This window comes from Ambystoma mexicanum, chromosome 7q (genome assembly GCF_040938575.1).
Source record: "Ambystoma mexicanum isolate Mex_15411 chromosome 7q, UKY_AmexF1_1, whole genome shotgun sequence".
NCBI classification, from domain to species: Eukaryota; Metazoa; Chordata; class Amphibia; order Caudata; family Ambystomatidae; genus Ambystoma; species Ambystoma mexicanum.
In genome coordinates this window covers 1,160,145,139-1,160,215,348 of record NC_090941.1, presented here as the reverse complement: position 1 = coordinate 1,160,215,348, position 70,210 = coordinate 1,160,145,139, and positions in this window count along the sequence as shown.

The window sequence follows — 70,210 nt, the reverse complement described above, 5'->3', positions numbered from 1 at the left end:
AAAGGGCTCTGCTCTTGTTGAGGGCTTCGCCTACTGGCATGTAGTGATGACCTTTAGCTATGTTGGGAACTGCTAAGGGCCTGATGCACTGCTTGATAGCCTGGAAAAGGGCTCTGCTCTTGTTTAGCCATCGCCTGGAAGAGGGCTCTGTTCTTGTTTAGGGCTTCGGCAACTGGCATTTAGTGGTGACCTTTAGCTATGTAGGGAACTGCTAAGGGCCTGATGCACTGCTTGATAGCCTGGAAGGGGGCTCTGCTCTTGTTTAGGGCTTCGACTACTGGCATGTAGTGATGACCTTTAGCTATGGTAGGAACTGCTAAGGGCCCGTTGCACTGCTTCATAGCCTGGAAGAGGGCTCTGCTCTTGTTTAGGGCTTTGGCTAATGGCATGTAGTGATGACCTTTAGCTATGTTGGGAACTGCTAAGGGCCTGATGCACTGCTTCATAGCCTAGAAGAGGGCTCTGCTCTTGTTTAGCCATAGCCTGGAAGAGGGCTCTGCTCTTGTTTAGGGCTTTGGCTACTAGCATGAAGTGATGTCCTTTAGCTAAGGTGGGAACTGCTAAGGGCCTGATGCACTGCTTGATAGCCAGGAAGAGGGTTCTGCTCTTGTTTAGGGCTTCGGCTACTGGCATGTAGTGATGACCTTTAGCTATGGTGGGAACTGCTAAGGGCCTGATGCACTGCTTGAAAGCCTGGAAGAGGGCTCTGCTCTTGTTTAGGGCTCTGGCTACTGGTTTGTAGTTGTGACCTTTAGCTATGGTGGGAACTGCTAAGGGCCTGATGCACTGCTTGATAGCCAGGAAGAGGGTTCTGCTCTTGTTTAGGGCTTCGCCTACTGGCATGTAGTGATGACCTTTAGCTATGTTGGGAACTGCTAAGGGCCTGATGCACTGCTTGATAGCCTGGAAAAGGGCTCTGCTCTTGTTTAGCCATCGCCTGGAAGAGGGCTCTGTTCTTGTTTAGGGCTTCGGCAACTGGCATTTAGTGGTGACCTTTAGCTATGTAGGGAACTGCTAAGGGCCTGATGCACTGCTTGATAGCCTGGAAGGGGGCTCTGCTCTTGTTTAGGGCTTCGACTACTGGCATGTAGTGATGACCTTTAGCTATGGTAGGAACTGCTAAGGGCCCGTTGCACTGCTTCATAGCCTGGAAGAGGGCTCTGCTCTTGTTTAGGGCTTTGGCTAATGGCATGTAGTGATGACCTTTAGCTATGTTGGGAACTGCTAAGGGCCTGATGCACTGCTTCATAGCCTAGAAGAGGGCTCTGCTCTTGTTTAGCCATAGCCTGGAAGAGGGCTCTGCTCTTGTTTAGGGCTTTGGCTACTAGCATGAAGTGATGTCCTTTAGCTAAGGTGGGAACTGCTAAGGGCCTGATGCACTGCTTGATAGCCAGGAAGAGGGTTCTGCTCTTGTTTAGGGCTTCGGCTACTGGCATGTAGTGATGACCTTTAGCTATGGTGGGAACTGCTAAGGGCCTGATGCACTGCTTGAAAGCCTGGAAGAGGGCTCTGCTCTTGTTTAGGGCTCTGGCTACTGGTTTGTAGTTGTGACCTTTAGCTATGGTGGGAACTGCTAAGGGCCTGATGCACTGCTTGATAGCCAGGAAGAGGGTTCTGCTCTTGTTTAGGGCTTCGGCTACTGGCATGTAGTGATGACCTTTAGCTATGGTGGGAACTGCTAAGGGCCTGATGCACTGCTTGATAGCCTGGAAGAGGGCTCTGCTCTTGTTTAGGGCTCTGGCTACTGGTTTGTAGTTGTGACCTTTAGCTATGGTGGGAACTGCTAAGGCCCTGATGCACTGCTTGATAGCTTGGAAGAGGGTTCTGCTCTTGTTTAGGGCTTCGGCTACTGGCATGTAGTGATGACCTTTAGCTGTGGTGGGAACTGCTAAGGGCCTGATGCACTGCTTGATAGCCTGGAAGAGGGCTCTGCTCTTGTTTAGGGCTTCGGCTACTGGCATGTAGTGATGTCCTTTAGCTATATTGGGACCTGCTCAGGGCCTGATGCACTGCTTGATAGCCTGGAAGAGGGCTCTGCTCTTGTTTAGGGCTTCTGCTACTGGCATGTAGGGATGACCTTTAGCTATGGTGGAAACTGCTAAGGGCCTGATGTACTGCTTGATAGCCTGAAAGAGGGCTCTGCTCTTGTTTAGCCATAGCCGGGAAGAGGGCTCTGCTCTTGTTTAGGGCTTTGGAAACTGGCATGTAGTGATGACATTTAGCCATGGTGGGAACTGTTAAGGGCCTGATGCACTGCTTGATAGCCTGGAAGAGTGCTCTGCTCTTGTTTAGGGCTTCGGCTCCTGGTATGTAGTGATGACCTTTAGCTATGGTGGGAACTGCTAAAGGCCTGATGCACTGCTTGATCGCCTGGAAGAGGGCTCTGCTCTTGTTTAGGGCTCGGGCTACTTGTTTTTAGTTATGACCTTTAGCTATGGTGGGAACTGCTAAGGGCCTGATGCACTGCTTGATAGCCTGGAAGAGTGCTCTGCTCTTGTTTAGGGCTTCGGCTACTGGCAGGTAGTGATGATCTTTAGCTATGGTGGGAGCTGCTGCTAAGGGCCTGATGCACTGTTTGATAGCCTGGAAGAGGGCTCTGCTCTTGTTTAGGGCTCTGGCTACTGGCCTGTATTGATGACCTTTAGCTATGGTGGGAACTGCTAAGGGCCTGATGCACTGCTTGATAGCCTGGAAGAGGGCTCTGCTCTTGTTTAGGGGTTCGGCTACTGGCATGGATTGATGACCTTTAGCTATGGTGGGAACTGCTAAGGGCCTGATGCACTGCTTGATAGCCTGGAAGAGGGCTCTGCTCTTGTTTAGGGCTCTGGCTACTGGCCTGTAGTGATGACGTTTTGCTACGGTTAGAACTGCTAAGGGCCTGATGCACTGCTTGATAGCCTGGAAGAGGGCTCTGCTCTTGTTTAGGGCTTCGGCTACTGGCATGTAGTGATGACCTTTAGCTATGATGGGAACTGCTAAGGGCCTGATGCACTGCTTGATAGCCTGGAAGAGGGCTCTGCTCTTGTTTAGGGCTTCGGCTACTGGCATGTAGTGATGACCTTTAGCTATGTTGGGAACTGCTAAGGGCCTGATGCACTGCTTCATAGCGTGGAAGAGGGCTCTGCTCTTGTTTAGGGCTTCGGCTACTGGCTTTTAGTGATGACCTTTAGCTATGTTGGGAACTGCTAAGGGCCTGATGCACTGCTTCATAGCGTGGAAGAGGGCTCTGCTCTTGTTTAGGGCTTCGGCTACTGGCTTGTAGTTATGACCTTTAGCTATGGTGGGAACTGCTAAGGGCCTGATGCACTGCTTGATAGCCTGGAAGAGGGTTCTGCTCTTGTTTAGGGCTTCGGCTACTGGCATGTAGTGATGGCCTTTAGCTATGGTGGGAACCGCTAAGGGCCTGATGCACTGCTTGATAGCCTGGAAGAGGGCTCTGCTCTTGTTTAGCCATAGCCTGGAAGAGGGCTCTGCTCTTGTTTATGGTTCTGGCTAATCGCATGTAGTGATGACCTTTAGCAATGGTGGGAACTGCTAAGGGCCTGATGCACTGCTTGATAGCGTGGTAGAGGGCTCTGCTCTTGTTTAGGGCTTCGGCTACTGGCATGTAGTGATGACCTTTAGCTATGGTGGGAACTGCAAGGGGCCTGATGCACTGCTTGATAGACTGCAAGAGGGCTCTGCTCTTGTTTAGGGCTTCGGCTACTGGCATGTAGTGATGACCTTTAGCTATGGTGGTAACTGCTAAGGGCCTGATGCACTGCTTGATAGCCTGGTAGAGGGCTCTGCTCTTGTTTAGGGCTCTGGCTACTGGCCTGTTTAGCTATGGTGGGAACTGCTAAGGGCCTGATGCACTGCTTGGTAGCCTGGAAGAGGGCTCTGCTCTTGTTTAGGGCTTCGGCTACTGGCATGTAGTGATGACCTTTAGCTATGTTGGGAACTGCTAAGGGCCTGATGCACTGATTGATAGCCTGGAAGAGGGTTCTGCTCTTGTTTAGCCATAGCCTAGAAGAGGGCTCTGCTCTTTTTTAGGGATTCACCTACTGGCATGTAGTGATGACATTTAGCTATGGTGGGAACTGCTAAGGGCCTGATGCACTGCTTGATAGCCTGGAAGAGGGCTCTGCTCTTGTTTAGGGCTACAGCTACTGGCATGTAGTGATGACCTTTAGCTTAGCTATGGTGGGAACTGCTAAGGGCCTGATGCACTGCTTGATAGCCTGGAAGAGGGCTCTGCTCTTGTTTAGGGCTCTGGCTACTGGCCTGTAGTGATGATGTTTTGCTATGGTGAGAACTGCTAAGGGCCTGATGCACTGCTTGATAGCCTGGAAGAGGGCTCTACTCTTGTTTAGGGCTCTGGCTACTGGCCTGTAGTGATGACCTTTAGCTATTTTGGGAACTGCTAAGGGCCTGATGCACTGCTTGATAGCCTGGAAGAGGGCTCTGCTCTTGTTTAGGGCTTCGGCTACTGGCATGTAGTGATGACCTTTAGCTATGGTGGGAACTGCTAAGGGCCTGATGCACTGCTTGATAGCCTGGAAGAGGGCTCTGCTCTTGTTTAGCCATAGCCTGGAAGAGGGCTCTGCTCTTTTTTATGGCTCTGGCTACTGGCATGTAGTGATGACCTTTAGCTATGGTGGGAACTGCTAAGGGCCTGATGCAATGCTTGATAGCGTGGAAGAGGGCTCTGCTCTTGTTTAGGGCTTCGGCTACTTGCATGTAGTGATGACCTTTAGCTATGTTGGGAACTGCTAAGGGCCTGATGCACTGCTTGATAGCCTGGAAGAGGGTTCTGCTCTTGTTTAGCCATAGCCTGGAAGAGGGCTCTGCTCTTGTTTAGGGCTTTGGCTACTGGCATGTAGTAATGACATTTAGATATGGTGGGAACTGCTAAGGGCCTGATGCACTGCTTGATAGCCTTGAAAAGGGCTCTGCTCTTGTTTAGGGCTCTGGCTACTGGCCTGTAGTGATGACCTTTAGCTATGATGGGAACTGCTAAGGGCCTGATGCACTGCTTGATAGCCTGGAAGAGGGCTTTGCTCTTGTTTAGGGCTTCGGCTACTGGCCTGTAGTGATGACCTTTAGCTATGGTGGGAACTGCTAAGGGCCTGATGCCCTGCTTGATAGCCTGGAAGAGGGCTCTGCTCTTGTTTAGGGCTTTGGCTACTGGCATATAGTGATGACCTTTAGCTATGGTGGGAACTGCTAAGGGCCTGATGCACTGCTTGATAGCCTGGAAGAGGGCTCTGCTCTTGTTTAGGGCTCTGGCTACTGGCATGTAGTGATGACCTTTAGCTATGGTGGGAACTGCTAAGGGCCCGATGCACGGCTTGATAGCCTGGAAAAGGGCTCTTCTCTTGTTTAGCTATAGCCTGGAAGATTGCTCTGCTCTTGTTTAGGGCTTCGGCTACTGGCATGTAGTGATGACCTTTAGCTATGGTGGGAACTGCTAAGGGCCTGATGCAGTGCTCGATAGCCTGGAAGAGGGTTCGGCTCTTGTTTAAGGCTTCGGCTACTCGCATGTAGTGATGACCTTTAGCTATGGTGGGAACTGCTAATGGCCCGAGGCACTGCTTGATAGCCTGGAAGAGGGCTCTGCTCTTGTTTAGGGCTCTGGCTACTGGTTTGTAGTTATGACCTTTAGCTATGGTGGGAACTGCTAAGGGCCTGATGCACTACATGATAGCCTGGAAGAGGGTTCTGCTCTTGTTTAGGGCTTCGGCTAATGGCATGTAGTGATGGCCTTTAGCTATGGTGGGAACTGCTAAGGGCCTGATGAATTGCTTGATAGCCTGGAAAAGGGCTCTGCTCTTGTTTAGGGCTTCGGCTACTGGCATGTAGTGATGACCTTTAGCTTTGTTGGGAACTGATAAGGGCCTGATGCACTGCTTCATAGCCTGGAAAAGGGCTCTGCTCTTGTTGAGGGCTTCGCCTACTGGCATGTAGTGATGACCTTTAGCTATGTTGGGAACTGCTAAGGGCCTGATGCACTGCTTGATAGCCTGGAAAAGGGCTCTGCTCTTGTTTAGCCATCGCCTGGAAGAGGGCTCTGTTCTTGTTTAGGGCTTCGGCAACTGGCATTTAGTGGTGACCTTTAGCTATGTAGGGAACTGCTAAGGGCCTGATGCACTGCTTGATAGCCTGGAAGGGGGCTCTGCTCTTGTTTAGGGCTTCGACTACTGGCATGTAGTGATGACCTTTAGCTATGGTAGGAACTGCTAAGGGCCCGTTGCACTGCTTCATAGCCTGGAAGAGGGCTCTGCTCTTGTTTAGGGCTTTGGCTAATGGCATGTAGTGATGACCTTTAGCTATGTTGGGAACTGCTAAGGGCCTGATGCACTGCTTCATAGCCTAGAAGAGGGCTCTGCTCTTGTTTAGCCATAGCCTGGAAGAGGGCTCTGCTCTTGTTTAGGGCTTTGGCTACTAGCATGAAGTGATGTCCTTTAGCTAAGGTGGGAACTGCTAAGGGCCTGATGCACTGCTTGATAGCCAGGAAGAGGGTTCTGCTCTTGTTTAGGGCTTCGGCTACTGGCATGTAGTGATGACCTTTAGCTATGGTGGGAACTGCTAAGGGCCTGATGCACTGCTTGAAAGCCTGGAAGAGGGCTCTGCTCTTGTTTAGGGCTCTGGCTACTGGTTTGTAGTTGTGACCTTTAGCTATGGTGGGAACTGCTAAGGGCCTGATGCACTGCTTGATAGCCAGGAAGAGGGTTCTGCTCTTGTTTAGGGCTTCGCCTACTGGCATGTAGTGATGACCTTTAGCTATGTTGGGAACTGCTAAGGGCCTGATGCACTGCTTGATAGCCTGGAAAAGGGCTCTGCTCTTGTTTAGCCATCGCCTGGAAGAGGGCTCTGTTCTTGTTTAGGGCTTCGGCAACTGGCATTTAGTGGTGACCTTTAGCTATGTAGGGAACTGCTAAGGGCCTGATGCACTGCTTGATAGCCTGGAAGGGGGCTCTGCTCTTGTTTAGGGCTTCGACTACTGGCATGTAGTGATGACCTTTAGCTATGGTAGGAACTGCTAAGGGCCCGTTGCACTGCTTCATAGCCTGGAAGAGGGCTCTGCTCTTGTTTAGGGCTTTGGCTAATGGCATGTAGTGATGACCTTTAGCTATGTTGGGAACTGCTAAGGGCCTGATGCACTGCTTCATAGCCTAGAAGAGGGCTCTGCTCTTGTTTAGCCATAGCCTGGAAGAGGGCTCTGCTCTTGTTTAGGGCTTTGGCTACTAGCATGAAGTGATGTCCTTTAGCTAAGGTGGGAACTGCTAAGGGCCTGATGCACTGCTTGATAGCCAGGAAGAGGGTTCTGCTCTTGTTTAGGGCTTCGGCTACTGGCATGTAGTGATGACCTTTAGCTATGGTGGGAACTGCTAAGGGCCTGATGCACTGCTTGAAAGCCTGGAAGAGGGCTCTGCTCTTGTTTAGGGCTCTGGCTACTGGTTTGTAGTTGTGACCTTTAGCTATGGTGGGAACTGCTAAGGGCCTGATGCACTGCTTGATAGCCAGGAAGAGGGTTCTGCTCTTGTTTAGGGCTTCGGCTACTGGCATGTAGTGATGACCTTTAGCTATGGTGGGAACTGCTAAGGGCCTGATGCACTGCTTGATAGCCTGGAAGAGGGCTCTGCTCTTGTTTAGGGCTCTGGCTACTGGTTTGTAGTTGTGACCTTTAGCTATGGTGGGAACTGCTAAGGCCCTGATGCACTGCTTGATAGCTTGGAAGAGGGTTCTGCTCTTGTTTAGGGCTTCGGCTACTGGCATGTAGTGATGACCTTTAGCTGTGGTGGGAACTGCTAAGGGCCTGATGCACTGCTTGATAGCCTGGAAGAGGGCTCTGCTCTTGTTTAGGGCTTCGGCTACTGGCATGTAGTGATGTCCTTTAGCTATATTGGGACCTGCTCAGGGCCTGATGCACTGCTTGATAGCCTGGAAGAGGGCTCTGCTCTTGTTTAGGGCTTCTGCTACTGGCATGTAGGGATGACCTTTAGCTATGGTGGAAACTGCTAAGGGCCTGATGTACTGCTTGATAGCCTGAAAGAGGGCTCTGCTCTTGTTTAGCCATAGCCGGGAAGAGGGCTCTGCTCTTGTTTAGGGCTTTGGAAACTGGCATGTAGTGATGACATTTAGCCATGGTGGGAACTGTTAAGGGCCTGATGCACTGCTTGATAGCCTGGAAGAGTGCTCTGCTCTTGTTTAGGGCTTCGGCTCCTGGTATGTAGTGATGACCTTTAGCTATGGTGGGAACTGCTAAAGGCCTGATGCACTGCTTGATCGCCTGGAAGAGGGCTCTGCTCTTGTTTAGGGCTCGGGCTACTTGTTTTTAGTTATGACCTTTAGCTATGGTGGGAACTGCTAAGGACATGATGCACTGCTTGATAGCCTGGAAGAGTGCTCTGCTCTTGTTTAGGGCTTCGGCTACTGGCAGGTAGTGATGATCTTTAGCTATGGTGGGAGCTGCTGCTAAGGGCCTGATGCACTGTTTGATAGCCTGGAAGAGGGCTCTGCTCTTGTTTAGGGCTCTGGCTACTGGCCTGTATTGATGACCTTTAGCTATGGTGGGAACTGCTAAGGGCCTGATGCACTGCTTGATAGCCTGGAAGAGGGCTCTGCTCTTGTTTAGGGGTTCGGCTACTGGCATGGATTGATGACCTTTAGCTATGGTGGGAACTGCTAAGGGCCTGATGCACTGCTTGATAGCCTGGAAGAGGGCTCTGCTCTTGTTTAGGGCTCTGGCTACTGGCCTGTAGTGATGACGTTTTGCTACGGTTAGAACTGCTAAGGGCCTGATGCACTGCTTGATAGCCTGGAAGAGGGCTCTGCTCTTGTTTAGGGCTTCGGCTACTGGCATGTAGTGATGACCTTTAGCTATGATGGGAACTGCTAAGGGCCTGATGCACTGCTTGATAGCCTGGAAGAGGGCTCTGCTCTTGTTTAGGGCTTCGGCTACTGGCATGTAGTGATGACCTTTAGCTATGTTGGGAACTGCTAAGGGCCTGATGCACTGCTTCATAGCGTGGAAGAGGGCTCTGCTCTTGTTTAGGGCTTCGGCTACTGGCTTTTAGTGATGACCTTTAGCTATGTTGGGAACTGCTAAGGGCCTGATGCACTGCTTCATAGCGTGGAAGAGGGCTCTGCTCTTGTTTAGGGCTTCGGCTACTGGCTTGTAGTTATGACCTTTAGCTATGGTGGGAACTGCTAAGGGCCTGATGCACTGCTTGATAGCCTGGAAGAGGGTTCTGCTCTTGTTTAGGGCTTCGGCTACTGGCATGTAGTGATGGCCTTTAGCTATGGTGGGAACTGCTAAGGGCCTGATGCACTGCTTGATAGCCTGGAAGAGGGCTCTGCTCTTGTTTAGGGCTTCGGCTACTGGCATGTAGTGATGACCTTTAGCTATGTTGGGAACTGCTAAGGGCCTGATGCACTGCTTCATAGCGTGGAAGAGGGCTCTGCTCTTGTTTAGGGCTTTGGCTACTGGCTTGTAGTGACGACCTTTAGCTATGTTGGGAACTGCTAAGGGCCTGATGCACTGCTGGATAGCCTGGGAAAGGACTATGCTCTTGTTTAGCCATAGCCTGGAAGAGGGCTCTGCTCTTGTTTAGGGCTCTGGCTACTGGTTTGTAGTTATGACCTTTAGCTATGGTGGGAACTGCTAAGGGCCTGATGCACTGCTTGATAGCCTGGAAGAGGGTTCTGCTCTTGTTTAGGGCTTCGGCTACTGGCATGTAGTGATGGCCTCTAGCAATGGTGGGAACTGCTAAGGGCCTGATGCACTGCTTGATAGCCTGGAAGAGGCCTCTGCTCTTGTTTAGGGCTTCGGCTAATGGCATGTAGTGATGAACTTTAGCTATGTTGGGAACTGCTAAGGGCCTGATGCACTGCTTCATAGCCTGGAAGAGGGCTCTGCTCTTGTTTAGGGCTTCGGCTACTGGCATGTAGTGATGACCTTTAGCTATGTTGGGAACTGCTAAGGGCCTGATGCACTGCTTGATAGCCTGGAAAAGGTCTCTGCTCTTGTTTAGCCATAGCCTGGAAGAGGGCTCTGCTCTTGTTTAGGGCTCTGGCTACTGGCGTTTAGTGGTGACCTTTAGCTATGTAGGGAACTGCTAAGGGCCTGATGCACTGCTTGATAGCCTGGAAGGGGGCTCTGCTCTTGTTTAGGGGTTCGGCTACTGGCATGGATTGATGACCTTTAGCTATGGTGGGAACTGCTAAGGGCCTGATGCACTGCTTGATAGCCTGGAAGAGGGCTCTGCTCTTGTTTAGGGCTCTGGCTACTGGCCTGTAGTGATGACGTTTTGCTACGGTTAGAACTGCTAAGGGCCTGATGCACTGCTTGATAGCCTGGAAGAGGGCTCTGCTCTTGTTTAGGGCTTCGGCTACTGGCATGTAGTGATGACCTTTAGCTATGATTGGAACTGCTAAGGGCCTGATGCACTGCTTGATAGCCTGGAAGAGGGCTCTGCTCTTGTTTAGGGCTTCGGCTACTGGCATGTAGTGATGACCTTTAGCTATGTTGGGAACTGCTAAGGGCCTGATGCACTGCTTCATAGCGTGGAAGAGGGCTCTGCTCTTGTTTAGGGCTTCGGCTACTGGCTTTTAGTGATGACCTTTAGCTATGTTGGGAACTGCTAAGGGCCTGATGCACTGCTTCATAGCGTGGAAGAGGGCTCTGCTCTTGTTTAGGGCTTCGGCTACTGGCTTGTAGTTATGACCGTTAGCTATGGTGGGAACTGCTAAGTGCCTGATGCACTGCTTGATAGCCTGGAAGAGGGTTCTGCTCTTGTTTAGGGCTTCGGCTACTGGCATGTAGTGATGGCCTTTAGCTATGGTGGGAACTGCTAAGGGCCTGATGCACTGCTTGATAGCCTGGAAGAGGGCTCTGCTCTTGTTTAGGGCTTCGGCTACTGGCATGTAGTGATGACCTTTAGCTATGTTGGGAACTGCTAAGGGCCTGATGCACTGCTTCATAGCGTGGAAGAGGGCTCTGCTCTTGTTTAGGGCTTTGGCTACTGGCTTGTAGTGATGACCTTTAGCTATGTTGGGAACTGCTAAGGGCCTGATGCACTGCTGGATAGCCTGGGAAAGGACTATGCTCTTGTTTAGCCATAGCCTGGAAGAGGGCTCTGCTCTTGTTTAGGGCTCTGGCTACTGGTTTGTAGTTATGACCTTTAGCTATGGTGGGAACTGCTAAGGGCCTGATGCACTGCTTGATAGCCTGGAAGAGGGTTCTGCTCTTGTTTAGGGCTTTGGCTACTAGCATGAAGTGATGTCCTTTAGCTAAGGTGGGAACTGCTAAGGGCCTGATGCACTGCTTGATAGCCAGGAAGAGAGTTCTGCTCTTGTTTAGGGCTTCGGCTACTGGCATGTAGTGATGACCTTTAGCTATGGTGGGAACTGCTAAGGGCCTGATGCACTGCTTGATAGCCAGGAAGAGGGTTCTGCTCTTGTTTAGGGCTTCGGCTACTGGCATGTTGTGATGACCTTTAGCTATGGTGGGAACTGCTAAGGGCCTGATGCACTGCTTGATAGCCTGGAAGAGGGCTCTGCTCTTGTTTAGGGCTCTGGCTACTGGTTTGTAGTTGTGACCTTTAGCTATGGTGGGAACTGCTAAGGCCCTGATGCACTGCTTGATAGCTTGGAAGAGGGTTCTGCTCTTGTTTAGGGCTTCGGCTACTGGCATGTAGTGATGTCCTTTAGCTATATTGGGAACTGCTCAGGGCCTGATGCACTGCTTGATAGCCTGGAAGAGGGCTCTGCTCTTGTTTAGGGCTCTGGCTACTGGCCTGTAGTGATGATGTTTAGCTATGGTGGGAACTGCTAAGGGCCTGATGCACTGCTTGATAGCCTGGAAAAGGGTTTCTGCTCTTGTTTAGGGCTTCTGCTACTGGCATGTAGGGATGACCTTTAGCTATGGTGGAAACTGCTAAGGGCCTGATGTACTGCTTGATAGCCTGAAAGAGGGCTCTGCTCTTGTTTAGCCATAGCCGGGAAGAGGGCTCTGCTCTTGTTTAGGGCTTTGGAAACTGGCATGTAGTGATGACCTTTAGCCATGGTGGGACCTGTTAAGGGCCTGATGCACTGCTTGATAGCCTGGAAGAGTGCTCTGCTCTTGTTTAGGGCTTCGGCTCCTGGTATGTAGTGATGACCTTTAGCTATGGTGGGAACTGCTAAAGGCCTGATGCACTGCTTGATCGCCTGGAAGAGGGCTCTGCGCTTGTTTAGGGCTCGGGCTACTTGTTTTTAGTTATGACCTTTAGCTATGGTGGGAACTGCTAAGGGCCTGATGCACTGCTTGATAGCCTGGAAGAGTGCTCTGCTCTTGTTTAGGGCTTCGGCTACTGGCAGGTAGTGATGATCTTTAGCTATGGTGGGAGCTGCTGCTAAGGGCCTGATGCACTGCTTGATAGCCTGGAAGAGGGCTCTGCTCTTGTTTAGGGCTCTGGCTACTGGCCTGTATTGATGACCTTTAGCTATGGTGGGAACTTCTAAGGGCCTGATGCACTGCTTGATAGCCTGGAAGAGGGCTCTGCTCTTGTTTAGGGCTCTGGCTACTGGCCTGTAGTGATGACGTTTTGCTACGGTTAGAACTGCTAAGGGCCTGATGCACTGCTTGATAGCCTGGAAGAGGGCTCTGCTCTTGTTTAGGGCTTCGGCTACTGGCATGTAGTGATGACCTTTAGCTATGATGGGAACTGCTAAGGGCCTGATGCACTGCTTGATAGCCTGGAAGAGGGCTCTGCTCTTGTTTAGGGCTTCGGCTACTGGCTTGTAGTTATGACCTTTAGCTATGGTGGGAACTGCTAAGGGCCTGATGCACTGCTTTATAGCCTGGAAGAGGGTTCTGCTCTTGTTTAGGGCTTCGGCTACTGGCATGTAGTGATGGCCTTTAGCTATGGTGGGAACTGCTAAGGGCCTGATGCACTGCTTGATAGCCTGGAAGAGGGCTCTGCTCTTGTTTAGGGCTTCGGCTACTGGCATGTAGTGATGACCTTTAGCTATGTTGGGAACTGCTAAGGGCCTGATGCACTGCTTCATAGCGTGGAAGAGGGCTCTGCTCTTGTTTAGGGCTTTGGCTACTGGCTTGTAGTGATGACCTTTAGCTATGTTGGGAACTGCTAAGGGCCTGATGCACTGCTGGATAGCCTGGAAAAGGGCTATGCTCTTGTTTAGCCATAGCCTGGAAGAGGGCTCTCTCTTGTTTAGGTTTCTGGCTACTGGTTTGTAGTTATGACCTTTAGCTATGGTGGGAACTGCTAAGGGCCTGATGCACTGCTTGATAGCCTGGAAGAGGGTTCTGCTCTTGTTTAGGGCTTCGGCTACTGGCATGTAGTGATGGCCTTTAGCAATGGTGGGAACTGCTAAGGGCCTGATGCACTGCTTGATAGCCTGGAAGAGGCCTCTGCTCTTGTTTAGGCCTTCGGCTAATGGCATGTAGTGATGACCTTTAGCTATGTTGGGAACTGCTAAGGGCCTGATGCACTGCTTCATAGCCTGGAAGAGGGCTCTGCTCTTGTTTAGGGCTTCGGCTACTGGCATGTAGTGATGACCTTTAGCTATGTTGGGAACTGCTAAGGGCCTGATGCACTGCTTGATAGCCTGGAAGAGGGCTCCGCTCTTGTTTAGGGCTTTGGCTACTGGCATGTAGTGATGACCTTTAGGTATGGTGGGAACTGCTCAGGGCCTGATGCACTGCTTGATAGCCTGGAAGAGGGCTCTGCTCTTGTTTAGGGCTTCTGCTACTGGCATGTAGTGATGACCTTTAGCTATGGTGGGAACTGCTAAGGGCCTGATGTACTTTTTGATAGCCTGAAAGAGTGCACTGCTCTTGTTTAGCCATAGCCTGGAAAAGGGCTCTGCTCTTGTTTAGCCATAGTCTGGAAGAGGGCTCTGCTCTTGTTTAGGGCTTTGGCTACTAGCATGAAGTGATATCCTTTAGCTATGGTGGGAACTGCTAAGGGCCTGATGCACTGCTTGATAGCCTGGAAGAGGGCTCCGCTCTTGTTTAGGGCTTTGGCTACTGGCATGTAGTGATGACCTTTAGGTATGGTGGGAACTGCTCAGGGCCTGATGCACTGCTTGATAGCCTGGAAGAGGGCTCTGCTCTTGTTTAGGGCTCTGGCTACTGGCCTGTAGTGATGATGTTAAGCTATGGTGGGAACTGCTAAGGGCCTGATGCACTGCTTGATAGCCTGGAAAGGGCTCTGCTCTTGTTTAGGGCTTCTGCTACTGGCATGTAGTGATGACCTTTAGCTATGGTGGGAACTGCTAAGGGCCTGATGTACTTTTTGATAGCCTGAAAGAGTGCACTGCTCTTGTTTAGCCATAGCCTGGAAGAGGGCTCTGCTCTTGTTTACGGCTCTGGCTACTGGCATGTAGTGATGACCTTTAGCTATGGTGGGAACTGCTAAGGGCCTGATGCACTGCTTGATAGCGTGGAAGAGGGCTCTGCTCTTGTTTAGGGCTTCGGCTACTGGCATGTAGTGATGACCTTTAGCTATGGTGGGAACTGCTAAAGGCCTGATGCACTGCTTGATGGCCTGGAAGAGGGCTCTGCTCTTGTTTAGGGCTCTGGCACTGGTTTTTAGTTATGACCTTTAGCTATGGTGGGAACTGTTAAGGGCCTGATGCACTGCTTGATAGCCTGGAAGAGGGCTCTGCTCTTTTTTAGGGCTCTGGCTACTGGCCTGTAGTGATGACCTTTAGCTATGGTGGGAACTGCTAAGGGCCTGATGCACTGCTTGATAGCCTGGAAGAGGGCTCTGCTCTTGTTTAGCCATAGCCTGGAAGAGGGCTCTGCTCTTGTTTACGGCTCTGGCTACTGGCATGTAGTGATGACCTTTATCTATGGTGGGAACTGCTAAGGGCCTGATGCACTGCTTGATAGCATGGAAGAGGGCTCTGCTCTTGTTTAGGGCTTCGGCTACTGGCATGTAGTGATGACCTTTAGCTATGGTGGGAACTGCAAGGGGCCTGATGCACTGCTTGATAGCCTGGAAGAGGGCTCTGCTCTTGTTTGGGGCTCTGGCTACTGGCCTGTAGTGATGACCTTTAGCTATGGTGGGAACTGCTAAGGGCCTGATGCACTGCTTGATAGCCTGCAAGAGGGCTCTGCTCTTGTTTAGGGCTTTGGCTACTGGCATGTAGTGATGACCTTTAGCTATGGTGGTAACTGCTAAGGGCCTGATGCACTGCTTGATAGCCTGGTAGAGGGCTCTGCTCTTGTTTAGGGCTCTGGCTACTGGCATGTTTAGCTATGGTGGGAACTGCTAAGGGCCTGATGCACTGCTTGATAGCCTGGAAGAGGGTTGTGCTCTTGTTTAGCCATAGCCTAGAAGAGGGCTCTGCTCTTTTTTAGGGATTCAGCTACTGGCATGTAGTGATGACATTTAGCTATGGTGGGAACTGCTAAGGGCCTGATGCACTGCTTGATAGCCTGGAAGAGGGCTCTGCTCTTGTTTAGGGCTTTGGCTCCTGGCATGTAGTGATGACCTTTAGGTATGGTGGGAACTGCTCAGGGCCTGATGCACTGCTTGATAGCCTGGAAGAGGGCTCTGCTCTTGTTTAGGGCTCTGGCTACTGGCCTGTAGTGATGATGTTAAGCTATGGTGGGAACTGCTAAGGGCCTGATGCACTGCTTGATAGCCTGGAAAGGGCTCTGCTCTTGTTTAGGGCTTCTGCTACTGGCATGTAGTGATGACCTTTAGCTATGGTGGGAACTGCTAAGGGCCTGATGTACTTTTTGATAGCCTGAAAGAGTGCACTGCTCTTGTTTAGCCATAGCCTGGAAGAGGGCTCTGCTCTTGTTTACGGCTCTGGCTACTGGCATGTAGTGATGACCTTTAGCTATGGTGGGAACTGCTAAGGGCCTGATGCACTGCTTGATAGCGTGGAAGAGGGCTCTGCTCTTGTTTAGGGCTTCGGCTACTGGCATGTAGTGATGACCTTTAGCTATGGTGGGAACTGCTAAAGGCCTGATGCACTGCTTGATCGCCTGGAAGAGGGCTCTGCTCTTGTTTAGGGCTCTGGCACTGGTTTTTAGTTATGACCTTTAGCTATGGTGGGAACTGTTAAGGGCCTGATGCACTGCTTGATAGCCTGGAAGAGGGCTCTGCTCTTTTTTATGGCTCTGGCTACTGGCCTGTAGTGAAGACCTTTAGCTATGGTGGGAACTGCTAAGGGCCTGATGCACTGCTTGATAGCCTGGAAGAGGGCTCTGCTCTTGTTTAGCCATAGCCTGGAAGAGGGCTCTGCTCTTGTTTACGGCTCTGGCTACTGGCATGTAGTGATGACCTTTATCTATGGTGGGAACTGCTAAGGGCCTGATGCACTGCTTGATAGCATGGAAGAGGGCTCTGCTCTTGTTTAGGGCTTCGGCTACTGGCATGTAGTGATGACCTTTAGCTATGGTGGGAACTGCAAGGGGCCTGATGCACTGCTTGATAGCCTGGAAGAGGGCTCTGCTCTTGTTTAGGGCTCTGGCTACTGGCCTGTAGTGATGACCTTTAGCTATGGTGGGAACTGCTAAGGGCCTGATGCACTGCTTGATAGCCTGCAAGTGGGCTCTGCTCTTGTTTAGGGCTTCGGCTACTGGCATGTAGTGATGACCTTTAGCTATGTTGGGAACTGCTAAGGGCCTGATGCACTGCTTGATAGCCTGGAAGAGGGTTGTGCTCTTGTTTAGCCATAGCCTAGAAGAGGGCTCTGCTCTTTTTTAGGGATTCAGCTACTGGCATGTAGTGATGACATTTAGCTATGGTGGGAACTGCTAAGGGCCTGATGCACTGCTTGATAGCCTGGAAGAGGGCTCTGCTCTTGTTTAGGGCTTCGGCTACTGGCATGTAGTGATGACCTTTAGCTATGGTGGGAACTGCTAAGGGCCTGATGCACTGCTTGATAGCCTGGAAGAGGGCTCTGCTCTTGTTTAGCCATAGCCTGGAAGAGGGCTCTGCTCTTGTTTATGGCTCTGGCTACTGGCATGTAGTGATGACCTTTAGCTATGGTGGGAACTGCTAAGGGCCTGATGCAATGCTTGATAGCGTGGAAGAGGGCTCTGCTCTTGTTTAGGGCTTCGGCTACTGGCATGTAGTGATGACCTCTAGCTATGTTGGGAACTGCTAAGGGCCTGATGCACTGCTTGATAGCCTGGAAGAGGGTTCTGCTCTTGTTTAGCCATAGCCTGGAAGAGGGCTCTGCTCTTGTTTAGGGCTTTGGCTACTGGCATGTAGTAATGACATTTAGATATGGTGGGAACTGCTAAGGGCCTGATGCACTTCTTGATAGCCTTGAAAAGGGCTCTGCTCTTGTTTAGGGCTCTGGCTACTGGCCTGTAGTGATGACCTTTAGCTATGATGGGAACTGCTAAGGGCCTGATGCACTGCTTGATAGCCTGGAAGAGGGCTTTGCTCTTGTTTAGGGCTTCGGCTACTGGCATGTAGTGATGACCTTTAGCTATGGTGGGAACTGCAAGGGGCCTGATGCACTGCTTGATAGCCTGGAAGAGGGCTCTGCTCTTGTTTAGGGCTCTGGCTACTGGCCTGTAGTGATGACCTTTAGCTATGGTGGGAACTGCTAAGGGCCTGATGCACTGCTTGATAGCCTGGAAGAGGGTTCTGCTCTTGTTTAGGGCTTCGGCTACTGGCATGTAGTGATGACCTTTAGGTATGGTGGGAACTGCTCAGGGTCTGATGCACTGCTTGATAGCCTGGAAGAGGGCTCTGCTCTTGTTTAGGGCTCTGGCTACTGGCCTGTAGTGATGATGTTAAGCTATGGTGGGAACTGCTAAGGGCCTGATGCACTGCTTGATAGCGTGGAAGAGGGCTCTGCTCTTGTTTAGGGCTTCGGCTACTGACATGTAGTGATGACCTTTAGCTATGGTGGGAACTGCTAAGGGCCTGATGTACTTTTTGATAGCTTGAAAGAGGGCACTGCTCTTGTTTAGCCATAGCCTGGAAGAGGGCTCTGCTCTTGTTTACGGCTCTGGCTACTGGCATGTAGTGATGACCTTTAGCTATGGTGGGAACTGCTAAGGGCCTGATGCACTGCTTGATAGCGTGGAAGAGGGCTCTGCTCTTGTTTAGGGCTTCGCCTACTGGCATGTAGTGATGACCTTTAGCTATGGTGGGAACTGCTAAAGGCCTGATGCACTGCTTGATCGCCTGGAAGAGGGCTCTGCTCTTGTTTAGGGCTCTGGCTACTGGTTTTTAGTTATGACCTTTAGCTATGGTGGGAACTGTTAAGGGCCTGATGCACTGCTTGATAGCCTGGAAGAGGGCTCTGCTCTTGTTTAGGGCTCTGGCTACTGGCCTGTAGTGATGACCTTTAGCTATGGTGGGAACTGCTAAGGGCCTGATGCACTGCTTGATAGCCTGGAAGAGGGCTCTGCTCTTGTTTAGCCATAGCCTGGAAGAGGGCTCTGCTCTTGTTTACGGCTCTGGCTACTGGCATGTAGTGATGACCTTTAGCTATGGTGGGAACTGCTAAGGGCCTGATGCACTGCTTGATGGCGTGGAAGAGGTCTCTGCTCTTGTTTAGGGCTTCGGCTACTGGCATGTAGTGATGACCTTTAGCTATGGTGGGAACTGCAAGGGGCCTGATGCACTGCTTGATAGCCTGGAAGAGGGCTCTGCTCTTGTTTAGGGCTCTGGCTACTGGCCTGTAGTGATGACCTCTAGCTATGGTGGGAACTGCTAAGGGCCTGATGCACTGCTTGATAGCCTGGAAGAGGGTTCTGCTCTTGTTTAGCCATAGCCTAGAAGAGGGCTCTGCTCTTTTTTAGGGATTCAGCTACTGGCATGTAGTGATGACATTTAGCTATGGTGGGAACTGCTAAGGGCCTGATGCACTGCTTGATAGCCTGGAAGAGGGCTCTGCTCTTGTTTAGGGCTACAGCTACTGGCCTGTTTAGCTATGGTGGGAACTGCTAAGGGCCTGATGCACTGCTTGATAGCCTGGAAGAGGGCTCTGCTCTTGTTTAGGGCTTCGGCTACTGGCATGTAGTGATGACCTTTAGCTATGTTGGGAACTGCTAAGGGCCTGATGCACTGCTTGATAGCCTGGAAGAGGGTTCTGCTCTTGTTTAGCCATAGCCTAGAAGAGGGCTCTGCTCTTGTTTAGGGCTTTGGCTACTGGCATATAGTGATGACCTTTAGCTATGGTGGGAACTGCTAAGGGCCTGATGCACGGCTTGATAGCCTGGAAAAGGGCTCTGCTCTTGTTTAGGGCTTCGGCTACTGGCATGTAGTGATGACCTTTAGCTTTGTTGGGAACTGATAAGGGCCTGATGCACTGCTTCATAGCCTGGAAAAGGGCTCTGCTCTTGTTGAGGGCTTCCCCTACTGGCATGTAGTGATGACCTTTAGCTATGTTGGGAACTGATAAGGGCCTGATGCACTGCTTGAAGGCCTGGAAAAGGGCTCTGCTCTTGTTTAGCCATAGCCTGGAAGAGGGCTCTGTTCTTGTTTAGGGCTTCGGCTACTGGCATTTAGTGGTGACCTTTAGCTATGTAGGGAACTGCTAAGGCCCTGATGCACTGCTTCATAGCCTGGAAGAGGGCTCTGCTCTTGTTTAGCCATAGCCTGGAAGAGGGCTCTGCTCTTGTTTAGGGCTTTGGCTACTAGCATGAAGTGATGTCCTTTAGCTAAGGTGGGAACTGCTAAGGGCCTGATGCACTGCTTGATAGCCAGGAAGAGGGTTCTGCTCTTGTTTAGGGCTTCGGCTACTGGCATGTAGTGATGACCTTTAGCTATGGTGGGAACTGCTAAGGGCCTGATGCACTGCTTGATAGCCTGGAAGAGGGCTCTGCTCTTGTTTAGGGCTCTGGCTACTGGTTTGTAGTTGTGACCTTTAGCTATGGTGGGAACTGCTAAGGGCCTGATGCACTGCTTGATAGCCAGGAAGAGGGTTCTGCTCTTGTTTAGGGCTTCGGCTACTGGCATGTAGTGATGACCTTTAGCTATGGTGGGAACTGCTAAGGCCCTGATGCACTGCTTGATAGCCTGGAAGAGGGCTCTGCTCTTGTTTAGGGCTCTGGCTACTTGTTTGTAGTTGTGACCTTTAGCTATAGTGGGAACTGCTAAGGGCCTGATGCACTGCTTGATAGCTTGGAAGAGGGTTCTGCTCTTGTTTAGGGCTTCGGCTACTGGCATGTAGTGATGACCTTTAGCTGTGGTGGGAACTGCTAAGGGCCTGATGCACTGCTTGATAGCCTGGAAGAGGGCTCTGCTCTTGTTTAGGGCTTCGGCTACTGGCATGTAGTGATGTCCTTTAGCTATATTGGGAACTGCTCAGGGCCTGATGCACTGCTTGATAGCCTGGAAGAGGGCTCTTCTCTTGTTTAGGGCTCTGGCTACTGGCCTGTAGTGATGATGTTTAGCTATGGTGGGAACTGCTAAGGGCCTGATGCACTGCTTGATAGCCTGGAAAAGGGTTTCTGCTCTTGTTTAGGGCTTCTGCTACTGGCATGTAGTGATGACCTTTAGCTATGGTGGAAACTGCTAAGGGCCTGATGTACTGCTTGATAGCCTGAAAGAGGGCTCTGCTCTTGTTTAGCCATAGCCGGGAAGAGGGCTCTGCTCTTGTTTAGGGCTTTGGAAACTGGCATGTAGTGATGACCTTTAGCCATGGTGGGAACTGTTAAGGGCCTGATGCACTGCTTGATAGCCTGGAAGAGTGCTCTGCTCTTGTTTAGGGCTTCGGCTCCTGGTATGTAGTGATGACCTTTAGCTATGGTGGGAACTGCTAAAGGCCTGATGCACTGCTTGATCGCCTGGAAGAGGGCTCTGCTCTTGTTTAGGGCTCGGGCTACTTGTTTTTAGTTATGACCTTTAGCTATGGTGGGAACTGCTAAGGGCCTGATGCACTGCTTGATAGCCTGGAAGAGTGCTCTGCTCTTGTTTAGGGCTTCGGCTACTGGCAGGTAGTGATGATCTTTAGCTATGGTGGGAGCTGCTGCTAAGGGCCTGATGCACTGCTTGATAGCGTGGAAGAGGGCTCTGCTCTTGTTTAGGGCTTCGGCTACTGGCTTTTAGTGATGACCTTTAGCTATGTTGGGAACTGCTAAGGGCCTGATGCACTGCTTCATAGCGTGGAAGAGGGCTCTGCTCTTGTTTAGGGCTTCAGCTACTGGCTTGTAGTTATGACCTTTAGCTATGGTGGGAACTGCTAAGGGCCTGATGCACTGCTTGATAGCCTGGAAGAGGGTTCTGCTCTTGTTTAGGGCTTCGGCTACTGGCATGTAGTGATGACCTTTAGCTATGTTGGGAACTGCTAAGGGCCTGATGCACTGCTTCATAGCGTGGAAGAGGGCTCTGCTCTTGTTTAGGGCTTCGGCTACTGGCTTGTAGTGATGACCTTTAGCTATGTTGGGAACTGCTAAGGGCCTGATGCACTGCTGGATAGCCTGGAAAAGGGCTATGCTCTTGTTTAGCCATAGCCTGGAAGAGGGCTCTGCTCTTGTTTAGGGCTCTGGCTACTGGTTTGTAGTTATGACCTTTAGCTATGGTGGGAACTGCTAAGGGCCTGATGCACTGCTTGATAGCCTGGAAGAGGGTTCTGCTCTTGTTTAGGGCTTCGGCTACTGGCATGTAGTGATGGCCTTTAGCAATGGTGGGAACTGCTAAGGGCCTGATGCACTGCTTGATAGCCTGGAAGAGGCCTCTGCTCTTGTTTAGGGCTTCGGCTAATGGCATGTAGTGATGACCTTTAGCTATGTTGGGAACTGCTAAGGGCCTGATGCACTGCTTCATAGCCTGGAAGAGGGCTCTGCTCTTGTTTAGGGCTTCGGCTACTGGCATGTAGTGATGACCTTTAGCTATGTTGGGAACTGCTAAGGGCCTGATGCACTGCTTGATAGCCTGGAAAAGGGCTCTGCTCTTGTTTAGCCATAGTCTGGAAGAGGGCTCTGCTCTTGTTTAGGGCTTTGGCTACTAGCATGAAGTGATGTCCTTTAGCTATGGTGGGAACTGCTAAGTGCCTGATGCACTGCTTGATAGCCTGGAAGAGGGCTCCGCTCTTGTTTAGGGCTTTGGCTACTGGCATGTAGTGATGACCTTTAGCTATGGTGGGAACTGCTAAGGGCCTGATGCACTGCTTGATAGCCTGGAAGAGGGTTCTGCTCTTGTTTAGGGCTTCGGCTACTGGCATGTAGTGATGACCTTTAGCTATGGTGGGAACTGCTAAGGGCCTGATGCACTGCTTGATAGCCTGGAAGAGGGCTCTGCTCTTGTTTAGGGCTCTGGCTACTGGCCTGTAGTGATGATGTTAAGCTATGGTGGGAACTGCTAAGGGCCTGATGCACTGCTTGATAGCCTGGAAAGGGCTCTGCTCTTGTTTAGGGCTTCTGCTACTGGCATGTAGTGATGACCTTTAGCTATGGTGGGAACTGCTAAGGGCCTGATGTACTTTTTGATAGCCTGAAAGAGGGCACTGCTCTTGTTTAGCCATAGCCTGGAAGAGGGCTCTGCTCTTGTTTAGGGCTTTGGAAACTGGCATGTAGTGATGACCTTTAGCCATGGTGGGAACTGTTAAGGGCCTGATGCACTGCTTGATAGTCTGGAAGAGTGCTCTGCTCTTGTTTAGGGGTTCGGCTACTGGCATGTATTGATGACCTTTAGCTATGGTGGGAACTGCTAAGGGCCTGATGCACTGCTTGATATCCTGGAAGAGGGCTCTGCTCTTGTTTAGCCATAGCCTGGAAGAGGGCTCTGCTCTTGTTTAGGGCTCTGGCTACTTGCATATAGTGATGACCTTTGGCTATGGTGGGAACTGTTAAGGGCCTGATGCACTGCTTGATAGCGTGGAAGAGGGCTCTACTCTTGTTTAGGGCTTCAGCTACTGCCATGTAGTGATGACCTTTAGCTATGGTGGGAACTGCTAAGGGCCTGATGCACTGCTTGATAGCCTGGAAGTGGGCTCTGCTCTTGTTTAGGGCTACAGCTACTGGCATGTAGTGATGACCTTTAGCTATGGTGGGAACTGCTAAGGGCCTGATGCACTGCTTGATAGCCTGGAACAGGGCTCTGCTCTTGTTTAGGGCTCTGGCTACTGGCCTGTAGTGAATATGTTTTGCTATGGTGAGAACTGCTAAGTTCCTGATGCACTGCTTGATAGCCTGGATGAGGGCTCTGCTCTTGTTTAGGGCTCTGGCTACTGGCCTGTAGTGATGACCTTTAGCTATGGAGGGTACTGCTAAGGGCCTGATGCACTGCTTGATAGCCTGGAAGAGGGTTCTGCTCTTGTTTAGCCATAGCCTGGAAGAGGGCTCTGCTCTTTATTAGGGCTTTGGCTACTGGCATGTAGTGATGACCTTTAGCTATGGTGAGAACTGCTAAGGGCCTGATGCACTGCTTGATAGCCTAGAAGAGGGCTCTGCTCTTGTTTAGGGCTCTGGCTACTGGCCTGTAGTGATGACGTTTTACTATGGTGAGAACTGGTAAGGGCCTGATTCACTGCTTGACAGCCTGGAAGAGGGCTCTGCTCTTGTTTAGGGCTTCGGCTACTGGCATGTAGTGATGACCTTTAGCTATGTTGGGAACTGCTAAGGGCCTGATGCACTGCTTAATAGCCTGGAAGAGGGTTCTGCTCTTGTTTAGCCATAGCCTGGAAGAGGGCTCTGCTCTTGTTTAGGGCTCTAGCTACTGGCATGTAGTGATGACCTTTAGCTATGGTGGGAACTGCTAAGGGCCTGATGCACTGCTTGATAGCGTGGAAGAGGGCTCTCCTCTTGTTTAGGGCTTTGGCTACTGGCATGAAGTGATGACCTTCAGCTATGGTGAGAACTGCTAAGGGCCAGATGCACTGCTTGATAGCCTGGAAGAGGGCTCTGCTCTTGTTTAGGGCTCTGGCTACTGGTATGTAGTGATGACCTTTAGCTATGGTGGGAACTGCTAAGGGCCTGATGCACTGCTTGATAGCCTGGAAGAGGGCTCTGCTCCTGTTTAGGGCTTTGGCTACTGGCATGTAGTGATGACCTTTAGCTATGGTGGGAACTGCTAAGGGCCTGATGCACTGCTTGATAGCCTGGAAGAGGGCTCTGCTCTTGTTTAGCCATAGCCTGGAAGAGGGCTCTGCTCTTGTTTAGAGCTTCGGCTACTGGCAAGTAGTGATGACCTTTAGCTATGGTGGGAACTGCTAAGGGCCTGGTGCACTGCTTGATAGCCTGGAAGAGGGCTCTGCTCTTGTTTAGGGCTCTGGCTACTGGTTTGTAGTTATGACCTTTAGCTATGGTGGGAACTGCTAAGGGCCTGATGCACTGCTTGATAGCCTGTAAGAAGGTTCTGCTCTTGTTTAGGGCTTCGGCTACTGGCATGTAGTAATGACCTTTAGCTATGTTGGGAACTGCTAAGGGCCTGATACACTGCTTGATAGCCTGGAAGTGGGCTCTGCTCTTGATTAGGGCTTTGGCTACTGGCATGTAGTGATGACCTTTAGCTATGGTGGGAACTGCTAAGGGCCTGATGCACTGCTTGATAGCCTGGAAGAGGGCTCTGCTCTTGTTTAGGGCTTTGCCTACTGGCATGTAGTGATGACCTTTAGCTATGGTGGGAACTGCTCAGGGTCTGATGCACTGCTTGATAGCCTGGAAGAGGGCTTTGCTTTTGTTTAGGGCTCTGGCTACTGGCATGTAGTGATGTCCTTTAGCTATGGTGGGATTTGCTAAGGGCCTGATACACTGCTTGATAGCCTGGAAGAGGGCTCTGCTCTTGTTTAGGGCTCTGGCTACCGGCCTGTAGTGATGACCTTTAGCTATGGTGGGAACTGCTAAGGACCTGATACACTGCTTGATAGCCTCGAAGAGGGCTCTGCTCTTGTTTAGGGGTTCGGCTACTGACATGTATTGATGACCTTTAGCTATGGTGGGAACTGCTAAGGGCCTGATGCACTGCTTGATAGCCTGGAAGAGGGCTCTGCTCTTGTTTAGGGCTCTGGCTACTGGCCTGTAGTGATGACGTTTTGCTATGGTGAGAACTGCTAAGGGCCTGATGCACTGCTTGATAGCCTGGAAGTTGGCTCTGCTCTTGTTTAGGGCTTCGGCTACTGGCATGTAGTGATGACCTTTAGCTATGTTGGGAACTGCTAAGGGCCTGATGCACTGCTTGATAGCCTGGAAGAGGGTTCTGCTCTTGTTTAGCCATAGCCTGGAAGAGGGCTCTGCTCTTGTTTAGGGTTTCAGCTACTGGCATGTAGTGATGACCTTTAGCTATGGTGGGAATTGCTAAGGGCCTGATGCACTGCTTGATAGCCTGGAAGAGGGCTCTGCTCTTGTTTAGGGCTACAGCTACTGGCATGTAGTGATGACCTTTAGCTTAGCTATGGTGGGAACTGCTAAGGACCTGATGCACTGCTTGATAGCCTCAAAGAGGGCTCTGCTCTTGTTTAGGGCTCTGGCTACTGGCCTGTATTGATGACGTTTTGCTATGGTGAGAACTGATAAGGGCTTGATGCACTGCTTGATAGCCTGGAAGTTGGCTCTGCTCTTGTTTAGGGCTTCGGCTACTGGCATGTAGTGATGACCTTTAGCTATGTTGGGAACTGCTAAGGGCCTGATGCACTGCTTGATAGCCTGGAAGAGGGTTCTGCTCTTGTTTAGGGCTCTGGCTACTGGCCTGTAGTGATGACCTTTAGCTATTTTGCGAACTGCTAAGGGCCTGATGCACTGCTTGATAGCCTGGAAGAGGGTTCTGCTCTTGTTTAGGGCTTCGGCTACTGGCATGTAGTGATGACCTTTAGCTATGGTGGGAACTCCTAAGGGCCTGATGCACTGCTTGATAGCGTGGAAGAGGGCTCTGCTCTTGTTTAGGGCTCTGGCTACTGGCCTGTAGTGATGACCTTTAGCTATGGTGGGAACTGGTAAGGGCCTGATGCACTGCTTGATAGCCTGCAAGAGGGCACTGCTCTTGTTTAGGGCTTTGGCTACTGGCATGTAGTGATGGCCTTTAGCTATGGTGGGAACTGCTAAGGGCCTGATGCACTGCTTGATAGCCTGGTAGAGGGCTCTGCTCTTGTTTAGGGCTCTGGCTACTGGCCTGTTTAGCTATGGTGGGAACTGCTAAGGGCCTGATGCACTGCTTGATAGCCTGGAAGAGGGCTCTGCTCTTGTTTAGGGCTTCGGCTACTGGCATGTAGTGATGACCTTTAGCTACGTTGGGAACTGCTAAGGGCCTGATGCACTGCTTGATAGCCTGGAAGAGGGCTCTGCTCTTGTTTAGGGCTTCAGCTACTGGCATGTAGTGATGACCTTTAGCTATGGTGGGAATTGCTAAGGGCCTGATGCACTGCTTGATAGCCTGGAAGAGGGCTCTGCTCTTGTTTAGGGCTACAGCTACTGGCATGTAGTGATGACCTTTAGCTTAGCTATGGTGGGAACTGCTAAGAGCCTGATGCACTGCTTGATAGCCTGGAAATGGGCTCTGCTCTTGTTTAGGGCTCTGGCTACTGGCCTGTAGTGATGATGTTTTGCTATGGTGAGAACTGCTAAGGGCCTGATGCACTGCTTGATAGCCTGGAAGAGGGCTCTGCTCTTGTTTAGGGCTCTGGCTACTGGCCTGTAGTGATGACCTCTAGCTTTTTTGCAAACTGCTAAGGGCCTGATGCACTGCTTGAAAGCCTAGAAGAGGGCTCTGCTCTTGTTTAGCCATAGCCTGGAAGAGGGCTCTGCTCTTCTTTAGGGCTCTGGCTACTGGCATGTAGTGATGACCTTTAGCTATGGTGGGAACTGCTAAGGGCCTGATGCACTGCTTGATAGCGTGGAAGAGGGCTCTACTCTTGTTTAGGGCTTCAGCTACTGGCATGTAGTGATGACCTTTAGCTATGGTGGGAACTGCAAAGGGCCTGATGCACTGCTTGATAGCCTGGAAGAGGGCTCTGCTCTTGTTTAGGGCTCTGGCTACTGGCCTGTAGTGATGACCTTTAGCTATGGTGGGAACTGCTAAGGGCCTGATGCACTGCTTGATAGCCTGCAAGAGGGCACTGCTCTTGTTTAGGGCTTCGGCTACTGGCATGTAGTGATGGCCTTTAGCTATGGTGGGAACTGCTAAGCGCCTGATGCACTGCTTGATAGCCTGGAAGAGGGCTCTGCTCTTGTTTAGGGCTTCGGCTACTGGCATGTAGTGATGACCTTTAGCTATGATGGGAACTGCTAAGGGCCTGATGCACTGCTTGATAGCCTGGTAGAGGGCTCTGCTCTTGTTTAGGGCTCTGGCTACTGGCCTGTTTAGCTATGGTGGGAACTGCTAAGGGCCTGATGCACTGCTTGATAGCCTGGAAGAGGGCTCTGCTCTTGTTTAGGGCTTCGTCTACTGGCATGTAGTGATGACCTTTAGCTACGTTGGGAACTGCTAGGGGCCTGATGCACTGCTTGATAGCCTGGAAGAGGGTTCTGCTCTTGTTTAGCCATAGCCTGGAAGAGGGCTCTGCTCTTGTTTAGGGCTTTGGCTACTGGCATGTAGTGATGACCTATAGCTATGGCGAGAACTGCTAAGGGCCTGATGCACTGCTTGATAGCCTGGAAGAGGGCTCTGCTCTTGTTTAGGGCTTTGGCTACAGACATGTAGTGATGACCTTTAGCTATGGTGGGAACGGCTAAGGGCCTAATGCACTGCCTAATAGCCTGGAAGAGGGCTCTGCTCTTGTTTAGGACTCTGGCTACTGGCATGTAGTGATGACGTTTTGCTACGGTTAGAACTGCTAAGGGCCTGATGCACTGCTTGATAGCCTGGAAGAGGGCTCTGCTCTTGTTTAGAGCTTCGGCTACTGGCATGTAGTGATGACCTTTAGCTATGGTGGGAACTGCTAAGGGCCTGATGCACAGCTTGATAGCCTGGAAGAGGGCTCTGCTCTTGTTTAGGGCTTTGGCTACTCGCATGTAGTGATGACCTTTAGCTATGGTGGGAACTGCTAAGGGCCTGATGCACTGCTTGATAGCCTGGAAGAGGGCTCTGCTCTTGTTTAGGGCTTTGGCTACTGGCATGTAGTGATGACCTTTAGCTATGGTGGGAACTGCTAAGGGCCTGATGCACTGCTTGATAGCCTGGAAGAGGGCTCTGCTCTTGTTTAGCCATAGCCTGGAAGAGGGCTCTGCTCTTGATTAGAGCTTCGGCTACTGGCAAGTAGTGATGACCTTTAGCTATGGTGGAAACTGCTAAGGGCCTGATGCACTGCTTGATAGCCTGGAAGAGGGCTCTGCTCTTGTTTAGGGCTCTGGCTACTGGTTTGTAGTTATGATCTTTAGCTATGGTGGGAACTGCTAAGGTCCTGATGCACTGCTTGATAGCCTATAAGAAGGTTCTGCTCTTCATTAGGGCTTCGGCTACGAGCATGTAGTAATGACCTTTAGCTATGGTGGGAACTGCTAAGGGCCTGATGCACTGCTTGATAGCCTGGAAGAGGGATCTGCTCTTGTTTAGAGCTCTGGCTACTGGTTTGTAGTTATGACCTTTCGCTATGGTGGGAACTGCTATGGGCCTGATGCACTGCTTGATAGCCTGGAAGAGGGTTCTGCTCTTGTTTAGGGCTTCGGCTACTGGCATGTAGTGAAGACCTTTAGCTATGGTGGGAACTGCTAAGGGCCTGATGCACTGCTTGATAGCCTGGAAGAGGGCTCTGCTTTTGTTTATTTTTTTGCCTACTTACATGTAGTGATGACCTTTAGCTATGGTGGGAACTGCTAAGGGCCTGATGCACTGCTTGATAGCCTGGAAGAGGGCTCTGCTCTTGTTTAGGGCTTCAGCTACTGGCATGTAGTGATGACCTTTAGCTATGGTGGGAACTGCTAAGGGCCTGATCCACTGCTTGATAGCCTGGAAGAGGGCTCTGATCTTGTTTAGGGCTTTGGCTACAGACATGTAGTGATGACCTTTAGCTATGCTGGGAACGGCTAAGGGCCTAATGCACTGCCTGATAGCCTGGAAGAGGGCTCTGCTCTTGTTTAGCCATAGCCTGGAAGAGGGCTCTGCTCTTGTTTAGGGCTCTGGCTACTGGCATGTAGTGATGACGTTTTGCTACGGTTAGAACTGCTAAGGGCCTGATGCACTGCTTGATAGCCTGGAAGAGGGCTCTGCTCTTGTTTAGGGCTTCGGCTACTGGCATGTAGTGATGACCTTTAGCTATGGTGGGAACTGCTAAGGGCCTGATGCACAGCTTGATAGCCTGGAAGAGGGCTCTGCTCTTGTTTAGGGCTTTGGCTACTCGCATGTAGTGATGACCTTTAGCTATGGTGGGAACTGCTAAGGGCCTGATGCACTGCTTGATAGCCTGGAAGAGGGCTCTGCTCTTGTTTAGGGCTCTGGCTACTGGTTTGTAGTTATGATCTTTAGCTATGGTGGGAACTGCTAAGGTCCTGATGCACTGCTTGATAGCCTATAAGAAGGTTCTGCTCTTCATTAGGGCTTCGGCTACGAGCATGTAGTAATGACCTTTAGCTATGGTGGGAACTGCTAAGGGCCTGATGCACTGCTTGATAGCCTGGAAGAGGGATCTGCTCTTGTTTAGAGCTCTGGCTACTGGTTTGTAGTTATGACCTTTCGCTATGGTGGGAACTGCTATGGGCCTGATGCACTGCTTGATAGCCTGGAAGAGGGTTCTGCTCTTGTTTAGGGCTTCGGCTACTGGCATGTAGTGAAGACCTTTAGCTATGGTGGGAACTGCTAAGGGCCTGATGCACTGCTTGATAGCCTGGAAGAGGGCTCTGCTTTTGTTTATTTTTTTGCCTACTTACATGTAGTGATGACCTTTAGCTATGGTGGGAACTGCTAAGGGCCTGATGCACTGCTTGATAGCCTGGAAGAGGGCTCTGCTCTTGTTTAGGGCTTCAGCTACTGGCATGTAGTGATGACCTTTAGCTATGGTGGGAACTGCTAAGGGCCTGATCCACTGCTTGATAGCCTGGAAGAGGGCTCTGATCTTGTTTAGGGCTTTGGCTACAGACATGTAGTGATGACCTTTAGCTATGGTGGGAACGGCTAAGGGCCTAATGCACTGCCTGATAGCCTGGAAGAGGGCTCTGCTCTTGTTTAGCCATAGCCTGGAAGAGGGCTCTGCTCTTGTTTAGGGCTCTGGCTACTGGCATGTAGTGATGACGTTTTGCTACGGTTAGAACTGCTAAGGGCCTGATGCACTGCTTGATAGCCTGGAAGAGGGCTCTGCTCTTGTTTAGGGCTTCGGCTACTGGCATGTAGTGATGACCTTTAGCTATGGTGGGAACTGCTAAGGGCCTGATGCACAGCTTGATAGCCTGGAAGAGGGCTCTGCTCTTGTTTAGGGCTTTGGCTACTCGCATGTAGTGATGACCTTTAGCTATGGTGGGAACTGCTAAGGGCCTGATGCACTGCTTGATAGCCTGGAAGAGGGCTCTGCTCTTGTTTAGGGCTTTGGCTACTGGCATGTAGTGATGACCTTTAGCTATGGTGGGAACTGCTAAGGGCCTGATGCACTGCTTGATAGCCTGGAAGAGGGCTCTGCTCTTGTTTAGCCATAGCCTGGAAGAGGGCTCTGCTCTTGATTAGAGCTTCGGCTACTGGCAAGTAGTGATGACCTTTAGCTATGGTGGGAACTGCTAAGGGCCTGATGCACTGCTTGATAGCCTGGAAGAGGGCTCTGCTCTTGTTTAGGGCTCTGGCTACTGGTTTGTAGTTATGACCTTTAGCTATGGTGGGAACTGCTAAGGGCCTGATGCACTGCTTGATAGCCTATAAGAAGGTTCTGCTCTTGATTAGGGCTTCGGCTACGAGCATGTAGTAATGACCTTTAGCTATGGTGGGAACTGCTAAGGGCCTGATGCACTGCTTGATAGCCTGGAAGAGGGCTCTGCTCTTGTTTAGAGCTCTGGCTACTGGTTTGTAGTTATGACCTTTAGCTATGGTGGGAACTGCTATGGGCCTGATGCACTGCTTGATAGCCTGGAAGAGGGTTCTGCTCTTGTTTAGGGCTTCGGCTACTGGCATGTAGTGAAGACCTTTAGCTATGGTGGGAACTACTAAGGGCCTGATGCACTGCTTGATAGCCTGGAAGAGGGCTCTGCTTTTGTTTATTTCTTTGCCTACTTACATGTAGTGATGACCTTTAGCTATGGTGGGAACTGCTAAGGGCCTGATGCACTGCTTGATAGCCTGGAAGAGGGCTCTGCTCTTGTTTAGGGCTTCGGCTACTGGCATGTAGTGATGACCTTTAGCTATGTTGGGAACTGCTAAGGGCCTGATGCACTGCTTCATAGCGTGGAAGAGGGCTCTGCTCTTGTTTAGGGCTTCGGCTACTGGCTTGTAGTGATGACCTTTAGCTATGTTGGGAACTGCTAAGGGCCTGATGCACTGCTGGATAGCCTGGAAGAGGGCTCTGCTCTTGTTTAGGGCTCTGGCTACTGGTTTGTAGTTATGACCTTTAGCTATGGTGGGAACTGCTAAGGGCCTGATGCACTGCTTGATAGCCTGGAAGAGGGTTCTGCTCTTGTTTAGGGCTTCGGCTACTGGCATGTAGTGATGGCCTTTAGCAATGGTGGGAACTGCTAAGGGCCTGATGCACTGCTTGATAGCCTGGAAGGGGCCGCTGCTCTTGTTTAGGGCTTCGGCTAATGGCATGTAGTGATGACCTTTAGCTATGTTGGGAACTGCTAAGGGCCTGATGCACTGCTTCATAGCCTGGAAGAGGGCTCTGCTCTTGTTTAGGGCTTCGGCTACTGGCATGTAGTGATGACCTTTAGCTATGTTGGGAACTGCTAAGGGCCTGATGCACTGCTTGATAGCCTGGAAAAGGGCTCTGCTCTTGTTTAGCCATAGTCTGGAAGAGGGCTCTGCTCTTGTTTAGGGCTTTGGCTACTAGCATGAAGTGATGTCCTTTAGCTATGGTGGGAACTGCTAAGGGCCTGATGCACTGCTTGATAGCCTGGAAGAGGGCTCCGCTCTTGTTTAGGGCTTTGGCTACTGGCATGTAGTGATGACCTTTAGCTATGGTGGGAACTGCTAAGGGCCTGATGCACTGCTTGATAGCCTGGAAGAGGGTTCTGCTCTTGTTTAGGGCTTCGGCTACTGGCATGTAGTGATGACCTTTAGCTATGGTGGGAACTGCTCAGGGCCTGATCCACTGCTTGATAGCCTGGAAGAGGGCTCTGCTCTTGTTTAGGGCTCTGGCTACTGGCCTGTAGTGATGATGTTAAGCTATGGTGGGAACTGCTAAGGGCCTGATGCACTGCTTGATAGCCTGGAAAGGGCTCTGCTCTTGTTTAGGGCTTCTGCTACTGGCATGTAGTGATGACCTTTAGCTATGGTGGGAACTGCTAAGGGCCTGATGCACTGCTTGATAGTCTGGAAGAGTGCTCTGCTCTTGTTTAGGGGTTCGGCTACTGGCATGTATTGATGACCTTTAGCTATGGTGGGAACTGCTAAGGGCCTGATGCACTGCTTGATATCCTGGAAGAGGGCTCTGCTCTTGTTTAGCCATAGCCTGGAAGAGGGCTCTGCTCTTGTTTAGGGCTCTGGCTACTTGCATGTAGTGATGACCTTTGGCTATGGCGGGAACTGCTAAGGGCCTGATGCACTGCTTGATAGCCTGGAAGTGGGCTCTGCTCTTGTTTAGGGCTACAGCTACTGGCATGTAGTGATGACCTTTAGCTATGGTGGGAACTGCTAAGGGCCTGATGCACTGCTTGATAGCCTGGAACAGGGCGCTGCTCTTGTTTAGGGCTCTGGCTACTGGCCTGTAGTGAATATGTTTTGCTATGGTGAGAACTGCTAAGTTCCTGATGCACTGCTTGATAGCCTGGATGAGGGCTCTGCTCTTGTTTAGGGCTCTGGCTACTGGCCTGTAGTGATGACCTTTAGCTATGGAGGGTACTGCTAATGGCCTGATGCACTGCTTGATAGCCTGGAAGAGGGCCCTGCTCTTGTTTAGGGCTTCGGCTACTGGCATATAGTGATGACCTTTAGCTATGTTGGGAACTGCTAAGGGCCTGATGCACTGCTTGATAGCCTGGAAGAGGGTTCTGCTCTTGTTTAGCCATAGCCTGGAAGAGGGCTCTGCTCTTGATTAGGGCTTTGGCTACTGGCATGTAGTGATGACCTTTAGCTATGGTGAGAACTGCTAAGGGCCTGATGCACTGCTTGATAGCCTGTAAGATGGCTCTGCTCTTGTTTAGGGCTCTGGCTACTGGCCTGTAGTGATGACGTTTTACTATGGTGAGAACTGGTAAGGGCCTGATTCACTGCTTGACAGCCTGGAAGAGGGCTCTGCTCTTGTTTAGGGCTTCGGCTACTGGCATGTAGTGATGACCTTTAGCTATGTTGGGAACATCTATGGGCCTGATGCACGACTTGATAGCCTGGAAAAGGGCTCTGCTCTTGTTTAGGGCTTCGGCTACTGGCATGTAGTGATGACCTTTAGCTTTGTTGGGAACTGATAAGGGCCTGATGCACTGCTTCATAGCCTGGAAAAGGGCTCTGCTCTTGTTGAGGGCTTCCCCTACTGGCATGTAGTGATGACCTTTAGCTATGTTGGGAACTGATAAGGGCCTGATGCACTGCTTGAAGGCCTGGAAAAGGGCTCTGCTCTTGTTTAGCCATAGCCTGGAAGAGGGCTCTGTTCTTGTTTAGGGCTTCGGCTACTGGCATTTAGTGGTGACCTTTAGCTATGTAGGGAACTGCTAAGGCCCTGATGCACTGCTTCATAGCTGGAAGAGGGCTCTGCTCTTGTTTAGCCATAGCCTGGAAGAGGGCTCTGCTCTTGTTTAGGGCTTTGGCTACTAGCATGAAGTGATGTCCTTTAGCTAAGGTGGGAACTGCTAAGGGCCTGATGCACTGCTTGATAGCCAGGAAGAGGGTTCTGCTCTTGTTTAGGGCTTCGGCTACTGGCATGTAGTGATGACCTTTAGCTATGGTGGGAACTGCTAAGGGCCTGATGCACTGCTTGATAGCCTGGAAGAGGGCTCTGCTCTTGTTTAGGGCTCTGGCTACTGGTTTGTAGTTGTGACCTTTAGCTATGGTGGGAACTGCTAAGGGCCTGATGCACTGCTTGATAGCCAGGAAGAGGGTTCTGCTCTTGTTTAGGGCTTCGGCTACTGGCATGTAGTGATGACCTTTAGCTATGGTGGGAACTGCTAAGGCCCTGATGCACTGCTTGATAGCCTGGAAGAGGGCTCTGCTCTTGTTTAGGGCTCTGGCTACTTGTTTGTAGTTGTGACCTTTAGCTATAGTGGGAACTGCTAAGGGCCTGATGCACTGCTTGATAGCTTGGAAGAGGGTTCTGCTCTTGTTTAGGGCTTCGGCTACTGGCATGTAGTGATGACCTTTAGCTGTGGTGGGAACTGCTAAGGGCCTGATGCACTGCTTGATAGCCTGGAAGAGGGCTCTGCTCTTGTTTAGGGCTTCGGCTACTGGCATGTAGTGATGTCCTTTAGCTATATTGGGAACTGCTCAGGGCCTGATGCACTGCTTGATAGCCTGGAAGAGGGCTCTTCTCTTGTTTAGGGCTCTGGCTACTGGCCTGTAGTGATGATGTTTAGCTATGGTGGGAACTGCTAAGGGCCTGATGCACTGCTTGATAGCCTGGAAAAGGGTTTCTGCTCTTGTTTAGGGCTTCTGCTACTGGCATGTAGTGATGACCTTTAGCTATGGTGGAAACTGCTAAGGGCCTGATGTACTGCTTGATAGCCTGAAAGAGGGCTCTGCTCTTGTTTAGCCATAGCCGGGAAGAGGGCTCTGCTCTTGTTTAGGGCTTTGGAAACTGGCATGTAGTGATGACCTTTAGCCATGGTGGGAACTGTTAAGGGCCTGATGCACTGCTTGATAGCCTGGAAGAGTGCTCTGCTCTTGTTTAGGGCTTCGGCTCCTGGTATGTAGTGATGACCTTTAGCTATGGTGGGAACTGCTAAAGGCCTGATGCACTGCTTGATCGCCTGGAAGAGGGCTCTGCTCTTGTTTAGGGCTCGGGCTACTTGTTTTTAGTTATGACCTTTAGCTATGGTGGGAACTGCTAAGGGCCTGATGCACTGCTTGATAGCCTGGAAGAGTGCTCTGCTCTTGTTTAGGGCTTCGGCTACTGGCAGGTAGTGATGATCTTTAGCTATGGTGGGAGCTGCTGCTAAGGGCCTGATGCACTGCTTGATAGCGTGGAAGAGGGCTCTGCTCTTGTTTAGGGCTTCGGCTACTGGCTTTTAGTGATGACCTTTAGCTATGTTGGGAACTGCTAAGGGCCTGATGCACTGCTTCATAGCGTGGAAGAGGGCTCTGCTCTTGTTTAGGGCTTCAGCTACTGGCTTGTAGTTATGACCTTTAGCTATGGTGGGAACTGCTAAGGGCCTGATGCACTGCTTGATAGCCTGGAAGAGGGTTCTGCTCTTGTTTAGGGCTTCGGCTACTGGCATGTAGTGATGACCTTTAGCTATGTTGGGAACTGCTAAGGGCCTGATGCACTGCTTCATAGCGTGGAAGAGGGCTCTGCTCTTGTTTAGGGCTTCGGCTACTGGCTTGTAGTGATGACCTTTAGCTATGTTGGGAACTGCTAAGGGCCTGATGCACTGCTGGATAGCCTGGAAAAGGGCTATGCTCTTGTTTAGCCATAGCCTGGAAGAGGGCTCTGCTCTTGTTTAGGGCTCTGGCTACTGGTTTGTAGTTATGACCTTTAGCTATGGTGGGAACTGCTAAGGGCCTGATGCACTGCTTGATAGCCTGGAAGAGGGTTCTGCTCTTGTTTAGGGCTTCGGCTACTGGCATGTAGTGATGGCCTTTAGCAATGGTGGGAACTGCTAAGGGCCTGATGCACTGCTTGATAGCCTGGAAGAGGCCTCTGCTCTTGTTTAGGGCTTCGGCTAATGGCATGTAGTGATGACCTTTAGCTATGTTGGGAACTGCTAAGGGCCTGATGCACTGCTTCATAGCCTGGAAGAGGGCTCTGCTCTTGTTTAGGGCTTCGGCTACTGGCATGTAGTGATGACCTTTAGCTATGTTGGGAACTGCTAAGGGCCTGATGCACTGCTTGATAGCCTGGAAAAGGGCTCTGCTCTTGTTTAGCCATAGTCTGGAAGAGGGCTCTGCTCTTGTTTAGGGCTTTGGCTACTAGCATGAAGTGATGTCCTTTAGCTATGGTGGGAACTGCTAAGGGCCTGATGCACTGCTTGATAGCCTGGAAGAGGGCTCCGCTCTTGTTTAGGGCTTTGGCTACTGGCATGTAGTGATGACCTTTAGCTATGGTGGGAACTGCTAAGGGCCTGATGCACTGCTTGATAGCCTGGAAGAGGGTTCTGCTCTTGTTTAGGGCTTCGGCTACTGGCATGTAGTGATGACCTTTAGCTATGGTGGGAACTGCTCAGGGCCTGATGCACTGCTTGATAGCCTGGAAGAGGGCTCTGCTCTTGTTTAGGGCTCTGGCTACTGGCCTGTAGTGATGATGTTAAGCTATGGTGGGAACTGCTAAGGGCCTGATGCACTGCTTGATAGCCTGGAAAGGGCTCTGCTCTTGTTTAGGGCTTCTGCTACTGGCATGTAGTGATGACCTTTAGCTATGGTGGGAACTGCTAAGGGCCTGATGTACTTTTTGATAGCCTGAAAGAGGGCACTGCTCTTGTTTAGCCATAGCCTGGAAGAGGGCTCTGCTCTTGTTTAGGGCTTTGGAAACTGGCATGTAGTGATGACCTTTAGCCATGGTGGGAACTGTTAAGGGCCTGATGCACTGCTTGATAGTCTGGAAGAGTGCTCTGCTCTTGTTTAGGGGTTCGGCTACTGGCATGTATTGATGACCTTTAGCTATGGTGGGAACTGCTAAGGGCCTGATGCACTGCTTGATATCATGGAAGAGGGCTCTGCTCTTGTTTAGCCATAGCCTGGAAGAGGGCTCTGCTCTTGTTTAGGGCTCTGGCTACTTGCATATAGTGATGACCTTTGGCTATGGCGGGAACTGCTAAGGGCCTGATGCACTGCTTGATAGCGTGGAAGAGGGCTCTACTCTTGTTTAGGGCTTCAGCTACTGCCATGTAGTGATGACCTTTAGCTATGGTGGGAACTGCTAAGGGCCTGATGCACTGCTTGATAGCCTGGAAGTGGGCTCTGCTCTTGTTTAGGGCTACAGCTACTGGCATGTAGTGATGACCTTTAGCTATGGTGGGAACTGCTAAGGGCCTGATGCACTGCTTGATAGCCTGGAACAGGGCTCTGCTCTTGTTTAGGGCTCTGGCTACTGGCCTGTAGTGAATATGTTTTGCTATGGTGAGAACTGCTAAGTTCCTGATGCACTGCTTGATAGCCTGGATGAGGGCTCTGCTCTTGTTTAGGGCTCTGGCTACTGGCCTGTAGTGATGACCTTTAGCTATGGAGGGTACTGCTAAGGGCCTGATGCACTGCTTGATAGCCTGGAAGAGGGTTCTGCTCTTGTTTAGCCATAGCCTGGAAGAGGGCTCTGCTCTTGATTAGGGCTTTGGCTACTGGCATGTAGTGATGACCTTTAGCTATGGTGAGAACTGCTAAGGGCCTGATGCACTGCTTGATAGCCTAGAAGAGGGCTCTGCTCTTGTTTAGGGCTCTGGCTACTGGCCTGTAGTGATGACGTTTTACTATGGTGAGAACTGGTAAGGGCCTGATTCACTGCTTGACAGCCTGGAAGAGGGCTCTGCTCTTGTTTAGGGCTTCGGCTACTGGCATGTAGTGATGACCTTTAGCTATGTTGGGAACTGCTAAGGGCCTGATGCACTGCTTAATAGCCTGGAAGAGGGTTCTGCTCTTGTTTAGCCATAGCCTGGAAGAGGGTTCTGCTCTTGTTTAGGGCTCTAGCTACTGGCATGTAGTGATGACCTTTAGCTATGGTGGGAACTGCTAAGGGCCTGATGCACTGCTTGATAGCGTGGAAGAGGGCTCTCCTCTTGTTTAGGGCTTTGGCTACTGGCATGAAGTGATGACCTTCAGCTATGGTGAGAACTGCTAAGGGCCAGATGCACTGCTTGATAGCCTGGAAGAGGGCTCTGCTCTTGTTTAGGGCTCTGGCTACTGGTATGTAGTGATGACCTTTAGCTATGGTGGGAACTGCTAAGGGCCTGATGCACTGCTTGATAGCCTGGAAGAGGGCTCTGCTCCTGTTTAGGGCTTTGGCTACTGGCATGTAGTGATGACCTTTAGCTATGGTGGGAACTGCTAAGGGCCTGATGCACTGCTTGATAGCCTGGAAGAGGGCTCTGCTCTTGTTTAGCCATAGCCTGGAAGAGGGCTCTGCTCTTGTTTAGAGCTTCGGCTACTGGCAAGTAGTGATGACCTTTAGCTATGGTGGGAACTGCTAAGGGCCTGGTGCACTGCTTGATAGCCTGGAAGAGGGCTCTGCTCTTGTTTAGGGCTCTGGCTACTGGTTTGTAGTTATGACCTTTAGCTATGGTGGGAACTGCTAAGGGCCTGATGCACTGCTTGATAGCCTGTAAGAAGGTTCTGCTCTTGTTTAGGGCTTCGGCTACTGGCATGTAGTAATGACCTTTAGCTATGTTGGGAACTGCTAAGGGCCTGATACACTGCTTGATAGCCTGGAAGTGGGCTCTGCTCTTGATTAGGGCTTTGGCTACTGGCATGTAGTGATGACCTTTAGCTATGGTGGGAACTGCTAAGGGCCTGATGCACTGCTTGATAGCCTGGAAGAGGGCTCTGCTCTTGTTTAGGGCTTTGCCTACTGGCATGTAGTGATGACCTTTAGCTATGGTGGGAACTGCTCAGGGTCTGATGCACTGCTTGATAGCCTGGAAGAGGGCTTTGCTTTTGTTTAGGGCTCTGGCTACTGGCATGTAGTGATGTCCTTTAGCTATGGTGGGATTTGCTAAGGGCCTGATACACTGCTTGATAGCCTGGAAGAGGGCTCTGCTCTTGTTTAGGGCTCTGGCTACCGGCCTGTAGTGATGACCTTTAGCTATGGTGGGAACTGCTAAGGACCTGATACACTGCTTGATAGCCTCGAAGAGGGCTCTGCTCTTGTTTAGGGTTTCGGCTACTGACATGTATTGATGACCTTTAGCTATGGTGGGAACTGCTAAGAGCCTGATGCACTGCTTGATAGCCTGGAAGAGGGCTCTGCTCTTGTTTAGGGCTCTGGCTACTGGCCTGTAGTGATGACGTTTTGCTATGGTGAGAACTGCTAAGGGCCTGATGCACTGCTTGATAGCCTGGAAGTTGGCTCTGCTCTTGTTTAGGGCTTCGGCTACTGGCATGTAGTGATGACCTTTAGCTATGTTGGGAACTGCTAAGGGCCTGATGCACTGCTTGATAGCCTGGAAGAGGGTTCTGCTCTTGTTTAGCCATAGCCTGGAAGAGGGCTCTGCTCTTGTTTAGGGTTTCAGCTACTGGCATGTAGTGATGACCTTTAGCTATGGTGGGAATTGCTAAGGGCCTGATGCACTGCTTGATAGCCTGGAAGAGGGCTCTGCTCTTGTTTAGGGCTCTGGCTACTGGCCTGTATTGATGACGTTTTGCTATGGTGAGAACTGATAAGGGCTTGATGCACTGCTTGATAGCCTGGAAGTTGGCTCTGCTCTTGTTTAGGGCTTCGGCTACTGGCATGTAGTGATGACCTTTAGCTATGTTGGGAACTGCTAAGGGCCTGATGCACTGCTTGATAGCCTGGAAGAGGGTTCTGCTCTTGTTTAGGGCTCTGGCTACTGGCCTGTAGTGATGACCTTTAGCTATTTTGCGAACTGCTAAGGGCCTGACGCACTGCTTGATAGCCTGGAAGAGGGTTCTGCTCTTGTTTAGGGCTTCGGCTACTGGCATGTAGTGATGACCTTTAGCTATGGTGGGAACTCCTAAGGGCCTGATGCACTGCTTGATAGCGTGGAAGAGGGCTCTGCTCTTGTTTAGGGCTCTGGCTACTGGCCTGTAGTGATGACCTTTAGCTATGGTGGGAACTGGTAAGGGCCTGATGCACTGCTTGATAGCCTGCAAGAGGGCACTGCTCTTGTTTAGGGCTTTGGCTACTGGCATGTAGTGATGGCCTTTAGCTATGGTGGGAATTGCTAAGGGCCTGATGCACTGCTTGATAGCCTGGAAGAGGGCTCTGCTCTTGTTTAGGGCTACAGCTACTGGCATGTAGTGATGACCTTTAGCTTAGCTATGGTGGGAACTGCTAAGAGCCTGATGCACTGCTTGATAGCCTGGAAATGGGCTCTGCTCTTGTTTAGGGCTCTGGCTACTGGCCTGTAGTGATGATGTTTTGCTATGGTGAGAACTGCTAAGGGCCTGATGCACTGCTTGATAGCCTGGAAGAGGGCTCTGCTCTTGTTTAGGGCTCTGGCTACTGGCCTGTAGTGATGACCTCTAGCTTTTTTGCAAACTGCTAAGGGCCTGATGCACTGCTTGAAAGCCTAGAAGAGGGCTCTGCTCTTGTTTAGCCATAGCCTGGAAGAGGGCTCTGCTCTTCTTTAGGGCTCTGGCTACTGGCATGTAGTGATGACCTTTAGCTATGGTGGGAACTGCTAAGGGCCTGATGCACTGCTTGATAGCGTGGAAGAGGGCTCTACTCTTGTTTAGGGCTTCAGCTACTGGCATGTAGTGATGACCTTTAGCTATGGTGGGAACTGCAAAGGGCCTGATGCACTGCTTGATAGCCTGGAAGAGGGCTCTGCTCTTGTTTAGGGCTCTGGCTACTGGCCTGTAGTGATGACCTTTAGCTATGGTGGGAACTGCTAAGGGCCTGATGCACTGCTTGATAGCCTGCAAGAGGGCACTGCTCTTGTTTAGGGCTTCGGCTACTGGCATGTAGTGATGGCCTTTAGCTATGGTGGGAACTGCTAAGGGCCTGATGCACTGCTTGATAGCCTGGAAGAGGGCTCTGCTCTTGTTTAGGGCTTCGGCTACTGGCATGTAGTGATGACCTTTAGCTATGATGGGAACTGCTAAGGGCCTGATGCACTGCTTGATAGCCTGGTAGAGGGCTCTGCTCTTGTTTAGGGCTCTGGCTACTGGCCTGTTTAGCTATGGTGGGAACTGCTAAGGGCCTGATGCACTGCTTGATAGCCTGGAAGAGGGCTCTGCTCTTGTTTAGGGCTTCGTCTACTGGCATGAAGTGATGACCTTTAGCTACGTTGGGAACTGCTAGGGGCCTGATGCACTGCTTGATAGCCTGGAAGAGGGTTCTGCTCTTGTTTAGCCATAGCCTGGAAGAGGGCTCTGCTCTTGTTTAGGGCTTTGGCTACTGGCATGTAGTGATGACCTATAGCTATGGCGAGAACTGCTAAGGGCCTGATGCACTGCTTGATAGCCTGGAAGAGGGCTCTGCTCTTGTTTAGGGCTTTGGCTACAGACATGTAGTGATGACCTTTAGCTATGGTGGGAACGGCTAAGGACCTAATGCACTGCCTAATAGCCTGGAAGAGGGCTCTGCTCTTGTTTAGGACTCTGGCTACTGGCATGTAGTGATGACGTTTTGCTACGGTTAGAACTGCTAAGGGCCTGATGCACTGCTTGATAGCCTGGAAGAGGGCTCTGCTCTTGTTTAGAGCTTCGGCTACTGGCATGTAGTGATGACCTTTAGCTATGGTGGGAACTGCTAAGGGCCTGATGCACAGCTTGATAGCCTGGAAGAGGGCTCTGCTCTTGTTTAGGGCTTTGGCTACTCGCATGTAGTGATGACCTTTAGCTATGGTGGGAACTGCTAAGGGCCTGATGCACTGCTTGATAGCCTGGAAGAGGGCTCTGCTCTTGTTTAGGGCTTTGGCTACTGGCATGTAGTGATGACCTTTAGCTATGGTGGGAACTGCTAAGGGCCTGATGCACTGCTTGATAGCCTGGAAGAGGGCTCTGCTCTTGTTTAGCCATAGCCTGGAAGAGGGCTCTGCTCTTGATTAGAGCTTCGGCTACTGGCAAGTAGTGATGACCTTTAGCTATGGTGGGAACTGCTAAGGGCCTGATGCACTGCTTGATAGCCTGGAAGAGGGCTCTGCTCTTGTTTAGGGCTCTGGCTACTGGTTTGTAGTTATGATCTTTAGCTATGGTGGGAACTGCTAAGGTCCTGATGCACTGCTTGATAGCCTATAAGAAGGTTCTGCTCTTCATTAGGGCTTCGGCTACGAGCATGTAGTAATGACCTTTAGCTATGGTGGGAACTGCTAAGGGCCTGATGCACTGCTTGATAGCCTGGAAGAGGGATCTGCTCTTGTTTAGAGCTCTGGCTACTGGTTTGTAGTTATGACCTTTCGCTATGGTGGGAACTGCTATGGGCCTGATGCACTGCTTGATAGCCTGGAAGAGGGTTCTGCTCTTGTTTAGGGCTTCGGCTACTGGCATGTAGTGAAGACCTTTAGCTATGGTGGGAACTGCTAAGGGCCTGATGCACTGCTTGATAGCCTGGAAGAGGGCTCTGCTTTTGTTTATTTTTTTGCCTACTTACATGTAGTGATGACCTTTAGCTATGGTGGGAACTGCTAAGGGCCTGATGCACTGCTTGATAGCCTGGAAGAGGGCTCTGCTCTTGTTTAGGGCTTCAGCTACTGGCATGTAGTGATGACCTTTAGCTATGGTGGGAACTGCTAAGGGCCTGATCCACTGCTTGATAGCCTGGAAGAGGGCTCTGATCTTGTTTAGGGCTTTGGCTACAGACATGTAGTGATGACCTTTAGCTATGGTGGGAACGGCTAAGGGCCTAATGCACTGCCTGATAGCCTGGAAGAGGGCTCTGCTCTTGTTTAGCCATAGCCTGGAAGAGGGCTCTGCTCTTGTTTAGGGCTCTGGCTACTGGCATGTAGTGATGACGTTTTGCTACGGTTAGAACTGCTAAGGGCCTGATGCACTGCTTGATAGCCTGGAAGAGGGCTCTGCTCTTGTTTAGGGCTTCGGCTACTGGCATGTAGTGATGACCTTTAGCTATGGTGGGAACTGCTAAGGGCCTGATGCACAGCTTGATAGCCTGGAAGAGGGCTCTGCTCTTGTTTAGGGCTTTGGCTACTCGCATGTAGTGATGACCTTTAGCTATGGTGGGAACTGCTAAGGGCCTGATGCACTGCTTGATAGCCTGGAAGAGGGCTCTGCTCTTGTTTAGGGCTCTGGCTACTGGTTTGTAGTTATGATCTTTAGCTATGGTGGGAACTGCTAAGGTCCTGATGCACTGCTTGATAGCCTATAAGAAGGTTCTGCTCTTCATTAGGGCTTCGGCTACGAGCATGTAGTAATGACCTTTAGCTATGGTGGGAACTGCTAAGGGCCTGATGCACTGCTTGATAGCCTGGAAGAGGGATCTGCTCTTGTTTAGAGCTCTGGCTACTGGTTTGTAGTTATGACCTTTCGCTATGGTGGGAACTGCTATGGGCCTGATGCACTGCTTGATAGCCTGGAAGAGGGTTCTGCTCTTGTTTAGGGCTTCGGCTACTGGCATGTAGTGAAGACCTTTAGCTATGGTGGGAACTGCTAAGGGCCTGATGCACTGCTTGATAGCCTGGAAGAGGGCTCTGCTTTTGTTTATTTTTTTGCCTACTTACATGTAGTGATGACCTTTAGCTATGGTGGGAACTGCTAAGGGCCTGATGCACTGCTTGATAGCCTGGAAGAGGGCTCTGCTCTTGTTTAGGGCTTCAGCTACTGGCATGTAGTGATGACCTTTAGCTATGGTGGGAACTGCTAAGGGCCTGATCCACTGCTTGATAGCCTGGAAGAGGGCTCTGATCTTGTTTAGGGCTTTGGCTACAGACATGTAGTGATGACCTTTAGCTATGGTGGGAACGGCTAAGGGCCTAATGCACTGCCTGATAGCCTGGAAGAGGGCTCTGCTCTTGTTTAGCCATAGCCTGGAAGAGGGCTCTGCTCTTGTTTAGGGCTCTGGCTACTGGCATGTAGTGATGACGTTTTGCTACGGTTAGAACTGCTAAGGGCCTGATGCACTGCTTGATAGCCTGGAAGAGGGCTCTGCTCTTGTTTAGGGCTTCGGCTACTGGCATGTAGTGATGACCTTTAGCTATGGTGGGAACTGCTAAGGGCCTGATGCACAGCTTGATAGCCTGGAAGAGGGCTCTGCTCTTGTTTAGGGCTTTGGCTACTCGCATGTAGTGATGACCTTTAGCTATGGTGGGAACTGCTAAGCGCCTGATGCACTGCTTGATAGCCTGGAAGAGGGCTCTGCTCTTGTTTAGGGCTTTGGCTACTGGCATGTAGTGATGACCTTTAGCTATGGTGGGAACTGCTAAGGGCCTGATGCACTGCTTGATAGCCTGGAAGAGGGCTCTGCTCTTGTTTAGCCATAGCCTGGAAGAGGGCTCTGCTCTTGATTAGAGCTTCGGCTACTGGCAAGTAGTGATGACCTTTAGCTATGGTGGGAACTGCTAAGGGCCTGATGCACTGCTTGATAGCCTGGAAGAGGGCTCTGCTCTTGTTTAGGGCTCTGGCTACTGGTTTGTAGTTATGACCTTTAGCTATGGTGGGAACTGCTAAGGGCCTGATGCACTGCTTGATAGCCTATAAGAAGGTTCTGCTCTTGATTAGGGCTTCGGCTACGAGCATGTAGTAATGACCTTTAGCTATGGTGGGAACTGCTAAGGGCCTGATGCACTGCTTGATAGCCTGGAAGAGGGCTCTGCTCTTGTTTAGAGCTCTGGCTACTGGTTTGTAGTTATGACCTTTAGCTATGGTGGGAACTGCTATGGGCCTGATGCACTGCTTGATAGCCTGGAAGAGGGTTCTGCTCTTGTTTAGGGCTTCGGCTACTGGCATGTAGTGAAGACCTTTAGCTATGGTGGGAACTACTAAGGGCCTGATGCACTGCTTGATAGCCTGGAAGAGGGCTCTGCTTTTGTTTATTTCTTTGCCTACTTACATGTAGTGATGACCTTTAGCCATGGTGGGAACTGCTAAGGGCCTGATGCACTGCTTGATAGCCTGGAAGAGGGCTCTGCTCTTGTTTAGGGCTTCGGCTACTGGCATGTAGTGATGACCTTTAGCTATGTTGGGAACTGCTAAGGGCCTGATGCACTGCTTCATAGCGTGGAAGAGGGCTCTGCTCTTGTTTAGGGCTTCGGCTACTGGCTTGTAGTGATGACCTTTAGCTATGTTGGGAACTGCTAAGGGCCTGATGCACTGCTGGATAGCCTGGAAGAGGGCTCTGCTCTTGTTTAGGGCTCTGGCTACTGGTTTGTAGTTATGACCTTTAGCTATGGTGGGAACTGCTAAGGGCCTGATGCACTGCTTGATAGCCTGGAAGAGGGTTCTGCTCTTGTTTAGGGCTTCGGCTACTGGCATGTAGTGATGGCCTTTAGCAATGGTGGGAACTGCTAAGGGCCTGATGCACTGCTTGATAGCCTGGAAGGGGCGGCTGCTCTTGTTTAGGGCTTCGGCTAATGGCATGTAGTGATGACCTTTAGCTATGTTGGGAACTGCTAAGGGCCTGATGCACTGCTTCATAGCCTGGAAGAGGGCTCTGCTCTTGTTTAGGGCTTCGGCTACTGGCATGTAGTGATGACCTTTAGCTATGTTGGGAACTGCTAAGGGCCTGATGCACTGCTTGATAGCCTGGAAAAGGGCTCTGCTCTTGTTTAGCCATAGTCTGGAAGAGGGCTCTGCTCTTGTTTAGGGCTTTGGCTACTAGCATGAAGTGATGTCCTTTAGCTATGGTGGGAACTGCTAAGGGCCTGATGCACTGCTTGATAGCCTGGAAGAGGGCTCCGCTCTTGTTTAGGGCTTTGGCTACTGGCATGTAGTGATGACCTTTAGCTATGGTGGGAACTGCTAAGGGCCTGATGCACTGCTTGATAGCCTGGAAGAGGGTTCTGCTCTTGTTTAGGGCTTCGGCTACTGGCATGTAGTGATGACCTTTAGCTATGGTGGGAACTGCTCAGGGCCTGATCCACTGCTTGATAGCCTGGAAGAGGGCTCTGCTCTTGTTTAGGGCTCTGGCTACTGGCCTGTAGTGATGATGTTAAGCTATGGTGGGAACTGCTAAGGGCCTGATGCACTGCTTGATAGCCTGGAAAGGGCTCTGCTCTTGTTTAGGGCTTCTGCTACTGGCATGTAGTGATGACCTTTAGCTATGGTGGGAACTGCTAAGGGCCTGATGCACTGCTTGATAGTCTGGAAGAGTGCTCTGCTCTTGTTTAGGGGTTCGGCTACTGGCATGTATTGATGACCTTTAGCTATGGTGGGAACTGCTAAGGGCCTGATGCACTGCTTGATATCCTGGAAGAGGGCTCTGCTCTTGTTTAGCCATAGCCTGGAAGAGGGCTCTGCTCTTGTTTAGGGCTTTGGAAACTGGCATGTAGTGATGACCTTTAGCCATGGTGGGAACTGTTAAGGGCCTGATGCACTGCTTGATAGTCTGGAAGAGTGCTCTGCTCTTGTTTAGGGGTTCGGCTACTGGCATGTATTGATGACCTTTAGCTATGGTGGGAACTGCTAAGGGCCTGATGCACTGCTTGATATCCTGGAAGAGGGCTCTGCTCTTGTTTAGCCATAGCCTGGAAGAGGGCTCTGCTCTTGTTTAGGGCTCTGGCTACTTGCATGTAGTGATGACCTTTGGCTATGGCGGGAACTGCTAAGGGCCTGATGCACTGCTTGATAGCCTGGAAGTGGGCTCTGCTCTTGTTTAGGGCTACAGCTACTGGCATGTAGTGATGACCTTTAGCTATGGTGGGAACTGCTAAGGGCCTGATGCACTGCTTGATAGCCTGGAACAGGGCGCTGCTCTTGTTTAGGGCTCTGGCTACTGGCCTGTAGTGAATATGTTTTGCTATGGTGAGAACTGCTAAGTTCCTGATGCACTGCTTGATAGCCTGGATGAGGGCTCTGCTCTTGTTTAGGGCTCTGGCTACTGGCCTGTAGTGATGACCTTTAGCTATGGAGGGTACTGCTAATGGCCTGATGCACTGCTTGATAGCCTGGAAGAGGGCCCTGCTCTTGTTTAGGGCTTCGGCTACTGGCATATAGTGATGACCTTTAGCTATGTTGGGAACTGCTAAGGGCCTGATGCACTGCTTGATAGCCTGGAAGAGGGTTCTGCTCTTGTTTAGCCATAGCCTGGAAGAGGGCTCTGCTCTTGATTAGGGCTTTGGCTACTGGCATGTAGTGATGACCTTTAGCTATGGTGAGAACTGCTAAGGGCCTGATGCACTGCTTGATAGCCTGTAAGAGGGCTCTGCTCTTGTTTAGGGCTCTGGCTACTGGCCTGTAGTGATGACGTTTTACTATGGTGAGAACTGGTAAGGGCCTGATTCACTGCTTGACAGCCTGGAAGAGGGCTCTGCTCTTGTTTAGGGCTTCGGCTACTGGCATGTAGTGATGACCTTTAGCTATGTTGGGAACATCTAAGGGCCTGATGCACTGCTTGATAGCCTGGAAGAGGGTTCTGCTCTTGTTTAGCCATAGCCTGGAAGAGGGCTCTGCTCTTGTTTAGGGCTCTAGCTACTGGCTTTAGTGATAACCTTTAGCTATGGTGGGAACTGCTAAGGGCCTGATGCACTGCTTGATAGCGTGGAAGAGGGCTCTCCTCTTGTTTAGGGCTTTGGCTACTGGGATGTAGTGATGACCTTCAGCTATGGTGAGAACTGCTAAGGGCCAGATGCACTGCTTGATAGCCTGGAAGAGGGCTCTGCTCTTGTTTAGGGCTCTGGCTACTGGTATGTAGTGATGACCTTTAGCTATGGTGGGAACTGCTAAGGGCCTGATGCACTGCTTGATAGCCTGGAAGAGGGCTCTGCTCCTGTTTAGGGCTTTGGCTACTGGCATGTAGTGATGACCTTTAGCTATGGTGGGAACTGCTAAGGGCCTGATGCACTGCTTGATAGCCTGGAAGAGGGCTCTGCTCTTGTTTAGCCATAGCCTGGAAGAGGGCTCTGCTCTTGTTTAGAGCTTCGGCTACTGGCAAGTAGTGATGACCTTTAGCTATGGTGGGAACTGCTAAGGGCCTGGTGCACTGCTTGATAGCCTGGAAGAGGGCTCTGCTCTTGTTTAGGGCTCTGGCTACTGGTTTGTAGTTATGACCTTTAGCTATGGTGGGAACTGCTAAGGGCCTGATGCACTGCTTGATAGCCTGTAAGAAGGTTCTGCTCTTGTTTAGGGCTTCGGCTACTGGCATGTAGTAATGACCTTTAGCTATGGTGGGAACTGCTAAGGGCCTGATGCACTGCTTGATAGCCTGGAAGTGGGCTCTGCTCTTGATTAGGGCTTTGGCTACTGGCATGTAGTGATGACCTTTAGCTATGGTGGGAACTGCTAAGGCCTGATGCACTGCTTGATAGCCTGGAAGAGGGCTCTGCTCTTGTTTAGGGCTTCGTCTACTGGCATGTAGTGATGACCTTTAGCTACGTTGGGAACTGCTAAGGGCCTGATGCACTGCTTGATAGCCTGGAAGAGGGTTCTGCTCTTGTTTAGCCATAGCCTGGAAGAGGGCTCTGCTCTTGTTTAGGGCTTTGGCTACTGGCATGTAGTGATGACCTTTAGCTATGGCGAGAACTGCTAAGGGCCTGATGCACTGCTTGATAGCCTGGAAGAGGGCTCTGCTCTTGTTTAGGGCTTTGGCTACAGACATGTATTGATGACCTTTCGCTATGGTGGGAACTGCTGCTAAGGGCCTGATGCACTGTTTGATAGCCTGGAAGAGGGTGCTGCTCTTGTTTAGCCATAGCCTGGAAGAGGGCTCTGCTCTTGTTTAGGGCTTTGGCTACTGGCCTGTAGTGATGACCTTTAGCTATGGTGGGAACGGCTAAGGGCCTAATGCACTGCCTAATAGCCTGGAAGAGGGCTCTGCTCTTGTTTAGCCATGGCCTGGAAGAGGGCTCTGCTCTTGTTTAGGGCTCTGGCTACTGGCATGTAGTGATGACGTTTTGCTACGGTTAGAACTGCTAAGGGCCTAATGCACTGCTTGATAGCCTGGAAGAGGGCTCTGCTCTTGTTTAGAGCTTCGGCTACTGGCATGTAGTGATGACCTTTAGCTATGGTGGGAACTGCTAAGGGCCTGATGCACAGCTTGATAGCCTGGAAGAGGGCTCTGCTCTTGTTTAGGGCTTTGGCTACTCGCATGTAGTGATGACCTTTAGCTATGGTGGGAACTGCTAAGGGCCTGATGCACTGCTTGATAGCCTGGAAGAGGGCTCTGCTCTTGTTTAGGGCTTTGGCTACTGGCATGTAGTGATGACCTTTAGCTATGGTGGGAACTGCTAAGGGCCTGATGCACTGCTTGATAGCCTGGAAGAGGGCTCTGCTCTTGTTTAGCCATAGCCTGGAAGAGGGCTCTGCTCTTGATTAGAGCTTCGGCTACTGGCAAGTAGTGATGACCTTTAGCTATGGTGGGAACTGCTAAGGGCCTGATGCACTGCTTGATAGCCTGGAAGAGGGCTCTGCTCTTGTTTAGGGCTCTGGCTACTGGTTTGTAGTTATGATCTTTAGCTATGGTGGGAACTGCTAAGGTCCTGATGCACTGCTTGATAGCCTATAAGAAGGTTCTGCTCTTCATTAGGGCTTCGGCTACGAGCATGTAGTAATGACCTTTAGCTATGGTGGGAACTGCTAAGGGCCTGATGCACTGCTTGATAGCCTGGAAGAGGGATCTGCTCTTGTTTAGAGCTCTGGCTACTGGTTTGTAGTTATGACCTTTCGCTATGGTGGGAACTGCTATGGGCCTGATGCACTGCTTGATAGCCTGGAAGAGGGTTCTGCTCTTGTTTAGGGCTTCGGCTACTGGCATGTAGTGAAGACCTTTAGCTATGGTGGGAACTGCTAAGGGCCTGATGCACTGCTTGATAGCCTGGAAGTGGGCTCTGCTCTTGTTTAGGGCTCTGGCTACTGGTTTGTAGTTATGACCTTTAGCTATGGTGGGAACTGCTAAGGGCCTGATGCACTGCTTGATAGCCTGTAAGAAGGTTCTGCTCTTGTTTAGGGCTTCGGCTACTGGCATGTAGTAATGACCTTTAGCTATGGTGGGAACTGCTAAGGGCCTGATGCACTGCTTGATAGCCTGGAAGTGGGCTCTGCTCTTGATTAGGGCTTTGGCTACTGGCATGTAGTGATGACCTTTAGCTATGGTGGGAACTGCTAAGGGCCTGATGCACTGCTTGATAGCCTGGAAGAGTGCTCTGCTCTTGTTTAGGGCTTTGTCTACTGGCATGTAGTGATGACCTTTAGCTACGTTGGGAACTGCTAAGGGCCTGATGCACTGCTTGATAGCCTGGAAGAGGGTTCTGCTCTTGTTTAGCCATAGCCTGGAAGAGGGCTCTGCTCTTGTTTAGGGCTTTGGCTACTGGCATGTAGTGATGACCTTTAGCTATGGCGAGAACTGCTAAGGGCCTGATGCACTGCTTGATAGCCTGGAAGAGGGCTCTGCTCTTGTTTAGGGCTTTGGCTACAGACATGTATTGATGACCTTTAGCTATGGTGGGAACTGCTGCTAAGGGCCTGATGCACTGTTTGATAGCCTGGAAGAGGGTGCTGCTCTTGTTTAGCCATAGCCTGGAAGAGGGCTCTGCTCTTGTTTAGGGCTTTGGCTACTGGCCTGTAGTGATGACCTTTAGCTATGGTGGGAACGGCTAAGGGCCTAATGCACTGCCTAATAGCCTGGAAGAGGGCTCTGCTCTTGTTTAGCCATGGCCTGGAAGAGGGCTCTGCTCTTGTTTAGGGCTCTGGCTACTGGCATGTAGTGATGACGTTTTGCTACGGTTAGAACTGCTAAGGGCCTGATGCACTGCTTGATAGCCTGGAAGAGGGCTCTGCTCTTGTTTAGAGCTTCGGCTACTGGCATGTAGTGATGACCTTTAGCTATGGTGGGAACTGCTAAGGGCCTGATGCACAGCTTGATAGCCTGGAAGAGGGCTCTGCTCTTGTTTAGGGCTTTGGCTACTCGCATGTAGTGATGACCTTTAGCTATGGTGGGAACTGCTAAGTGCCTGATGCACTGCTTGATAGCCTGGAAGAGGGCTCTGCTCTTGTTTAGGGCTTTGGCTACTGGCATGTAGTGATGACCTTTAGCTATGGTGGGAACTGCTAAGGGCCTGATGCACTGCTTGATAGCCTGGAAGGGGGCTCTGCTCTTGTTTAGCCATAGCCTGGAAGAGGGCTCTGCTCTTGATTAGAGCTTCGGCTACTGGCAAGTAGTGATGACCTTTAGCTATGGTGGGAACTGCTAAGGGCCTGATGCACTGCTTGATAGCCTGGAAGAGGGCTCTGCTCTTGTTTAGGGCTCTGGCTACTGGTTTGTAGTTATGATCTTTAGCTATGGTGGGAACAGCTAAGGTCCTGATGCACTGCTTGATAGCCTATAAGAAGGTTCTGCTCTTCATTAGGGCTTCGGCTACGAGCATGTAGTAATGACCTTTAGCTATGGTGGGAACTGCTAAGGGCCTGATGCACTGCTTGATAGCCTGGAAGAGGGATCTGCTCTTGTTTAGAGCTCTGGCTACTGGTTTGTAGTTATGACCTTTCGCTATGGTGGGAACTGCTATGGGCCTGATGCACTGCTTGATAGCCTGGAAGAGGGTTCTGCTCTTGTTTAGGGCTTCGGCTACTGGCATGTAGTGAAGACCTTTAGCTATGGTGGGAACTGCTAAGGGCCTGATGCACTGCTTGATAGCCTGGAAGAGGGCTCTGCTTTTGTTTATTTGTTTGCCTACTTACATGTAGTGATGACCTTTAGCTATGGTGGGAACTGCTAAGGGCCTGATGCACTGCTTGATAGCCTGGAAGAGGGCTCTGCTCTTGTTTAGGGCTTCAGCTACTGGCATGTAGTGATGACCTTTAGCTATGGTGGGAACTGCTAAGGGCCTGATCCACTGCTTGATAGCCTGGAAGAGGGCTCTGATCTTGTTCAGGGCTTTGGCTTCAGACATGTAGTGATGACCTTTAGCTATGGTGGGAACGGCTAAGGGCCTAATGCACTGCCTGATAGCCTGGAAGAGGGCTCTGCTCTTGTTTAGCCATAGCCTGGAAGAGGGCTCTGCTCTTGTTTAGGGCTCTGGCTACTGGCATGTAGTGATGACGTTTTGCTACGGTTAGAACTGCTAAGGGCCTGATGCACTGCTTGATAGCCTGGAAGAGGGCTCTGCTCTTGTTTAGGGCTTCGGCTACTGGCATGTAGTGATGACCTTTAGCTATGGTGGGAACTGCTAAGGGCCTGATGCACAGCTTGATAGCCTGGAAGAGGGCTCTGCTCTTGTTTAGGGCTTTGGCTACTCGCATGTAGTGATGACCTTTAGCTATGGTGGGAACTGCTAAGGGCCTGATGCACTGCTTGATAGCCTGGAAGAGGGCTCTGCTCTTGTTTAGGGCTTTGGCTACTGGCATGTAGTGATGACCTTTAGCTATGGTGGGAACTGCTAAGGGCCTGATGCACTGCTTGATAGCCTGGAAGAGGGCTCTGCTCTTGTTTAGCCATAGCCTGGAAGAGGGCTCTGCTCTTGATTAGAGCTTCGGCTACTGGCAAGTAGTGATGACCTTTAGCTATGGTGGGAACTGCTAAGGGCCTGATGCACTGCTTGATAGCCTGGAAGAGGGCTCTGCTCTTGTTTAGGGCTCTGGCTACTGGTTTGTAGTTATGACCTTTAGCTATGGTGGGAACTGCTAAGGGCCTGATGCACTGCTTGATAGCCTATAAGAAGGTTCTGCTCTTGATTAGGGCTTCGGCTACGAGCATGTAGTAATGACCTTTAGCTATGGTGGGAACTGCTAAGGGCCTGATGCACTGCTTGATAGCCTGGAAGAGGGCTCTGCTCTTGTTTAGAGCTCTGGCTACTGGTTTGTAGTTATGACCTTTAGCTATGGTGGGAACTGCTATGGGCCTGATGCACTGCTTGATAGCCTGGAAGAGGGTTCTGCTCTTGTTTAGGGCTTCGGCTACTGGCATGTAGTGAAGACCTTTAGCTATGGTGGGAACTGCTAAGGGCCTGATGCACTGCTTGATAGCCTGGAAGAGGGATCTGCTTTTGTTTATTTCTTTGCCTACTTACATGTAGTGATGACCTTTAGCTATGGTGGGAACTGCTAAGGGCCTGATGCACTGCTTGATAGCCTGGAAGAGGGCTCTGCTCTTGTTTAGGGCTTCGGCTACTGGCATGTAGTGATGACCTTTAGCTATGTTGGGAACTGCTAAGGGCCTGATGCACTGCTTCATAGCGTGGAAGAGGGCTCTGCTCTTGTTTAGGGCTTCGGCTACTGGCTTGTAGTGATGACCTTTAGCTATGTTGGGAACTGCTAAGGGCTTGATGCACTGCTGGATAGCCTGGAAAAGGGCTATGCTCTTGTTTAGCCATAGCCTGGAAGAGGGCTCTGCTCTTGTTTAGGGCTTCGGCTACTGGCATGTAGTGATGACCTTTAGCTATGTTGGGAACTGCTAAGGGCCTGATGCACTGCTTCATAGCGTGGAAGAGGGCTCTGCTCTTGTTTAGGGCTTCGGCTACTGGCTTGTAGTGATGACCTTTAGCTATGGTGGGAACTGCTAAGGGCCTGATGCACTGCTTGATAGCCTGGAAGAGGGTTCTGCTCTTGTTTAGGGCTTCGGCTACTGGCAAGTAGTGATGGCCTTTAGCAATGGTGGGAACTGCTAAGGGCCTGATGCACTGCTTGATAGCCTGGAAGGGGCCGCTGCTCTTGTTTAGGGCTTCGGCTAATGGCATGTAGTGATGACCTTTAGCTATGTTGGGAACTGCTAAGGGCCTGATGCACTGCTTCATAGCCTGGAAGAGGGCTCTGCTCTTGTTTAGGGCTTCGGCTACTGGCATGTAGTGATGACCTTTAGCTATGTTGGGAACTGCTAAGGGCCTGATGCACTGCTTGATAGCCTGGAAAAGGGCTCTGCTCTTGTTTAGCCATAGTCTGGAAGAGGGCTCTGCTCTTGTTTAGGGCTTTGGCTACTAGCATGAAGTGATGTCCTTTAGCTATGGTGGGAACTGCTAAGGGCCTGATGCACTGCTTGATAGCCTGGAAGAGGGCTCCGCTCTTGTTTAGGGCTTTGGCTACTGGCATGTAGTGATGACCTTTAGCCATGGTGGGAACTGCTAAGGGCCTGATGCACTGCTTGATAGCCTGGAAGAGGGTTCTGCTCTTGTTTAGGGCTTCTGCTACTGGCATGTAGTGATGACCTTTAGCTATGGTGGGAACTGCTCAGGGCCTGATGCACTGCTTGATAGCCTGGAAGAGGGCTCTGCTCTTGTTTAGGGCTCTGGCTACTGGCCTGTAGTGATGATGGTAAGCTATGGTGGGAACTGCTAAGGGCCTGATGCACTGCTTGATAGCCTGGAAAGGGCTCTGCTCTTGTTTAGGGCTTCTGCTACTGGCATGTAGTGATGACCTTTAGCTATGGTGGGAACTGCTAAGGGCCTGATGCACTGCTTGATAGTCTGGAAGAGTGCTCTGCTCTTGTTTAGGGGTTCGGCTACTGGCATGTATTGATGACCTTTAGCTATGGTGGGAACTGCTAAGGGCCTGATGCACTGCTTGATATCCTGGAAGAGGGCTCTGCTCTTGTTTAGCCATAGCCTGGAAGAGGGCTCTGCTCTTGTTTAGGGCTTTGGAAACTGGCATGTAGTGATGACCTTTAGCCATGGTGGGAACTGTTAAGGGCCTGATGCACTGCTTGATAGTCTGGAAGAGTGCTCTGCTCTTGTTTAGGGGTTCGGCTACTGGCATGTATTGATGACCTTTAGCTATGGTGGGAACTGCTAAGGGCCTGATGCACTGCTTGATATCCTGGAAGAGGGCTCTGCTCTTGTTTAGCCATAGCCTGGAAGAGGGCTCTGCTCTTGTTTAGGGCTCTGGCTACTTGCATGTAGTGATGACCTTTGGCTATGGCGGGAACTGCTAAGGGCCTGATGCACTGCTTGATAGCGTGGAAGAGGGCTCTACTCTTGTTTAGGGCTTCAGCTACTGCCATGTAGTGATGACCTTTAGCTATGGTGGGAACTGCTAAGGGCCTGATGCACTGCTTGATAGCCTGGAAGTGGGCTCTGCTCTTGTTTAGGGCTACAGCTACTGGCATGTAGTGATGACCTTTAGCTATGGTGGGAACTGCTAAGGGCCTGATGCACTGCTTGATAGCCTGGAACAGGGCGCTGCTCTTGTTTAGGGCTCTGGCTACTGGCCTGTAGTGAATATGTTTTGCTATGGTGAGAACTGCTAAATTCCTGATGCACTGCTTGATAGCCTGGATGAGGGCTCTGCTCTTGTTTAGGGCTCTGGCTACTGGCCTGTAGTGATGACCTTTAGCTATGGAGGGTACTGCTAAGGGCCTGGTGCACTGCTTGATAGCCTGGAAGAGGGCCCTGCTCTTGTTTAGGGCTTCGGCTACTGGCATATAGTGATGACCTTTAGCTATGTTGGGAACTGCTAAGGGCCTGATGCACTGCTTGATAGCCTGGAAGAGGGTTCTGCTCTTGTTTAGCCATAGCCTGGAAGAGGACTCTGCTCTTGATTAGGGCTTTGGCTACTGGCATGTAGTGATGACCTTTAGCTATGGTGAGAACTGCTAAGGGCCTGATGCACTGCTTGATAGCCTGTAAGAGGGCTCTGCTCTTGTTTAGGGCTCTGGCTACTGGCCTGTAGTGATGACGTTTTACTATGGTGAGAACTGGTAAGGGCCTGATTCACTGCTTGACAGCCTGGAAGAGGGCTCTGCTCTTGTTTAGGGCTTCGGCTACTGGCATGTAGTGATGACCTTTAGCTATGTTGGGAACATCTAAGGGCCTGATGCACTGCTTGATAGCCTGGAAGAGGGTTCTGCTCTTGTTTAGCCATAGCCTGGAAGAGGGCTCTGCTCTTGTTTAGAGCTTCGGCTACTGGCAAGTAGTGATGACCTTTAGCTATGGTGGGAACTGCTAAGGGCCTGGTGCACTGCTTGATAGCCTGGAAGAGGGCTCTGCTCTTGTTTAGGGCTCTGGCTACTGGTTTGTAGTTATGACCTTTAGCTATGGTGGGAACTGCTAAGGGCCTGATGCACTGCTTGATAGCCTGGAAGAGGGTTCTGCTCTTGTTTAGCCATAGCCTGGAAGAGGGCTCTGCTCTTGTTTAGAGCTTCGGCTACTGGCAAGTAGTGATGACCTTTAGCTATGGTGGGAACTGCTAAGGGCCTGGTGCACTGCTTGATAGCCTGGAAGAGGGCTCTGCTCTTGTTTAGGGCTCTGGCTACTGGTTTGTAGTTATGACCTTTAGCTATGGTGGGAACTGCTAAGGGCCTGATGCACTGCTTGATAGCCTGGAAGAGGGCTCTGCTCTTGTTTAGCCATAGCCTGGAAGAGGGCTCTGCTCTTGTTTAGAGCTTCGGCTACTGGCAAGTAGTGATGACCTTTAGCTATGGTGGGAACTGCTAAGGGCCTGGTGCACTGCTTGATAGCCTGGAAGAGGGCTCTGCTCTTGTTTAGGGCTCTGGCTACTGGTTTGTAGTTATGACCTTTAGCTATGGTGGGAACTGCTAAGGGCCTGATGCACTGCTTGATAGCCTGTAAGAAGGTTCTGCTCTTGTTTAGGGCTTCGGCTACTGGCATGTAGTAATGACCTTTAGCTATGGTGGGAACTGCTAAGGGCCTGATGCACTGCTTGATAGCCTGGAAGTGGGCTCTGCTCTTGATTAGGGCTTTGGCTACTGGCATGTAGTGATGACCTTTAGCTATGGTGGGAACTGCTAAGGGCCTGATGCACTGCTTGATAGCCTGGAAGAGGGCTCTGCTCTTGTTTAGGGCTTTGCCTACTGGCATGTAGTGATGACCTTTAGCTATGGTGGGAACTGCTCAGGGTCTGATGCACTGCTTGATAGCCTAGAAGAGGGCTTTGCTATTGTTTAGGGCTCTGGCTACTGGCATGTAGTGATGACCTTTAGCTATGGTGGGATTTGCTAAGGGCCTGATACACTGCTTGATAGCCTGGAAGAGGGCTCTGCTCTTGTTTAGGGCTCTGGCTACCGGCCTGTAGTGATGACCTTTAGCTATGGTGGGAACTGCTAAGGACCTGATACACTGCTTGATAGCCTCGAAGAGGGCTCTGCTCTTGTTTAGGGGTTCGGCTACTGGCCTCAAGTGATGAGGTTTTGCTATGGTGAGAACTGCTAAGGGCCTGATGCACTGCTTGATAGCCTGGAAGTTGGCTCTGCTCTTGTTTAGGGCTTCGGCTACTGGCATGTAGTGATGACCTTTAGCTATGTTGGGAACTGCTAAGGGCCTGATGCACTGCTTGATAGCCTGGAAGAGGGTTCTGCTCTTGTTTAGCCATAGCCTGGAAGAGGGCTCTGCTCTTGTTTAGGGTTTCAGCTACTGGCATGTAGTGATGACCTTTAGCTATGGTGGGAATTGCTAAGGGCCTGATGCACTGCTTGATAGCCTGGAAGAGGGCTCTGCTCTTGTTTAGGGCTACAGCTACTGGCATGTAGTGATGACCTTTAGCTTAGCTATGGTGGGAACTGCTAAGGACCTGATGCACTGCTTGATAGCCTCAAAGAGGGCTCTGCTCTTGTTTAGGGCTCTGGCTACTGGCCTGTATTGATGACGTTTTGCTATGGTGAGAACTGATAAGGGCTTGATGCACTGCTTGATAGCCTGGAAGTTGGCTCTGCTCTTGTTTAGGGCTTCCGCTACTGGCATGTAGTGATGACCTTTAGCTATGTTGGGAACTGCTAAGGGCCTGATGCACTGCTTGATAGCCTGGAAGAGGGTTCTGCTCTTGTTTAGGGCTCTGGCTACTGGCCTGTAGTGATGACCTTTAGCTATTTTGCGAACTGCTAAGGGCCTGATGCACTGCTTGAAAGCCTGGAAGAGGGCTCTGCTCTTGTTTAGCCATAGCCTGGAAGAGGGCTCTGCTCTTGTTTAGGGCTCTGGCTACTGGCCTGTAGTGATGACCTTTAGCTATGGTGGGAACTCCTAAGGGCCTGATGCACTGCTTGATAGCGTGGAAGAGGGCTCTGCTCTTGTTTAGGGCTCTGGCTACTGGCCTGTAGTGATGACCTTTAGCTATGGTGGGAACTGGTAAGGGCCTGATGCACTGCTTCATAGCCTGCAAGAGGGCACTGCTCTTGTTTAGGGCTTCGGCTACTGGCATGTAGTGATGGCCTTTAGCTATGGTGGGAACTGCTAAGGGCCTGATGCACTGCTTGATAGCCTGGTAGAGGGCTCTGCTCTTGTTTAGGGCTCTGGCTACTGGCCTGTTTAGCTATGGTGGGAACTGCTAAGGGCCTGATGCACTGCTTGATAGCCTGGAAGAGTTCTCTGCTCTTGTTTAGGGCTTCGGCTACTGGCATGTAGTGATGACCTTTAGCTACGTTGGGAACTGCTAAGGGCCTGATGCACTGCTTGATAGCCTGGAAGAGGGTTCTGCTCTTGTTTAGCCATAGCCTGGAAGAGGGCTCTGCTCTTGTTTAGGGCTTCAGCTACTGGCATGTAGTGATGACCTTTAGCTATGGTGGGAATTGCTAAGGGCCTGATGCACTGCTTGATAGCCTGGAAGAGGGCTCTGCTCTTGTTTAGGGCTACAGCTACTGGCATGTAGTGATGACCTTTAGCTTAGCTATGGTGGGAACTGCTAAGAGCCTGATGCACTGCTTGATAGCCTGGAAATGGGCTCTGCTCTTGTTTAGGGCTCTGGCTACTGGCCTGTAGTGATGATGTTTTGCTATGGTGAGAACTGCTAAGGGCCTGATGCACTGCTTGATAGCCTGGAAGAGGGCTCTGCTCTTGTTAAGGGCTCTGGCTACTGGCCTGTAGTGATGACCTTTAGCTTTTTTGCGAACTGCTAAGGGCCTGATGCACTGCTTGAAAGCCTGGAAGAGGGCTCTGCTCTTGTTTAGCCATAGCCTGGAAGAGGGCTCTGCTCTTGTTTAGGGCTCTGGCTACTGGCATGTAGTGATGACCTTTAGCTATGGTGGGAACTGCTAAGGGCCTGATGCACTGCTTGATAGCGTGGAAGAGGGCTCTACTCTTGTTTAGGGCTTCAGCTACTGGCATGTAGTGATGACCTTTAGCTATGGTGGGAACTGCAAAGGGCCTGATGCACTGCTTGATAGCCTGGAAGAGGGCTCTGCTCTTGTTTAGGGCTCTGGCTACTGGCCTGTAGTGATGACCTTTAGCTATGGTGGGAACTGCTAAGGGCCTGATGCACTGCTTGATAGCCTGCAAGAGGGCACTGCTCTTGTTTAGGGCTTCGGCTACTGGCATGTAGTGATGGCCTTTAGCTATGGTGGGAACTGCTAAGGGCCTGATGCACTGCTTGATAGCCTGGAAGAGGGCTCTGCTCTTGTTTAGGGCTTCGGCTACTGGCATGTAGTGATGACCTTTAGCTATGATGGGAACTGCTAAGGGCCTGATGCACTGCTTGATAGCCTGGTAGAGGGCTCTGTTCTTGTTTAGGGCTCTGGCTACTGGCCTGTTTAGCTATGGTGGGAACTGCTAAGGGCCTGATGCACTGCTTGATAGCCTGGAAGAGGGCTCTGCTCTTGTTTAGGGCTTCGGCTACTGGCATGTAGTGATGACCTTTAGCTACGTTGGGAACTGCTAAGGGCCTGATGCACTGCTTGATAGCCTGGAAGAGGGTTCTGCTCTTGTTTAGCCATAGCCTGGAAGAGGGCTCTGCTCTTGTTTAGGGCTTTGGCTACTGGCATGTAGTGATGACCTTTAGCTATGGTGAGAACTGCTAAGGGCCTGATGCACTGCTTGATAGCCTGGAAGAGGGCTCTGCTCTTGTTTAGGGCTTTGGCTAAAGACATGTAGTGATGACCTTTAGCTATGGTGGGAACGGCTAAGGGCCTAATGCACTGCCTGATAGCCTGGAAGAGGGCTCTGCTCTTGTTTAGCCATGGCCTGGAAGAGGGCTCTGCTCTTGTTTAGGGCTCTGGCTACTGGCATGTAGTGATGACGTTTTGCTACGGTTAGAACTGCTAAGGGCCTGATGCACTGCTTGATAGCCTGGAAGAGGGCTCTGCTCTTGTTTAGGGCTTCGGCTACTGGCATGTAGTGATGACCTTTAGCTACGGTGGGAACTGCTAAGGGCCTGATGCACAGCTTGATAGCCTGGAAGAGGGCTCTGCTCTTGTTTAGGGCTTTGGCTACTCGCATGTAGTGATGACCTTTAGCTATGGTGGGAACTGCTAAGGGCCTGATGCACTGCTTGATAGCCTGGAAGAGGGCTCTGCTCTTGTTTAGGGCTTTGGCTACTGGCATGTAGTGATGACCTTTAGCTATGGTGGGAACTGCTAAGGGCCTGATGCACTGCTTGATAGCCTGGAAGAGGGCTCTGCTCTTGATTAGAGCTTCGGCTACTGGCAAGTAGTGATGACCTTTAGCTATGGTGGGAACTGCTAAGGGCCTGATGCACTGCTTGATAGCCTGGAAGAGGGCTCTGCTCTTGTTTAGGGCTCTGGCTACTGGTTTGTAGTTATGATCTTTAGCTATGGTGGGAACTGCTAAGGTCCTGATGCACTGCTTGATAGCCTATAAGAAGGTTCTGCTCTTCATTAGGGCTTCGGCTACGAGCATGTAGTAATGACCTTTAGCTATGGTGGGAACTGCTAAGGGCCTGATGCACTGCTTGATAGCCTGGAAGAGGGCTCTGCTCTTGTTTAGAGCTCTGGCTACTGGTTTGTAGTTATGACCTTTCGCTATGGTGGGAACTGCTATGGGCCTGATGCACTGCTTGATAGCCTGGAAGAGGGTTCTGCTCTTGTTTAGGGCTTCGGCTACTGGCATGTAGTGAAGACCTTTAGCTATGGTGGGAACTGCTAAGGGCCTGATGCACTGCTTGATAGCCTGGAAGAGGGCTCTGCTTTTGTTTATTTCTTTGCCTACTTACATGTAGTGATGACCTTTAGCTATGGTGGGAACTGCTAAGGGCCTGATGCACTGCTTGATAGCCTGGAAGAGGGCTCTGCTCTTGTTTAGGGCTTCGGCTACTGGCATGTAGTGATGACCTTTAGCTATGGTGGGAACTGATAAGGGCCTGATCCACTGCTTGATAGCCTGGAAGAGGGCTCTGATCTTGTTTAGGGCTTTGGCTACAGACATGTAGTGATGACCTTTAGCTATGGTGGGAACGGCTAAGGGCCTAATGCACTGCCTGATAGCCTGGAAGAGGGCTCTGCTCTTGTTTAGCCATAGCCTGGAAGAGGGCTCTGCTCTTGTTTAGGGCTCTGGCTACTGGCATGTAGTGATGACGTTTTGCTACGGTTAGAACTGCTAAGGGCCTGATGCACTGCTTGATAGCCTGGAAGAGGGCTCTGCTCTTGTTTAGGGCTTCGGCTACTGGCATGTAGTGATGACCTTTAGCTATGGTGGGAACTGCTAAGGGCCTGATGCACTGCTTGATAGCCTGGAAGAGGGCTCTGCTCTTGTTTAGGGCTTTGGCTACTGGCATGTAGTGATGACCTTTAGCTATGGTGGGAACTGCTAAGGGCTTGATGCACTGCTTGATAGCCTGGAAGAGGGCTCTGCTCTTGTTTAGCCATTGCCTGGAAGAGGGCTCTGCTCATGATTAGAGCTTCGGCTACTGGCAAGTAGTGATGACCTTTAGCTATGGTGGGAACTGCTAAGGGCCTGATGCACTGCTTGATAGCCTATAAGAAGGTTCTGCTCTTGATTAGGGCTTCGGCTACGAGCATGTAGTAATGACCTTTAGCTATGGTGGGAACTGCTAAGGGCCTGATGCACTGCTTGATAGCCTGGAAGAGGGCTCTGCTCTTGTTTAGAGCTCTGGCTACTGGTTTGTAGTTATGACCTTTAGCTATGGTGGGAACTGCTATGGGCCTGATGCACTGCTTGATAGCCTGGAAGAGGGTTCTGCTCTTGTTTAGGGCTTCGGCTACTGGCATGTAGTGAAGACCTGTAGCTATGGTGGGAACTGCTAAGGGCCTGATGCACTGCTTGATAGCCTGGAAGAGGGCTCTGCTTTTGTTTATTTCTTTGCCTACTTACATGTAGTGATGACCTTTAGCTATGGTGGGAACTGCTAAGGGCCTGATGCACTGCTTGATAGCCTGGAAGAGGGCTCTGCTCTTGTTTAGGGCTTCGGCTACTGGCATGTAGTGATGACCTTTAGCTATGGTGGGAACTGCTAAGGGCCTGATCCACTGCTTGATAGCCTGGAAGAGGGCTCTGATCTTGTTTAGGGCTTTGGCTACAGACATGTAGTGATGACCTTTAGCTATGGTGGGAACGGCTAAGGGCCTAATGCACTGCCTGATAGCCTGGAAGAGGGCTCTGCTCTTGTTTAGCCATAGCCTGGAAGAGGGCTCTGCTCTTGTTTAGGGCTCTGGCTACTGGCATGTAGTGATGACGTTTTGCTACGGTTAGAACTGCTAAGGGCCTGATGCACTGCTTGATAGCCTGGAAGAGGGCTCTGCTCTTGTTTAGGGCTTCGGCTACTGGCATGTAGTGATGACCTTTAGCTATGGTGGGAACTGCTAAGGGCCTGATGCACTGCTTGATAGCCTGGAAGAGGGCTCTGCTCTTGTTTAGGGCTTTGGCTACTGGCATGTAGTGATGACCTTTAGCTATGGTGGGAACTGCTAAGGGCCTGATGCACTGCTTGATAGCCTGGAAGAGGGCTCTGCTCTTGTTTAGCCATTGCCTGGAAGAGGGCTCTGCTCTTGATTAGAGCTTCGGCTACTGGCAAGTAGTGATGACCTTTAGCTATGGTGGGAACTGCTAAGGGCCTGATGCACTGCTTGATAGCCTGGAAGAGGGCTCTGCTCTTATTTTGGGCTCTGGCTACTGGTTTGTAGTTATGACCTTTAGCTATGGTGGGAACTGCTAAGGGCCTGATGCACTGCTTGATAGCCTATAAGAAGGTTCTGCTCTTGATTAGGGCTTCGGCTACGAGCATGTAGTAATGACCTTTAGCTATGGTGGGAACTGCTAAGGGCCTGATGCACTGCTTGATAGCCTGGAAGAGGGCTCTGCTCTTGTTTAGAGCTCTGGTTACTGGTTTGTAGTTATGACCTTTAGCTATGGTGGGAATTGCTATGGGCCTGATGCACTGCTTGATAGCCTGGAAGAGGGTTCTGCTCTTGTTTAGGGCTTCGGCTACTGGCATGTAGTGAAGACCTGTAGCTATGGTGGGAACTGCTAAGGGCCTGATGCACTGCTTGATAGCCTGGAAGAGGGCTCTGCTTTTGTTTATTTCTTTGCCTACTTACATGTAGTGATGACCTTTAGCTATGGTGGGAACTGCTAAGGGCCTGATGCACTGCTTGATAGCCTGGAAGAGGGCTCTGCTCTTGTTTAGGGCTTCGGCTACTGGCATGTAGTGATGACCTTTAGCTATGGTGGGAACTGCTAAGGGCCTGATGCACTGCTTGATAGCCTGGAAGAGGGCTCTGATCTTGTTTAGGGCTCTGGCTACTGGCCTGTAGTGATGACGTTTGGCTACGGTTAGAACTGCTAAGGGCCTGATGCACTGCTTGATAGCCTGGAAGAGGGCTCTGCTCTTGTTTAGAGCTCTGGCTACTGGTTTGTAGTTATGACCTTTAGCTATGGTGGGAACTGCTATGGGCCTGATGCACTCACTGCCTGATAGCCTGGAAGAGGGCTCTGCTCTTGTTTAGGGCTCTGGCTACTGACATGTAGTGATGACCTTTAGCTATGATGGGAACTGTTAATGGCCTGATGCACCGCTTGATAGCCTGGAAGAGGGCTCTGCTCTTGTTTAGGGCTCTGGCTACTGGGATGTAGTGATGACCTTTAACTATGGTGGGAACTGCTAAGGGCCTGATGCACTGCTTGATAGCCTGGAAGAGGGCTCTGCTCTTGTTTAGGGCTTCGGCTACTGGCATGTAGTGATGACCTTTAGCTATGGTGGGAACTGCTAAGGGCCTGATACACTGCTTGATAGCCTGGAAGAGGGCTCTGATCTTGTTTAGGGCTCTGGCTACTGGCCTGTAGTGATGACCTTTAGCTATGGTGGGAACTGCTAAGGGCCTGATGCACTGCTTGATAGCCTGGAAGAGGGCTCTGCTCTTGTTTAGTGGTTCGGCTACTGGCATGTATTGATGACCTTTAGCTATGGTGGGAACTGCTAAGGGCCTGATGCACTGCTTGATAGCCTGGAAGAGGGCTCTGCTCTTGTTTAGGGCTCTGGCTACTGGCCTGTAGTGATGACGTTTTGCTACGGTTAGAACTGCTAAGGGCCTGATGCACTGCTTGATAGCCTGGAAGAGGGCTCTGCTCTTGTTTAGGGCTCTGGCTACTGGCCTGTAGTGATGACATTTTGCTACGGTTAGAACTGCTAAGGGCCTGATGCACTGCTTGATAGCCTGGAAGAGGGCTCTGCTCTTGTTTAGGGCTTCGGCTACTGGCATGTAGTTATGACCTTTAGCTATGGTGGGAACTGCTAAGGGCCTGATGCACTGCTTGATAGCCTGGAAGAGGGCTCTGCTCTTGTTTAGGGCTTCGGCTACTGGCATGTATTGATGACCTTTAGCTATGGTGGGAACTGCTAAGGGCCTGATGCACTGCTTGATAGCCTGGAAGAGGGCTCTGCTCTTGTTAAGGGCTCTGGCTCCTGGCCTGTAGTGATGACGTTTTGCTACGGTTAGAACTGCTAAGGGCCTATGCACTGCTTGATAGCCTGGAAAAGGGCTCTGCTCTTGTTTAGGGCTTCGGCTACTGGCATGTAGTGATGACCTTTAGCTATGGTGGGAACTGCTAAGGGCCTGATACACTGCTTGATAGCCTGGAAGAGGGCTCTGCTCTTGTTTAGGGCTTTGGCTATTCGCATGTAGTGATGACCTTTAGCTATGGTGGGAACTGCTAATGGCCTGAGGCACTGCTTGATAGCCTGGAAGAGGGCTCTGCTCTTGTTTAGGGCTCTGGCTACTGGTTTGTAGTTATGACCTTTAGCTATGGTGGGAACTGCTAAGGGCCTGATGCACTGCTTGATAGCCTGGAAGAGGGTTCTGCTCTTGTTTAGGGCTTCGGCTACCGGCATGTAGTGATGTCCTTTAGCTATGGTGGGAACTGCTAAGGGCCTGATGCACTGCTTGATAGCCTGGAAGAGGGCTCTGCTCTTGTTCAGGGCTACGGCTACCAGCATGTAGTGATGACCTTTAGCTATGTTGGGAACTGCTAAGGGCCTGATGCACTGCTTCATAGCCTGGAAGAGGGCTCTGCTCCTGTTTAGGGCTTTGGCTACTGGCTTGTAGTGATGACCTTTAGCTATGTTGGGAACTGCTAAGGGCCTGATGCACTGCTTGATAGCCTGGAAAAGGGCTCTGCTCTTGTTTAGCCATAGCCTGGAAGAGGGCTCTGCTCTTGTTTAGGGCCCTGGCAACTGGTTTGTAGTTATGACCTTTAGCTATGGTGGGAACTGCTAAGGGCCTGATGCACTGCTTGATAGCCTGGAAGAGGGTTCTACTCTTGTTTAGGGCTTTGGCTACTGGCATGTAGTGATGGCCTTTATCAATGGTGGGAACTGCTAAGGGCCTGATGCACTGCTTCATAGCCTGAAAGAGGGCTCTGCTCTTGTCTAGGGCTTCGGCTAATGGCATGTAGTGATGACCTTTAGCTATGTTGGGAACTGCTAAGGGCCTGATGCACTGCTTCATAGCCTGGAAGAGGGCTCTGCTCTTGTTTAGGGCTTCGGCTACTGGCATGTAGTGATGACCTTTAGCTATGTTGGGAACTGCTAAGGGCCTGATGCACTGCTTGATAGCCTGGAAAAGGGCTACTCTCTTGTTTAGCCATAGCCTGGAAGAGGACTCTGCTCTTGTTTAGGGCTTTGGCTACTAGCATGAAGTGATGTCCTTTAGCTATGGTGGGAACTGCTAAGGGCCTGATGCACTGCTTGATAGCCTGGAAGAGGGCTCTGCTCTTGTTCAGGGCTACGGCTACCAGCATGTAGTGATGACCTTTAGCTATGTTGGGAACTGCTAAGGGCCTGATGCACTGCTTCATAGCCTGGAAGAGGGCTCTGCTCCTGTTTAGGGCTTTGGCTACTGGCTTGTAGTGATGACCTTTAGCTATGTTGGGAACTGCTAAGGGCCTGATGCACTGCTTGATAGCCTGGAAAAGGGCTCTGCTCTTGTTTAGCCATAGCCTGGAAGAGGGCTCTGCTCTTGTTTAGGGCCCTGGCAACTGGTTTGTAGTTATGACCTTTAGCTATGGTGGGAACTGCTAAGGGCCTGATGCACTGCTTGATAGCCTGGAAGAGGGTTCTACTCTTGTTTAGGGCTTTGGCTACTGGCATGTAGTGATGGCCTTTATCAATGGTGGGAACTGCTAAGGGCCTGATGCACTGCTTCATAGCCTGAAAGAGGGCTCTGCTCTTGTCTAGGGCTTCGGCTAATGGCATGTAGTGATGACCTTTAGCTATGTTGGGAACTGCTAAGGGCCTGATGCACTGCTTCATAGCCTGGAAGAGGGCTCTGCTCTTGTTTAGGGCTTCGGCTACTGGCATGTAGTGATGACCTTTAGCTATGTTGGGAACTGCTAAGGGCCTGATGCACTGCTTGATAGCCTGGAAAAGGGCTACTCTCTTGTTTAGCCATAGCCTGGAAGAGGACTCTGCTCTTGTTTAGGGCTTTGGCTACTAGCATGAAGTGATGTCCTTTAGCTATGGTGGGAACTGCTAAGGGCCTGATGCACTGCTTGATAGCCTGGAAGAAGGCTCCGCTCTTGTTTAGGGCTTTGGCAACTGGCATGTAGTGATGACCTTTAGCTATGGTGGGAACTGCTAAGGGCCTGATGCACTGCTTGATAGCCTGGAAGAGGGTTCTGCTCTTGTTTAGGGCTTCGGCTACTGGCATGTAGTGATGACCTTTAGCTATGGTGGGAACTGCTCAGGGCCTGATGCACTGCTTGATAGCCTGGAAGAGGGCTCTGCTCTTGTTTAGGGCTCTGGCTACTGGCCTGTAGTGATGATGTTAAGCTATGGTGGGAACTGCTAAGGGCCTGATGCACTGCTTGATAGCCTGGAAAGGGCTCTGCTCTTGTTTAGGGCTTCTGCTACTGGCATGTAGTGATGACCTTTAGCTATGGTGGGAACTGCTAAGGGCCTGATGCACTGCTTGATCGCCTGGAAGAGGGCTCTGCTCTTGTTTAGGGCTCTGGCTACTGGTTTTTAGTTATGACCTTTAGCTATGGTGGGAACTGCTAAGGGCCTGATGCACTGCTTGATAGCCTGGAAGAGGGCTCTGCTCTTGTTTAGCCATAGCCTGGAAGAGGGCTCTGCTCTTGTTTAGGGCTTTGGAAACTGGCATGTAGTGATGACCTTTAGCCATGGTGGGAACTGTTAAGGGCCTGATGCACTGCTTGATAGTCTGGAAGAGTGCTCTGCTCTTGTTTAGGGCTTTGGCTACTGGCATGTAGTGATGACCTTTAGCTATGGTGGGAACTGCTAAAGGCCTGATGCACTGCTTGATCGCCTGGAAGAGGGCTCTGCTCTTGTTTAGGGCTCTGGCTACTGGTTTTTAGTTATGACCTTTAGCTATGGTGGGAACTGCTAAGGGCCTGATGCACTGCTTGATAGCCTGGAAGAGGGCTCTGCTCTTGTTTAGGGCTCTGGCTACTGGCCTGTAGTGATGACCTTTAGCTATGGTGGAAACTGTTAATGGCCTGATGCACTGCTTGATAGCCTGGAAGAGGGCTCTGCTCTTGTTTAGGGCTTCTGCTACTGGCCTGTAGTGATGACCTTTAGCTATGGTGGGAACTGCTAAGGGCCTAATGCACTGCTTGATAGCCTGGTAGAGGGCTCTGCTCTTGTTTAGGGCTCTGGCTACTGGCCTGTTTAGCTATGGTGGAAACTGCTAAGGGCCTGATGCACTGCTTGATAGCCTGGAAGAGGGCTCTGCTCTTGTTTAGGGCTTCGGCTACTGGCATGTAGTGATGACCTTTAGCTACGTTGGGAACTGCTAAGGGCCTGATGCACTGCTTGATAGCCTGGAAGAGGGTTCTGCTCTTGTTTAGCCATAGCCTGGAAGAGGGCTCTGCTCTTGTTTAGGGCTTTGGCTACTGGCATGTAGTGATGACCTTTAGCTATGGTGAGAACTGCTAAGGGCCTGATGCACTGCTTGATAGCCTGGAAGAGGGCTCTGCTCTTGTTTAGGGCTTTGGCTACAGACATGTAGTGATGACCTTTAGCTATGGTGGGAACGGCTAAGGGCCTAATGCACTGCCTGATAGCCTGGAAGAGGGCTCTGCTCTTGTTTAGCCATAGCCTGGAAGAGGGCTCTGCTCTTGTTTAGGGCTCTGGCTACTGGCATGTAGTGATGACGTTTTGCTACGGTTAGAACTGCTAAGGGCCTGATGCACTGCTTGATAGCCTGGAAGAGGGCTCTGCTCTTGTTTAGGGCTTTGGCTACTGGCATGTAGTGATGACCTTTAGCTATGGTGGGAACTGCTAAGGGCCTGATGCACAGCTTGATAGCCTGGAAGAGGGCTCTGCTCTTGTTTAGGGCTTTGGCTACTCGCATGTAGTGATGACCTTTAGCTATGGTGGGAACTGCTAAGGGCCTGATGCACTGCTTGATAGCCTGGAAGAGGGCTCTGCTCTTGTTTAGGGCTTTGGCTACTGGCATGTAGTGATGACCTTTAGCTATGGTGGGAACTGCTAAGGGCCTGATGCACTGCTTGATAGCCTGGAAGAGGGCTCTGCTCTTGTTTAGCCATACCCTGGAAGAGGGCTCTGCTCTTGATTAGAGCTTCGGCTACTGGCAAGTAGTGATGACCTTTAGCTATGGTGGGAACTGCTAAGGGCCTGATGCACTGCTTGATAGCCTGGAAGAGGGTTCTGCTCTTGTTTAGGGCTCTGGCTACTGGTTTGTATTTATGACCTTTAGCTATGGTGGGAACTGCTAAGGGCCTGATGCACTGCTTGATAGCCTATAAGAAGGTTCTGCTCTTGATTAGGGCTTCGGCTACAAGCATGTAGTAATGACCTTTAGCTATGGTGGGAACTGCTAAGGGCCTGATGCACTGCTTGATAGCCTGGAAGAGGGCTCTGCTCTTGTTTAGAGCTCTGGCTACTGGTTTGTAGTTATGACCTTTAGCTATGGTGGGAACTGCTATGGGCCTGATGCACTGCTTGATAGCCTGGAAGAGGGTTCTGCTCTTGTTTAGGGCTTCGGCTACTGGCATGTAGTTAAGACCTTTAGCTATGGTGGGAACTGCTAAGGGCCTGATGCACTGCTTGATAGCCTGGAAGAGGGCTCTGCTTTTGTTTATTTCTTTGCCTACTTACATGTAGTGATGACCTTTAGCTATGGTGGGAACTGCTAAGGGCCTGATGCACTGCTTGATAGCCTGGAAGAGGGCTCTGCTCTTGTTTAGGGCTTCGGCTACTGGCATGTAGTGATGACCTTTAGCTATGGTCGGAACTGCTAAGGGCCTGATGCACTGCTTGATAGCCTGGAAGAGGGCTCTGATCTTGTTTAGGGCTCTGGCTACTGGCCTGTAGTGATGACGTTTTGCTACGGTTAGAACTGCTAAGGGCCTGATGCACTGCTTGATAGCCTGGAAGAGGGCTCTGCTCTTGTTTAGAGCTCTGGCTACTGGTTTGTAGTTATGACCTTTAGCTATGGTGGGAACTGCCATGGGCCTGATGCACTCACTGCCTGATAGCCTGGAAGAGGGCTCTGCTCTTGTTTAGGGCTCTGGCTACTGACATGTAGTGATGACCTTTAGCTATGGTGGGAACTGTTAATGGCCTGATGCACCGCTTGATAGCCAGGAAGAGGGCTCTGCTCTTGTTTAGGGCTCTGGCTACGGGATGTAGTGATGACCTTTAACTATGGTGGGAACTGCTAAGGGCCTGATGCACTGCTTGATAACCTGGAAGAGGGCTCTGCTCTTGTTTAGGGCTTCGGCTACTGGCATGTAGTGATGACCTTTAGCTATGGTGGGAACTGCTAAGAGCCTGATACACTGCTTGATAGCCTGGAAGAGGGCTCTGATCTTGTTTAGGGCTCTGGCTACTGGCCTGTAGTGATGACCTTTAGCTATGGTGGGAACTGCTAAGGGACTGATGCACTGCTTGATAGCCTGGAAGAGGGCTCTGCTCTTGTTTAGTGGTTCGGCTACTGGCATGTATTGATGACCTTTAGCTATGGTGGGAACTGCTAAAGGCCTGATGCACTGCTTGATAGCCTGGAAGAGGGCTCTGCTCTTGTTTAGGGCTCTGGCTACTGGCCTGTAGTGATGACGTTTTGCTACGGTTAGAACTGCTAAGGGCCTGATGCACTGCTTGATAGCCTGGAAGAGGGCTCTGCTCTTGTTTAGGGCTCTGGCTACTGGCCTGTAGTGATGACGTTTTGCTACGGTTAGAACTGCTAAGGGCCTGATGCACTGCTTGATAGCCTGGAAGAGGGCTCTGCTCTTGTTTAGGGCTTCGGCTACTGGCATATAGTGATGACCTTTAGCTAT